The 72,089-nt window shown below is 41.7% G+C and overlaps 1 protein-coding gene across 3 annotated transcripts; it reads right to left on the bottom strand.

Moving 5' to 3' along the window:
* Positions 1–15,733: 15,733 nt before the first annotated feature.
* ITPRID2 (ITPR interacting domain containing 2) lies at positions 15,734–51,127 on the bottom strand. Of its 3 annotated transcripts, XM_080927494.1 has the most exons (19): positions 50,831–51,127; positions 50,497–50,542; positions 47,441–47,490; positions 46,562–46,618; positions 45,320–45,359; positions 45,130–45,228; positions 43,850–44,058; positions 42,276–42,982; positions 36,173–36,245; positions 32,628–32,716; positions 29,496–30,695; positions 27,816–27,890; positions 27,612–27,739; positions 27,141–27,291; positions 26,171–26,236; positions 25,548–25,615; positions 25,160–25,349; positions 17,839–17,957; positions 15,734–16,901 (listed from the first exon to the last, which is right to left on the bottom strand). In XM_080927494.1, the coding sequence occupies exons 1-18, from the start codon at positions 51,033–51,035 to the stop codon at positions 17,853–17,855; spliced, it is 3,558 nt and encodes a 1,185-aa protein (XP_080783620.1). In that variant the 5' UTR covers positions 51,036–51,127; the 3' UTR covers positions 15,734–16,901; positions 17,839–17,852. The 3 variants fall into 3 exon arrangements, with proteins under 3 accessions (XP_080783620.1, XP_080783618.1, XP_080783619.1); XM_080927492.1 differs by having other exon boundaries at positions 25,160–25,615; XM_080927493.1 differs by having other exon boundaries at positions 25,160–25,615; positions 27,612–27,727.
* Between the last annotated feature and the right edge of the window lie 20,962 nt (positions 51,128–72,089).

Here is a 72,089-nt window from a genome sequence, read left to right as displayed (position 1 = left end):
GTCTATACCCCCATCTCCCCTCCCTTCTCCTCCCTCATTCTTCTCTATTTTACCCCCTCCTCCTCTCTCTCTATACCACACCCACCCACACACACACACACAGAGAGAGAGAGACATACAGACACACAGACAAACACACAGACACACACACACAGAGACACACACACAGACACACATACACACACACACAGACACACACACACACACCCATTTAAATATCTCATCACCACATCAAAGAAGCCTTTATTTGTTCAACTAAATTTTGGACAAACAAAAAAAATCAAGCTGGACATGCTCTGGGTATTTATTAAAAAAACAAAACAAAACAAAATGATACTGTGTTTTCCCTAAAGAGAACAAAAGCTTTGAGACATACATCAAACATTGAAGTAGCTGGGCGTTGCTGACAACTTGGTAAGGGAGGAACAGAAACTCGATGTTTCTTGTTTGCTCAAGGTCGTATTTGAACTGTGTTTGAGGCCAGAGATTCATGTTATGGGCAGTGAGTTAGATCAGGCTACCCAAGTCAGAAATCAACAGAGGTAAATGGCAGGCAACAAAAGGAATTTAACCAATAGGCACATAGTAGGAAGACAGAAACCTCATAATCAGAATCAGAGTGTGCCTTCCAGACTAGGCCCTGAGCTGGAGTTTAAACAGATGAAGAAATAGCTAGAAATAGGTAGGGAATGCTGGACATCCAGAAATATAAAGTAACTATCATCCTCTGGTTAGGCTGGTCACCACTCCAAGGTGAATCTGGAGAAATCTCTATGGCATGAAGGGATCCCCATGAGCTTACAGTTCATGCCTTAAAATCAATCTCTTTCTATCTTGAGGTGACTGCTTCCATTTAAAGGGGGGAAATCTCATCATGTGTGATCTGCTATAATGCTGTGAACTGGAACTTAAGTTAACTGTGGGTTTATAAAATTATTCAGAGACTTTCAGGGGGTCTAGAGCAGAGCATTGTGAAAGCTGCCATGAAATACCTCCCTTGCTTTACCTTTGTACTTTCTGCCTTAAAGGGAGATGAGATGAATGAAGTATGGCTTGAAAGGTAAATACACGCACGGCAGGAATCAGACCCATGTTAAGACAAAGGGCGCAGGTAAAATGAAGGCAGAAAAGTCAACTATTAGGCATTTTAGGCATTTAGTGTTCTTGTTCCTGGTTTGGTTGGTTTTGTCTCTTTCTTTTTTTTTTTTTTTTTTTTTTTTTTTTTTGTTTTTGATTTAGTGATGAAAATATATGCTTCGATAATGTTGTAAATGTATATAATGAATTCTGACTCATCTCACTGAAGCCCTTTCTTATCTTTCTCCCACTATATCAACACGCCCTGTTGTTTCTTTGATACGAGTGTTCATAGTCCCACCCAGGCTGGTGTTGACTCATGGTGTTCTTGCTTCGGCCTCCCTCCCTGGCTCCCAGGTCCCCATGCTGAGATTACTGCCGCATGACCCTGTGTCCAACAGATCCAGCGCTCTGAAGTGAAAACAATTCCTAAGTTGGTTTGCAATTTGTCTCTAGTTACCCTTTCCCGCCTGACTGCAATTCCCTGCTCTGTAGACAACAAGAGTGAAATTTGGAACCCTGCGTTTCTACAACAGCAATAGATTTGAAACTAAATCTAACTAGTTTCTCAAACGCTCTTCTGAGGTCCCTTACAGGGGTGATGTCCTAGCACAGAATTCTAACTTTTCAAAATGTGCAGAGAAGACATTCCTATGCCCCCCCCCAGAGAACCGGAAACAGTTGTAAAGGCTACAGACAAGGATATATTTAAAATCTATCATTCCATTGTCTCCAAGTCTCCAGATGGGCCTCAGCCCATCCCCTTCCATTTCCTTTTACTTTACATCTAAGTTAGAATACCACAGTCTCTACACTAGACCCTCTGTGTAGTCAGACTGTGTGCTGCTCAGAATCACTCCATACTCTTTAAAACAGGGTTCCTCATGTTTTGCCCTTTCCCCTAGGGACTCTTTTTTTTTTAACTTTTTTTCTCATTTTTTTCATTTACTTACTTTACATTACACCTTCCCCTCCCTCCTCTCCTCCCAGTGCCCCCCTGCATTTGCTGTGGGCAGGAAAAGTTGAGGGTGGACAGCTTTGTGAGATGAGCTAGAAACCAAGGACAATAGAGCCCTCCAGGAATCTAAGGTAGCTCTGGTAAGACACCTAGCAACAGAGGACATGGAAACTTAAACAGCCATGTCCTATAACCTCCTATAACCAGGGAAGACTTCCAATGGAGAGATGGGCCTCCAACCCAGGGACTCCACTTTATAAGTAACATTAGAAATAACCAAAGTACAAACCCAGAGACAGATGACTGCATCTTTTGTGTATATAAACAATACCATCTGTTCAGCACTATTCATGAGGCACAGACCAATAAATAAATCATCCCTAAAACTACAAAAGTATACCACCCTATCAGCTTATCAGAGTGATCGCGGCCATATGATCACATGAGCACATTAGAATCACAGCAAGGCAAGCAGGTTCAAGAGCTTACCAAACACACCATACCAAGGAAACCATGAAACCCACTTCAATTTGAACCCACAAGGAAGAGGACTCCTGATCTATCATCTGACCATCCAGTGTATGTCAAGGGACTCAAAATTCAGGACCATCTCAGTTCTACTGAAGTTGGCATCTGTACTGCTGATTCTGGGTCTTCTCATTACTGTGAATCAATCCCTTTATCTGTCTGGACGTGGTGCTGCACTTAAATGGATGCCCTCCACAGTCTCTGACCTCATTTCTGCTTCTGCTGAAACCCCATAGTTATTAGAGCTTTGTTCAAACGTGTGATCTTTGGCATCTCCAATGACTCTCCAGTAGGATTTGTTATCTAATCCCAACAGGGAATCTTGGTATATATATATAGTGTGTGTGTGTGTGTGTGTGTGTGTGCGCGCGCGCGCGCACGCGAGCGATCCCTTCAGTAAGGCCTCTGAACACCTTCAACTGGATAATCATGTCTGTCCACATGTCTGACACTGTGTGCTCCCTCCACCCTCTCAGTCTTGGGTTCCTAGATCAGTCACTTCTCCCCTGACATTCCATTTCTCTAGTCTCTGGTTAATGAGCACGTACTCTATAAGTCCATTTCCCATGGCACTTCCATGTCATGGAATTCTCAAGTTCTTTGTTGGTTACCACTGGGCAGGATATAGGGCAGGCATGTTTCAGGCATGTTTCATAGCCCTGTTTTTCTGATGCTCACTAATGACAGCCTGGAAACCATGCTCTATGAGACTCGGGATCTTCAATTACAAGGCAGAGAGCAAAGTCTCTGGTCAGTAATATCTACCTTGCAGGGCTGTTAAAAGTGACTGTCTCATTCCTCAGTCACTGGTAACATGACAACAGACAATGATATATTATTTCTAATTATTACAAAATCTTTCATGGGCCTATGACCTTTTAATTTGATCTTGGCTGATCCTGTGACCACAAGCAACACTCTATTCTAGTAATAACAAAGCTAGAGTCCAGTTTCATCCAATATTCAGCCTCCTTGGAAGAGTCAGGGTTCCCTTACTTTCTAAATGGAAAACCAGGGTCAAATGAGGCAGAGTAATGGCTGCTTTGTTGGACAGTCTCACTTTGCCTCTTTCTGTACTGCAGACACCAGGTCTCACCAGTGACATGCCTCAGTGGTAATAATGTGTCTGTTCTCTAGAGCCGCAGGCACATTCTGACTCTTTGGATGTTGATTTTGCTGGATTGGGAGCTTCTCTCTTGAAGACCAAGGCACTGTACCTGCTCTTGCCGAAACATTCTCTAGTTGTCTCTACTGTAAGGCAGTTTTCCATTCCCTCATGTGTCATAGCTCCCTTTGGAAGAGATCCACCCTTTTAAGGTCATGCCTGATAAACTCATTTATTAGGAGCATGGAGTTTTAGGCTCCTAGTTTTCCACCAGGAGCCAATGTAGGTAATGGAAATCCCTTTCTAGTAGCTTTTAAAAAATATCCCTTGACTCTAGATTTCTCAGATTAAACTGTAACTGGCATTTCCTCTCTGGAAGTGACTCTAAAATTCCCTAATGCTAGGACCCTTTAATGTACTTCCTCAGGTTATGGTGACCTTCAACTGTAGGTTTTTTGGTTGCTACTTCATGACTGTAATTTTGTTAATTTTATGATTGCAACATATCATTATATAAATGTCTAATTGCAAGATATCTGATATGTGGTCCCTGTAAAGGTGGCTGTGATCAACAGGTTGAGGACCTCTGCCTTAATATTCAAAATACAGGTATTAAAAAAAAAATCTCCTCATAGTGGTAATTGGCTTGAGCCCGGAGTACAGCCAGGTTTGAGGAAATGCCAATTAAGTACTCTCCAAATATTATACAAAGAAGTCTCTCAGCTCAGCAGCATTGTTCTTGTACTCAAGCTGAGTTCCATGGGTATGGGACTGGAAGCATTCTCTTGTCTTTTAACAAGTCACACATGGCTAGTCTAGTATCTCAGTCATCTTCTGAAACATTCTGTCAGAGAACTAATATTTCTGTAGGCACTGATGTGTTGTTCTTTGTCTCATGAATTCATTTTTAAAACATTGGGACAAATACTGGGTCCAGGAGCATCTAAACCATCACTATATTTCATCATGTACCAAAGGATCTTTTCCTTGACATTTTTTTGTGGGGGAAGAAGTTGGAACCAAACATTACCTTAACTTTTTCTCTCTGATTACAACCAATTTTGTTTACCTTTCTTTCCCAGGAGTCTACATTTTTCTACGTGCAAAATCAAGACTACCATACATCTTTGAAAGCCTACGGTTCGGTAGAAAATGACTAGTTTGATCCCAGTTACACGTGTAGATAGATCTGTGTTGTTTTCAACTTTGGTCACAGGAGGTTCTTTTCACCATGGGTGTTGGTTAATGCAGTGACTTCATAGCTGCTCAATGTGTTGAGAATTAGTAATGGTGAACACTGGGCTTCAGATGAGCATCCATGGTAACCTTGCTCATCTAAGGCTGAGAGAACATTGTAGAAGAAGAGACAGAAAGAACGGAAGGCTGGCAGTTGGAGAATGGGTACCACTATGGAATTCTGTCTTCTGGAAATGGCTTGGCTGTTACACACATCACGGCAGCTTTGGTTACCTTCAGAGGACCTAAAGAATCCAGTCAGAATTCCAGCTTTGGCAGGGATGTACTCCCGAGACCTTCATCTTTAAGAAAGGGGCTATTGGCAGTTGATGTATGCAGAGGGAGGGACACTGTCCTTTGAGGACATGGCCCCTGGTTAAGTTGTCCATGGCCCATAGTAGAAGGTAGCACTGTACGTGGGGACAGCAGCAGCTATATTCATGGGGAAATTATCAGCTTCAGTAATCCCACTTTTCTTGTTGTTCTTTGTTTGGAGTTCCTAATTTCCCTATGACTAGTCATAAGCAGTAGTTTTAGATGGCCTACTTTTTGTTGGTTCGTTTTGTTTCCAGACAGGGTCTTGTTAGGCAATCCAGACTGGCTTTGAACCTGCCCTTGTTTTACCTCAAGTCCATATACCCTAGGTCTGTAATCTTAGACAGGTATCTCATTTAAATTATGAAAATCACAATTTTTTCCTCCATCTCATTGAGGATTACCTAGACAAAGGTGGTCTACTTACCTGAGACCATTCTTCAGAGTTCATGTTCTGAGAAAGCAGTTTACAAGAATGAGACAATGGAATCCTGCCTGAGACACCTCAGCTGTGTCACACCAACTTTCCCAGAAGTCCTGTGGTATAGAGGTGGTCACTGTCAGGGGGAGTAGGCATCAGTATCTCATGTAACCTTCAAAGGATGAGGCCAGAATTGAGTCCTATAGAATTCAGCAACCAGAATCAACTTTCCCTGTGTCTAGAGAGTAACAGCTTACGTCTGAAGTAAGGAGATGTAAGTCAAGGCTCTTGTCTCCCTACTGAAATAAAGAAATATTTAGGAATCAAACATAATATAATATAAAAACCATTATCCTCCACAGGCTATTAGGAATAAATGTCTAGCTGACAGTCCCTTGGTTTCACTATAAAATGAGGACAATGATATTCTGTAGAGATTCCACCTTTACTCATCACAAGGTCCTGTGTGAACTACCTAAAACAAATATTTTTTTTTGCAAGAAAATACCTTGAGACACAAAAGAGATGACTAGTTATGGAGACCCAGCAGAAATCTACCTGTATAGAACTTGCACAGAGATGCAACCCTCAGCCTCATCCCCATAAACGAACTTCTGAAGCTTGAGGAACACAAACAAGGAAGGTTCATTCATTTATAGGTTTACATAAACAAGGCTGACAGAGAGAAAGATGAGCTGCTGATATTTTTCCACTTCATCTTGTGGACACTTCACTCTGGAAACTATCACCAAGGCCCAGTTCTTTGGGATTGCCATAACAAGACTGTTTTACAAGGAATGCAGATCAACTGGTACCCGGTGAGTTGCTTCAGACGTTTAGACACTTCAAATGCACACTGCACTAGAAAAGGAATCCTTCACACAGAGCCTCAGACAATCCCAAATATGTAGCTGCTTGCAGCAACTTCTACCCTCCAATGCCAAATTGTATAGGGAGGATGTTCAGATATATTTAGACTTAGACTACCATGTAGCTTCTCCAGTGAAGTACAATGCTGGTCAGAAATCACACTGGGTAACTGTCCATTACCCTTCAAATACGGTTCTGTCAAAATGCAGCTCGTCTTAGAAACATTTGGTAACATTTGCCACAATCCACAACTCTTCCCATTATGTACAGGACCCTGCCGTTTCCCTGTTCTGAAGAACATTGTAGTGTTTCAAGTGACCTACAGATTTTAAGACCATATAATCATCATGTTCACTTTTAGAAGAGAAAGTGTGGCGGGGAGTTCTAAGGCATTGCCTTAATTCTGAAACTTGTGTCGTTTCTCCTGCCTTTGGTTCACATGTAGAAATTCTTCAAAGATCTTTGCGATTTCTCCTGTCTCTTTGATAAGCTACACCACCAGACAAAAGCTGGACCCCCAAAGCAGCCCGTCTTCTGGTTTTCTTCCGAGATGTGAGGCTCCATTGTGTCACAGCAACACCGTGGGTGAGTGGACAGACATCTCTGTCACTTGTCCTGACAGAAACGTGGCTGTTTGCAATGTTTTATGAGCCACTCCTCTTCGTCTTCCTAAGGTACTAACAAAAGCACTTACTAACTCAACCTGGATTTCATCTCTTCCAGAGCTGCATTTTAAAGGAAATTCTAATGAGAATCTGGTATATATGATACATCATTATTTGAAAGAAGATATTAAGTCCCATTCAAAGTAGTTTGGTTTGGGGTTATTTTTAGTTCATTCCTTGATCTTTATATTTCTTTTTCTTTTTTTATTGGATATTTTCTTTATTTACATTCCAAATGTTATCCCCTTTCCCAGTTTCCCCTCTGGAATCCCCCTATCCTATCCTCCCTCTCTGCCTCTATGAGAGTGTTCCCCCACCTACCCACTCCCTCCCACATCCCTGCCCTGGCATTCCCCTACACTGGGGCATGGAGCCTTCACAGAGCCAAGGGCTTCTCCTCTCCTTGATGCCTGATAAATCCATTCTCTGCTACATATGTGGCTGGAGCTATGGGTTCCTTTTTGTGTACTATTTGGTTGGTTGTTTCATCCCTAGGAGCTCTGGGGGGGGGGGGGGTCTTGTTGGTTGATATTGTTCTTCTTCCTGTGGGGTTGAAAACCCCTTCAACTCCTTCAGTCTTTTTCTAACTCCTCCATTGGGGACCCAGTTCTTAATCCAAAGGATGGTTGTTGAGAGCATCTGACTCTGTATTTCTCAGGCTCTGGCAGAGCCTCTTGGGAGACAGCTATATCAGGTACCTGTCAGCATGCACGTCTTGGCATCCACAATAGTGTCTGTGTTTGGTGACTGTTGGATCCCTAGGTGGGGCCATCTCTGGATGACCTTTCCTTCAGTCTCTGCTCCACACTTTGTCCCTGTATTTCCTTTTTTTTTTTTTTTTTTTTTTTTTTAAAGGAATATTTTGCTTTCCTTTTTAAGAAGGTCTGAAGCATCCACTATCTGGTTCTCCAACTTCTTGAGCTTCATGAGGTCTCTGGATTTTATCTTGGGTATTCAGAGCTTTTAGACTAACATCCACTTATCAGTGAGTACATACCATGTGTGTTCTTTAATGATTCGGTTACCTCCCTCCAGATGATATTTTCTAGTCCCATCCATTTACCTAAGAATTTCATAAAATCATTTTTAATAGCTGAGTAGTAGATGTTCCAACATATAATAAGGACACATGCTGCACCATGTTCATAGAAGCCTTATATATAATAGCCAGAAGCTAGAAAGAACTCAGGTGTCCTTCAGTAGATGAATGGATACAGAAAATGTGGTATATTAACACAATAGAGATCTTTATATTTCATTGAGAAAAGAAAAAAGAAAAAAAATAGCCCATCTTTCCTCTTTAAAAACACAACTGCTTTAGGGATTATCGTTAAACCGTTTTTTCTTTCCTTTCGCCCCTCCAAATATTCAAATGCAACATTGCTTGTTCTCTTTCAAATTCATGGCCTTCTTTCCATTAATTATGGTTACATGAATATATGCACCTCCCTCACATACCATGTTAAATACAAGCATGTTGGTCTGCATATCATCATTTGTATGGTTTGTTTTCAGGGGCTGCCATTTGGTATTAGGGAACCAGTTGATGTGCTCTCCCCTAAAGAAGACCATTTCTCCCATTCTCAGCGTGACTTAGTCGCCTGAACTTCTTTGTGCAGGATTGAGGTCTTGTCAGTCCCTGTCCACTTCAGCATAACTATGGTTGCAGTATTGGATCAGGACAGTCATATTTGTGAGACTTTGCTGGTCTAGAGTCTGACATTATTAGGAGACCCTGTCTTACAGCACATTCCCTGATCCTCTGGCCCTTACAATCTTCCTGCCTCCTCTTTCAGAAATGTCCCCTAAACCTTAGATGCAGATCTTGTTTTGTAGATGTAGCAGTTGGGATTGGGCTCCACAAGTCTGTTACTTGGATTGGTTTTGGTTTTCTGTAATGGTCTGCATGTGCTGCAAAGAGACATTTTCTTGACAAAGGGTAAGGGCTACACTTATATCTGAAGATTTGGAGCAAGGGGTCTCTAATGAGAAAGACCATTTGATGTTTGTCTTTCTGGATCTGGTTTACCCCACTCCTTTCTTTTCTTGCTGCCATGCTGTCTACTTTGCCTGACTTGCACAGGTTCATTTCCTCTTTGCTGAACTATCACAGATGTTACGAGTGCAGACCCCTTGCTGTCAGCAAGGCCACTCCTCTCCTCCACCTTACAATGTCTTCCCCACTTTCCCATGAACCTTCACTGAGCCCTCCTTGAAACCCTCCAGACCCCACCCTTTGGCTCCCACTAATGCCACCCCAAAGCCAATGCCGGCTTTAGTCATGACAGCATCTCACATCTGTGTCCTGCTGCTATGAACAGATACATAAACTGTCTCCCAGTCACCAATGTCCATGCATCTACAGTGTTGGCAACGCTTAGCAGGAAATAGTCTTGTCTGAATATGGAGGTCGGGGCTTAACTGCAGGCTGAGAAGCACATCCAGGAAACGGATTCCCAGAACTGGCAGTTTGGTGCTGTCCAGTACACAGGAGCGCATCTAGAGCCAGAGGACAGAAGCGTCTGTTTTCCATGGCTCATTCTTCCAAGGCCCATCTTTCGCTTCCAGGACAGTAGGTGAGACCCAGAGAACAAGCATCTAACAAGAACAGCATGAAAGTGCATCCCATTATCTTGTCATCACTGAGACAGCATCAGGCACATACCTCCATTCTCTCCTGTCTCTCCGCAGTCATAGACACACAAACACTTACAGAGGGAAGACGCAAATTCCTTGACAATATATATGTATGTGTACCACACAAGTGCTGATGCCTACAAAGGCAGAAGAGGGCATCAGATCGCCTGGAACTGGAGTTACAGTTACATTGGATGTGACCCACAGACAGTGACATTGGGTCCTATGGAAGGGTAGCAAGTGCTCCTAACCACTGAGCCATCTCTCCAACCCCAAACTCCACATCTGAATAACTAAGATTCAGAAGAGTAAATGGGGTACCATTGGACTCATCTAACAGAAAACAGTTTAGAAAGCAAGAAAAGAACTGTATAAGGACATTGATTTTAGGGATATATTCCTTATTCCCAATGATCAAGGTATAGAAAAAAAACTAAAACACCGTATTATTTCTTGTTCCTCTGTGACTAAATATATGTCTAAATACAGATATTACTATAATCTTTGTTCCTTACATATTCTTGTCAAACATGACCATCCTAAATTCAAGATTATAATAAATTCATGTACCTATTTCTACTCAAGGAGAAGCCAAGGTCATGTCTATACCTATGTCTACTTAAGGAGAACTTTATTTTCATAATAAAAATAATTATCAAGCTATAGGCTTTATATGGATAAATTTTATATATGCATAAATATTCTAAACATTACAGAGTACCAATGATACCTCAAACGATGTATACATTGTATATTATGTAAGTCAGGTTAAATATTTCCTTTTGTTTAGTTTGTTAAACATATTTAAAATTATTTATATAGTTTCTTTTCAGATACGCAATGGATCATCTAGTCACTCCAGTGTGTGCACTTTCTCCTGCGAGTGTACTTGGGTCTCTTCTGTGACCTGCCCCTTATCCCACACAGTTCTGGGGATTCAGAGTCCTGTGTCAGCTGGGTAAGTGCTCAGACACCTCACCCCTTCCTGCCTCTTTCCTCTTCCCAGCCTCTAGTAGATACCAGTCTCAGTTTGTACAGCACCGATGTTTTTCTTTTCCTCTTGAGATCCCACATGGCATACGTACGTAAAACTTCCGGTCGTCCTTCTCACAACTTGAGATAAACCACCAGAAACTGCTTGACTTTTTTGGCAATAAGTATGAAGTCTCAGATAAGCAACTTCGAAACCACCCAGAGAGGCTGTGAAGAACTTACTGTGCATCCAGAAAGTTTATTAAGTATTGTGCCAGAATATTTTGAAGAAGCCTTCGTGTTTCTTGTTTGCATAAGAAACAGGAAGTTGGAAGTTGGCAACACCTCACAAAGTGCTCTCTCATTTTATTATAGGTAGGAGATGTCAAAGTCATGAAATATAGATATCCACATTTCCTGATTCTGCCTCTTAGACCAGCCACAGTTAAATGTCACTCCATTACTAATCTCTTGGATGAAACTGCCCATTTCTCTCTGCCACAGATACTGCCTAGTCTAAAGTGTTTTCATAAATGTCAGTCTAAAGTATTTCCGGTATCTAGCAATTTAGCCTATTCCAGACTTGATGCCTTTCGGAATTATATCAAGTTGAAAGTCAGTTGGCTACCACACATCAATTAGAATCAAGTGTTCTGAACCTCTCAAAAAGGAATTATAATGTAGTCTGCATTGAATACATTTTGGTTTGCAATATATATGCTGTGATAATAAATTAACTCATAGAAGCAGTTAGAATAAACTGGGGTTGGAGAGATGGCTTGGTTGGTGAAGTATTTGCTGTCAAGCGTGGAGACTGACATTTGATTTCCTTCCAGCATAGATGTGGTACCTTGTATATATAATCCCAGAGCTAGGAAGACAAGTATGTCCCTAGAATTCAGTATCCAGCCAGTCTAGCTGAGACTACAAGCTTCAGGTTCATTGAGAAACACGGTCTCAAAGAAACAAGGTGTGCAGTGATTTAAAAGACAGTGCTGACAAGTGCTCTCTAATGTACACATACATATGGATACAAACACATATACACCACACACACACACACACACACACACACACCACAAATGGTAATTGCCTTCATTTGTTTCATTTTCAAAGACTATTTTCTTTAGCGACTGAGCCTTACACTATAGACCAGGCTAGCCCGGAACTTACTACGTATTCATTCACAGGTTCACCTTGAACTTGTGACAAACTTCTTGCCTTAGCTTATCATGTGATGAAATTATAGGCCTGAGCCACCTCACTCAAATGAGACTTTGAAAGTTGTTTTCCATAGCTGATATTTCATAAGAATGAGAACTATAAGGTGGAATGTTCCTTTAATCCCAGCACTCAGGAGACAGAGACGGGGGAGCTCTGAGTTTGAGTCCAGGCTGGTCTACAGAGAGAGTTCCAGGACAGCCAGGGTTACACAGAGAAACCCTATTTTGAAAATAAATTATAAAAAGAAGTATCAGTGTTATGCCTATGTATATCCACCTCCAGCCTCAGTGAGCACCTCAGCCTTCTGCCACATCCACAGGTACAGACTCACATAGATAAACATTTGTTTTTTCAAAAATCAAAGAAAATTTATTATCGGTTACTTTGACTCATTCTTTTATTGAATGAGGACGGATGGTTAAATAAGTTTGTGATGAGATTGTAGACTAGATAATAATAAAAATATGAACGTTTAATATTCATCATTTGAATACTTTTCTGTTCTTAAATAAGGCGGGAAGGAAAGAATTTGTGCCTGACACTGCATCCATTGTAAGGTTTGGCCAAGGCGGATTTGACTTCGTTGACTTGAATGAGGATGTGTAGCAGAGACCAGTAGTGGTGCCTGTGTGGCTGGTTTATACCCATGGCTAACATATCCAAGGAGATGCAGCTGAGAGCAGAAATGATCAGCATTTCCACAAGGATTCATGAGAGAAAGCAGGGCAGTGAGCAATGCAGCTTGGCCAGCAACGTAGGCACTGTTCATGAGGAAGAAGTCTCCTCCGCATGCTATGCCAGAATGACATCCCACTGGAAACCCAGAGGGAAAGCAGGCTTGCCCTCACATGGGAAAGTACAATGTTACTCACTAGTGATGGTATCTCAAGCTGTCCTCACACGCAGAGCTCTGAGTAAACATTACTTCTCTTTGGATGCCTGTATTTTGTATATATTAATAAGCAATAGTGGTATAATCTCTGGCCAAATATCAATCCTAGATATTCATAACTGAAGTTTAAGTAATGACCCTAATTGTTCTAATTGTGCCCACACATGCTGTTATGTTTGTGAATCTAACTCAGAATCTGCTTTACAATACTTAAAGGTGTTTTTTTTTTTTTTTTAAATATAATATCTTTGGGCTGTAAAGATAATAGAAGGAACCATGAGTCATATATTCATGGACTTACTAAACAATTACCTCAAGAACACGAATAGCAAACTACAGTGTTTAGTGAGGATGGCCTTGTTTTTAATCACTTAATTGCTTCCTAAAAAGGAATGGTACAGCATGTACTTCATACTGAGGAGCTGCCCATTGTTGGTATATTATTCAGTGGCTAAAACCTCAGGGTTTCTTCTGTGCCTTCTTTGGGAAGGCTCTTGGCACAACATCCTTGAGCTATGAACAATGTGCATCTTTGAGAACATCACTCTCACCAGGCACATGGTAATTTGAAATCACTTTTGGTGTTCTGGATAATATTTTACTAATGTTCCTCTTGAATAACATAACCTCATATATGCCTGATCTCTGTCTTCAGTCTTACAACTTCACTCAAACCAAAAGACATGGGTGGACTTTTCTGAACACAGTAAATGACACTCTCTCAAGTTCTTTTTTGAACTGGACACTGCTAAGTAGCACTTACATTTAGAGATGTGTGTTTTTCCGGCCCCCTTCATTACTCACTCTAGATAGCATGGTGGCTGGAACATGGTAACTTCCCAATAAACCCGGGCAAGGAAAAGAAAACCAGTGATGGGATTCTCGTTATTCATATGCTAAGTGATCGGTCTGTTGGCTCCGTTAGACCAACAGTCTTGATCATCAAAACCTGAAATTCTTATTCTGTTAGAATCTTAACCTGAAATTGGTTAAAAATCTGAATAGCTAAAATTACCAATGCTTGCACTAGTTCCTGTTCATCTGGGCTGTTTGCCACCATAATCAATTGGTTAAACTGTTGAATAATTTAACAATATTTTTCTTCAGTATTTTTGTATTCACTTACTTCCAGATCACAGTCCCTCTCCTCGTTGCAGCCTTACCCTTACAAATTCCTCCCCACCATTGTCCCTTTCCCTTCTCCTCCCTTGGGTACCACCCCACTCTGGGACATCTAGTCCCAGCAGGCCTAGGCACATCCTCCCCCACTGAGGCCCAACCGGCAGCCCAGGTAGGGGAAAAGGATCCAATTGCAGGGAACGGAGACTGAGACAGCCCCGTTCTACTTGTTAGGGGACCACGTGAACACCAAGCTGCACATTTGCTAGAAATATGTAAAGGTCGAGGTCACCTCCTGCCTGCTCCCTGGTTAGTGGTATAGTACCACCCCTATGGTCCCAGGTTAGTTAATTCTGTAGGTCTTCTTGTGGTGTCCATGACCCCTCTGGCTTCCTCAATTCTACCCCCCACATTCTCACAAAGCTCCCCAAGCTCCACCTGATGTTTGGCTGTGGGTCTCTGCATCTGCCTCCATCCACTGCTGGGTGGAGCCTCTCAGGAGACAGTTATGCTAGTCCTGTCTGCAAGCATAGCAAGTATCATTAGGAGTGCCGGGGCTGGCTCTCTCCCATGGGATATCTCAAGTTGGGGCAGTCTCTGCTTCATCCTTATCCCTGCACATCTTGTAGGCAGGACAAATTTTGGGTAGAAGGTTTTGTGGGTGGATTGATGCCCCCTCCCTCTGGAAGCCCTGCCTGACTACAGAAGGTGGTCACTTTAGTCTCTGTGTCCCCTGTGGTAGGAATCTCAGCTACGGTCACACCCACAGACTTTCCATATCCTCCCCCATCCCAGGCCTCCCACTAGCCCCAGAGATGCCCCCTCCTGTCTCCCTTCCCCATTCTACCTCAAGACCCACTGATGGGCTACACCCAAAAGATGTCCCACAGGGACACTGGGCCGCAGCCAGAAACCGGAAACAAGCTCAGTTGATTTTTATCAACTGAAGAATGGATAAAGAAAATGTGATACGTCTACAGAATAAAATATTATCCAGATATTAAAAACATAGGCATCATGAATTTTGCAGGCAAATGGATGGAACTTGAGACTATCATCATGAGTGATGTAACTTGGAGCCAGAAAGACAGGTGTGGTATGTACTCACTTATAAGTACACACTAGCTATAATGTGCAGGACAGACATGCTGTAATCCACAGACCCAAAGAAACTGGGGAATAAGGTCCCAAGGGAGGATGTGTGAATCTTACTCAGAAGGAGAAACAAAATAGTCAGAGGTGGATGGAGAGGAGGAACTGGGTACAAGAGGGGACAAGAAGGAGGAGAACATGAGTAATAGCTATATTTTAATATCTGTTCTTTTTCTTTTTTCCTGTTTTTGAGGCCCAGTCATTTATAAGTCCAGGCTGGCTTCAAATTACTGATACTCCTGCATCTGCTTGACCAGTAATGAGATTACAGGGATGCATGTCACGCCTGGCTTATCTGTTCTTCATATTTCACTGTATACTTTTTCATAGAAGTTCAAACTGGCCTAACATGGGATCATAGCCCTGGACCTTTATGAGCCCAAGAGTGATATATTGCTGTGTCCTCTTGTTGGTGGAGACTGACTTTCCTAATAGCATCGCAGAAACCTCTCCAGGGGAGGGAAGGACCAATAACCCTTTCAGACTTTATTGGTTAGCTCTCAAATGTAATCCAAATTCTTCATGTTACAGCTCAAAAGAAGAATTTAACATTGTAGGCAAAATAAATACTTTATTGTTTTAATGGTTTTTTTGTTTGTTTTTTTAGAGATCAGCCTTTGTGTGATAGTTCAAATATTTATAAACTTTTTAGATATATTTTCAAAGAATGCCAATTATTCCAAGCACTTTTGGCTAAAAATTTTCACACAAAGTAACAGGAGTTGAAAATTACAAACACTAAAAGACTAATTTCTAATAACATTTGGATGTTACTTTATACATTTATTTGACATACATAATACCAGGTAGGAAACTTTTTTTTCAGTAAAACCATGACTTTTCACTGGTTAAAACTGAATTAAAATCATTTATGCATGAGAAAAATAAATCTAATCTCATTTGGAAAAACAATACCCAGCTTATTCATCTATTCTATCTATTCAAGTCACAGGTCCCATTATCCTGACAATACTACTCAGTCTAAAAGACAGAAGAAACACCTTGAAGTAAGACATCTGGACAACGCAGAGTATGCTTACCACAAGGCTCATAGCTATAATGAAATTACAGCACAGAGAGTACATAGTGTCTACCACAAGGCTCATAGCTATAATCAAATTACATTTGTTGGGGCAAAGCAACAAGGCTTACAGTGTAAGAACATGAAGTAGTTGTAGGTAACCTCATGAGATCTACCCTACTGCTTCTCAGTAGCCTCCTCAAGAACTAAGAGCAATTTTTACAACAGAACCATTCGTCTTCTTGGAAGTCACCCAAATGAAGAGCAGTGGAGGGAAAAATCATCGGTTGCTTCAAGCTCTCAAAATACAAATCTGTTATTGCACAGTAAACACCTCATAGAGGTCAGTGTTGTAGAAGTTAGTCTGAAGAAACATGTTATCTATAAGTTGGTTATGTCTGGAATTCTTCAAGTTTTACAATTAACTCTACATGACACATCAACTGGAAAAATATTGACAAACAAATAAATACTAGGCTTTCATGGCCAGTCTGATAGTTTAGAAATGAGTCAGCAAAGTGCCTAAGTTTCTATGTTTTTTAAAATGTTTATGCAAAGAACCATAACCTGTACACTGCATACAGAAATGCACTGTCCATTGCTTAAGTAGCCCAGCCCAGTAGAAAACATCTTCCATAGGACAAACAACACCTTCACCAGCATAAATCACTGACAACGCCTATATTAGTTAATGGGGTCCATCCCAACCCTAAAAAGAAGAAAAAATAAATATTAGACATTCTTCAAATACTATTTTGGACATTCTTTAAAACAAATGTGAAGTTTATTCAGATAAATCCATATACATGGTATACATGTTTCTACGTCTGTCTGTCTGCTCATTTGTCTGTCCGTCCGTCCATCCATCCATCCATCCATCCATCCATCCATCCATCCATCCATTCATCCATCCATCTATCTAACATATATATACAATCTTCTGGCTATTATATATTTTTTGAAAGTTAATAATTTTACCCCAAGTTTTGAAAAAAAAACTGTATAATTTTGTAAGACATAATATCTATTAAAATATTCTCTTGCTTTCCACAGCTGAAATTATATATCACATTTTTCATATCACATTGAATAAACACCTTCAGCTCTGAAAGTGTTGTATACTATTATTCCTTGGTGTGTTCACCAAACATTGCTATTAATAAAAATAGATATTATTTATAAAATAGTTATAGCTATTATTTTAGTAAGTCACATAAAAATCCTTAATAAATTATGATTAGAAATGGATCTACAAAATATCTGTTTAAAAGGCAAAAACAATAAGGTAAGGTATTAAAAGTGCTTGATTAATTATCAAATTCTTGACCATACATTAGACGTTTGAAATACTATTTAACTAATATTAAAGTAAGATTCTGGTCTAAAGTCTAACTCCAGGATTTATTTACTATAATGACTTTCTATATAAAACACACACTGCAGAAGATTCTCTTCTAAGTTGAGTTGCTCATGGACACTTTGAATAGGTTGCATATGGTCTTCACACTGTACGATAACTATGACATAACTACGACATATACAAAATAAGAGTTTAGCTAGAGACGACAACTGCTCTAAGAGAGCAAAGAACCACGAATCACATGTCAGTGTGTATCCAGTTACATGAAGACGTTAACAAACATTACCGAAAATGTCTCACTCAATGGCTGTCCTGCTTAGAAGCAGATGCTTTACTTGAAGATACCGCTGCCAAAAGTCCACTTACAATTTCTCGTCTAATTTCCCCAACAATAGACTCTTTAATCTATAATGGAAAAAGAAAAATATGCATTTAACAATATGACTATGCTATTTTTCCTGTTTTCAGATAAAATGCATACCACTTAATCGTTGCGGTCAGCTCAATCACAGAGACCACAGCCTTCAGGTGACAAGCACAGAGGCACCTGAAGAAGAGCCCATCCCCCACATCACAGACGACTCCATGTGACACAACAGAGCCAAAGGCATTATGAAAAATCACTTTAAATCTTTTTTTTTTCCTCTTTTGGTTTTTTTGAGTCAGGGTTTCTCTGTTTAACTTCGGCTGTTCTGGACTTTCTCTGTAGACCAGGCTGGCCTTGGGGATTATAGGGGTGCACCACCACTGCTTGGCTAAATCTCACAGTTCTTATGGGAGAAACATGAGAATACTATCATAAGTTATGTCACACAACAGCCTGCAGAACTGAATACAATGTTGCTTTTTATTTTATAAGGACAGCAGCAGGATCTGCACCTTTAGTGCTAAGGAAACCTGAAAGTGGCAGAGAGAGATGCCGGCAGAAATGCTGCCTGCTCTACCAACTGAAAACAGTATCTACCAACACACACTTTCAGTGGACAGAAGAAACTTTCATTTAGTGATACTTACATTTTAAATAGTATAAACATATGTCAAACAGCCATCTGCTCGAAACTTGAACTGTTTTTCTTTAGGGTTGTGATGCACATGTTCCCTGTCTGACTTAGGTAAGAACTCTCATCTTGGGAAGGGACAGTGGCTGAGGCAGTATACTGGTTACCATGCAAGCATGAGTATCTGGATCTAATGCCCAGAACCCATGGGAAAAACAAAACACAGGAAAGCAAGAGCCAGGTGTGGTGACATGTGCTTATAATTCAGACACCAGGGAGGTGGAGACAGGTGGATCCCTGGAACTAACCAGCTAGCCTAATCTAAGACACCATCTCTTGAGGGTGACATCTGAGGCTATCCTCTGGCTTCTACATGCATATATACATCCATGCACAAGTAAACACCCATTCATGCACACATGCACACACACATACTCACACACCAAGAGAAAATACACATCTCATTTTCTTGCTGAAAAAGGCAAACTGATGGGCAGATGCTAATTTGACACTATTAATGATACTGTTATGCTTGCAGACAGTAAACTAGCATAACTGACCCCCAAGAGGCTCCACCCAACAGCCAATGAAAACAGATGCAAAGACCCACACCCAAAAAGATGGAACCCGAGGAGTCATTCAGAGAGTTAGGAGAAAGATTGAGGGACCCAAAGAAGACAGTAAAGACCAACAGAGTCAAGTAACCTGGACCCTTGTGGGCTCCCACAGCCTGAATCCCAACCAAAGAGTGAGCACAGGCTGGACCTAGGCCCCCTGCACATATATAGCAGATGTGCAGCTTGGTCTTCAAGTGGGTCCCTCAGACAACTGCAGCAGGGCTGTCCCTGAGCCTCCTGCCTGCCTGCTGCCTGCTGCCTGCCCCTAAATGAACAGCTTTGTCTGGCCTCAGTGGGAGAGGATGTGCCTAGTCCTGAAGCAACTTGATGTGTGTGAGGGGGATGGGTGGGATGCGAGGTTGAAAAAAATGTAAAACAGAAAAAAAGAATAAACCAACCAAACAGAAAAACAAACAGACATGAGGCAATGATCATGTCCAGATGTCAAGATGCAACACAAATATTACATGTCTTCTTCCTCCTTTTCTGTCTAATGACATAGCTTCACCTCCAAATAGCTCTTTGTAAAGGCTTTAAATGTGCATTTCCTGCAGTAAACTGATAATGCACTCCAAAATTAGCACTGTGCTACTCTCAACTAGCTCTTAAAAATTCTACATTTCCACAGCTTCCTGTCAGCCTCATCTATTTCCCACATCGTTCCTAAACACATCCTGAAAACATCTCAATTGAAGCCTTTCTAAAAATGGCTGTGCTGTGCAAACCTGGTACATAATACATAGACTTATATATGATTCTTCACAGCAGAGCAGGGCTGGAGAGATGGCTCCGCTGCTAAAGGCTAGGCTCACAACTACAAAGGCAACAGAAACAAAATGCTCCTTTGCTATCAACAATCATCTGCCCTGCTTCACACATAAATAAATATCAGATCTCAAGTTCACCTTCTGTCGCCATCTGTGAACATTAAATAACAAAGACTTTTCAGATGTATCGTACTTTAGATCCATTTCTAGTGGGTATGAAACATGAAAATCAGATTATTGTAGCCACAGCACATAAGGTAAATGCAGCACACAGAAAAAGAGCCATTGAAATTCTATATTATACAAGATGTTAAGCAGTCCCTAATAAGACAACTTTATTACATCATCTTCCTGTTTATCACTGAATTAAAAATGAATGTTAACTGTTATGGTACCACAGATATTGCTAGCACAAAGCATAAAGGAGTATCTCAGAGCGCGGCGTCTGCAGTCCCAGGAATCTGGGAGGCTGAGACAGAAGGACTGCACCTAGAACTTGAGACCATCTTGAACAAGACCTGTCTCAAAAAGGGAAAGAAACAAATGACCATGAATCTCTACTGTTGAGTACATTCTACTCTAGATGATCACACAAATGACACCACCACAGAAACAGTAAAAGAAAGCTGGGGTGGTGGCACATGCTTTAATCCTAGAACTCGGACAGCAGAAGAAAATGGATCTCTGAATTCGGGGCCAGCCTAGTCTACAGAGAGAGTTCCAGGACACACAGGGCTACATACTGAGACCCTGTCTCACAAAACCAAGACCAAACCAACCAAACAACCAACCATGACAAAAAAAACAAAAGGAAAAGAAAACGAAAGTGGCTGCAGTGAAACTGCACTGAAAATGACACAACGCCCGTAAATAAGCCACCTCACAACAGCACATGAACTAATAAGCTAGTTCTAAAGTTCCCGGTGCTGTAGAGAAGACGTGCGGGTTCCCAGTAAAAATTCTAGACTGGCTAGTAGACGCACTTTTGTGAGCACAATTTCCAAAAGCTGTGTAGATTTTAGACAGACTACTTGACACTAAAAAAGACTGTTTATTGAGGCACACAATGGCTTGCTGGTGTGACGTAAGGCTGCATAGACACAGTCCTGAGCGCCCCAAAGCCAGGACCCTTAGATGGTCTCACAAACGTTCCAAAGGAATACATGAGCTGTGTTTTTAGCCAACACATGTTTAAACATGTCAGATATACTGACAGCTGTAAACTAAGCATGGGAGCTAAAGTAAACACAGAAAACCTTTATGATAAGCATGCCGATCTATGTGATTTATTCTTGATATCCGAGGCTGAATTTCCTTTGAAAATGGCATTTTCACATATTTTATAATCGTCTTTTTGTCTTTTTATTCCTATACAGACGCACATTCTAAAGTATCTGTGAGTGGTTCTAGGCCATGATCACATGTATCACAAATGACTCAGACAAATCCTAAGGTTTTGTGTGTGCACAATCTGGAACAAGAAGGAGCGCCCTTAGGTTGACAAAAGTTTAGGTACCAAATGTGCACTAAGCACTTGTGTGAAAGGACTGTGTGTGTGGATGTTCTCTTTTAAAGGGGGATTCTGCTGAGTGCACTGACATAATAAAGCTCTTTAAACCTCCCAGGGTGCAAAGATGGAAACAAAGGCCTGACAGATGCCATTGTTTTCATGCACCCAGGAGTGCAGTAAGAAAAAAAAAAAAAAAAAAAAAAAAAAAGGTCCCTGGGAGTGTCTGCCAAACACGCTTAATCCTCACCTGAAGAACTGTTCTATCCAAGATCAGATCTTGCCTTCCTGAATGCTGGCTTTGTTAATGGGGTTAGGGTCACAAATTTACTGGGGAGATAGAATCAAATTTTATTTTCTTGGTAGCAAATACAATAAGCTTAGCAACTTGATATTTAGTACCATGGACATTTAAGGTTATAAGTTTACCTGCTGACATAAATGGAGAGAAAAATAAAATCAGTATTTGAAATATTTTATAAACAAACTTTTAAACATAAAACCACCTAGTTGAGTTAGGATAACAATATGAACTGGTTTTTGAATTTTAGCCAGCAATGAGCTAAGGTATGTTCTCAAATTACTTCAGAAAGTTTGATTTGCTAAGCATGCCGTCAGCATCCTTGTGCAGGGTAAGTCCTTTGTGGACAAGAATAAATGTTAAGGCAGACTTCCTTCCCAGGTTCACATGTTCTAGGCTGAACGGCTTCTCATGAAGGGTCAGTAACACATTCTGAGAAGCCTGGCAAACATCTGTCTTTCATGCCACTTGAACTGCTGACAAAGTATAACATCTTCCATATTTAATAGGAGATTCCTATAAATGATTAAGTAATTCCCTAGGACCAAGGCAGCAAAATGGAAAGAGATGACTTCTATAGTCTGTGGTATTGGCCAAAGAATCAATATTCCAGTGAGTGTCCTAACGCCAACACTTTCTTCCTATGCAATTATTTGCAACATGGATCAGGCCAACAAACTTTTTAAGATGAAAACTCAGGCATGCTTTAAAGGAGTAACTATGCCAATGAAGCAAAGGAAAGCCAAGTTTTCAGGAGAACTTTAAACCAAAGCAGATTAAGAGAAACAAAAATATCAGAATTTAGTAGAAGAAAGGAGTTAACATGTCATTAGCAAATGCAGCTCAGGTTGAGTAATTATTTGATCTAATAAAGTACCGCCCTGTGTATAAACAAGTACCTAGGAATGGATTCCTACTCATATTCCTACTCAGGCATACCAGACTGAGGACGTTGAATGTACACTTTGCTAAATGTTAGTTAGCCACAATCCAGTTATAAAATTACCTCCATTTTCAGAACAAATAAATGTATAGAACTGAAGAACTCCACTAGTAGTCACGTCAAGTCTGGAAAACAAATAAAACCATACACCCCACACCTATACAGATCTTGAAAATGAACATTTGTGTCATCACATCAGAAATCCTGGGTGACAATTTGCATGTAGCACAAATGTCACATCTGTTGATTTTAATTTCATCCTCCAGACACATGGGTGGCCACAGAAAACTGCTTTCAGCTGAATCCAGGAACTTAGAACACAAAATGTGAGTAAGTTAAAAATCTTCCAGCAGGGTGAGCCCTGTGCACAGTCGTGCTCAGAGCTGGCACTGGAGCCCCTTCAGACTGCAGAGCACCCTTTCACCCAGCTCAGGAACTGACAAGCCGCACCCTCCCACTCCTGGGCTCCACACGCACAGCTCAAAGGTTTCCACGGTCGAGTCCGTCTTCTATTGTAGGATTGTGCTCCTGACCACACTCACTGCATAAAGCCCTGCCACTGCTCTTTTGTCCTCTCTCCTGTCACTGGTGACGCCTGAGTGTCATCTCTCCAATCCTATTCTTCCCGAGAAGCCCTCCAGGTTTCACTGCATGTTTTCACAGAGACTTTCAGGAAGTCATGTGTGTTCACAACAGAACCCACTGTTTGTCTTACTGTCCTTTTCAAGCTATTACTATGCAATACAATATGGCACCATGAGTAGGCACTAATCTCCGGCCCCAGAGGAGCAGCGGCTCTTTTGGGAAGATATTATGCCAAGACTTCATTCTAAAAGTCCGTCAGCTCACACAGGTATTAAAGCTGCCTCTGATCCTTTATAAGCTGTGTTGCTGGTTCCTCTGTTTTTCCTTTTTTCTTGAGCAGTGCTGAGTAGGGGGGATTCACATTCATGACTTCACACACACTGCCACCTCTGCTGGGGGTCACATTCAAGGCCTCAGGCATTGTCACTAATAGCTGAACTCCTAATGTGACTTTTAAAATATATAATGTGTTGTTCTTTTTACTAATAACAAAATAAAGGGTGTTTATCATCAGGAGTTTTAGGAGTAGTTGGAAAGAAAAGTACACTTCATCTTTGTGAAAACAGAACAGAAAAATATTCAATGTGTATAAACTATAGAGAGAACATTCAACATATATAATGCATAGAGAGAGCAGGTCCCAGCCAATGCTCAACATGTATGACTTAGAGAGAGAGCAGGTCCCAGCCAATGCTCAACATGTATGACTTAGAGAAAGCAGGTCCCAGCCAATGCTCAACAGGTATGACTTAGAGAGAGAGCAGGTCCCAGCCAATGCTCAACATGTATGACTTAGAGAAAGCAGGTCCCAGCCAATGCTCAACATGTATGACTTAGAGAGAGAGATCAGGTCCCAGCCAATGCTCAACATGTATGACTTAGAGAAAGCAGGTCCCAGCCAATGCTCAACATGTATGACTTAGAGAGAGCAGGTCCAAACTATGGTCAAGTTTATCCATGGTGCTTTTCTTTTTACAGGGATATACCAGTTTAGAGTAATGGAACTCAATCTTTAAAAAGCATTATAATTGAAATCCACAATTGTCCCAGAGGCTCAGAGGCCTAAGGTTTGGTCCACTATACAGTGATACTGAAGAGGTGTGGCTTTCGAGAAGTCACTAAGTTAGTCCGGATGGGCCAGAGAAACTTAAATGGCAGGCCCAGGCAGAAGGCAGTCGGGTCCTTGGGCTAATCGTGGAGGCTGTCACCCTGACCCTTCATGTCCCACCCCCTTTGTGTGCTGCTCTAGCCCAGCTTTGCCCCATGTTCTTGTTTCACTATAGGCCCAAAGAACAGAGCAGAGTGCTTACAGCTGAAACCGCTGAGTCCCAACGGAAATAAACATTGCCTTTTAGTTTGTTCTCGGGCATTTTGTCCCGGCAATGGAAAGCGCGCAGTCGTTCCATGCACGTCCTGGATGAACATGGCCGTGAGTGGGAACCCAAAGCCATGGCTGATCCTGTTGGTTCTCATGCTCACGTCGTCCAGGGTAAAACCCACCTTACGCCGTATTTCAGTCTATGAACAAGTCCGTTTCTACACTTCTCCAGACACCAAAGGAAAGGAGACAAGTTCCTGACCATTATTAACCGCCTCCTTTCTATCATGCCAATAACAATTTTATAAAATGACAGCATCTATTTCTGGAAGAGGTCTAAACTGTAACTCTTAATTTTATACATGTTGAAATGAGGGGTCTAAAGGGCTTTCCCACCTTTAACTTCATGAACAATATTTCAGCAGAACTGCAGTCAATGGGAAAGCTGGCCTAAAGCTTTCTGTCAATTACTGTATGCAGTGAAATCGAAGTCTAGCAAGTAAACAGTACCTGACCAATTCTACCATGACACACATCTGCAGTTGGTGGCCCAGGCTCAGACCAGACCCACCTCTCGGATAACTTGCTGCAACTCATCCTGCTCCACATGCCGGTGCATTTCCTCAGCAGCGGGCATCAGCGAGAGATCCTCTGGCTCTTCCTCCATGTGAGATGCAAGTCCCACAACTTGAGAGATTTCTTCAGCTGCTCCAGCTTCCTCAGAACTCTCCAGATCAGGAGGTGTTTGCACAGAGCCTGTTCTAGAGGGGGCAGTTGGTGTCAGGGCCACAGAGGCTCGGAATATCTTCTTTCTCGACACTAAGCGGGCTCTGGGTTTGCTCCCAGACAGCCCTCTGGATCTTCTGTTGGTGTGGGAGGGGCTGGAGCAGACTGAAGATGACTCTGATGTGGCTGGAGAGAAAACGGACTCTGAGCTCTCTCCAGGAGGAATTTCATACCCCATGTCTCCAAGGCCCAGGCCCAGCTCAGTCTTCAGGTATGACTGCTCCCGCATTAGTTCTGTGACCTGGAAGCAAAGCATTATTCTTTTCTCTCCAGACTAGGCCTGCTAATTAAAAAGGTTACATTTCCAGCTATCCTTATTGTCTAAAATCACATGGAATTTTAAAGGCATAATTCAATTTCATTAGCTTATTAACTTATCAATTTCATTCACACACAAGATTAAATTTGTAGCAATCTCAAGCCACGGTGAAGTGAAATTTTACTAGTTACCATAGCGATGTCTGGATTATTTCATGGAATGGTAACTAATGAAAACTAAAACAGCTACTCATGTTTTGCCAGTGAGTCTAAAGTGCAATGAATACAGTCATTTTTACAGGTCCTGACATGAAAGCACTCCTTCAAGTACAGATGAACTTTTCCATAGTCATAAGACAAATCACTACAAAGAAGCTAGCTTTCTAGTGGCCCAAATTGGCACTGTACTTCCAATGGCAAACTCACTTCCAATATTTTACTTCTGAAAGGTTGTACTTAAACCAACCATGCATTTTATACAAGCGGAGAAGACGGTATGCTCATGACATATTACAGCACCCCTTCCCCACGTGCTTACCGGCTCCATGACGTTCAGTGGAGACGGACATGATAAGTTATCAACGCTCCTGCTGCCACACATCCCCTGGAAGGTAAGCACAGTGCACAGGCTTGCACTCGGACAGTCTCCTCCAACTGCAAGTGCTTCCTAATAATGCTCGGCCACACATTTCCTTCACACACTTCATACCACAAACGCTGTAGTCAGCTACCAGGTACTGCATCAAAGGAATGCTGTGACTGCTGCTCAGGCATTCAGGGTCTCTGCCTCCACCACACATTTCTAACAATGAATGATGGATCAAAATCACAGGAGCATGTACTCATAATGACCTGAAATAGTATTTATCTATATACATTCTCATTCTCCAACACACACACACACACACACACACACACACACACACTATTATTGTGCAGATGGATCCCATCGAGGCATCCCATTTGCCTCCTTCAGGAGACAGAGAAGAAGGCACCGAAGGGGCTGTCAGGTCGGAGAACAGGGAGTGGGCCTAGGGGAGGTTCTAGGTTCAATCTTCAGCACCAGAACCAAACAACAGAAAAGAACACCCCCTTCCCCCCGAAAAGATCAAGGCATGGAAAAGATTGAAACTAAAAACAAAGGAAAACATCAAAGGGATCATTTGTTCCTTGGAGTTACAAGCAGGGGCACAGGTTTAAAGCAGTCATCTTTTAGTTTACTAGAAGTTTTCCTTCAAAAACAAAACTTTTGTGTTGACCTTTGCGTTTTCAATTACTGAAAATTACCATTAAAAATTTCAATGTGTTTCTAAATATACTAAATGTGAAATTTATCACACTGCACTAATATGTATAACATACATAAAACTAGTATGTATGAAAGCCACCTGACATTACGCATGGTCTAAAGCATTAAAGCATCTGGGTAAACTGAGGTACCCTGTCCTAATCCCGCATTCTGAAGAACCCTACTGCAGACGCTGGACCCCAACAGCCCAACAGCATACCGGGAGCGCAGAGGAGCGGAACGGCGAAGGCAGCCGCACTGCACGGAGCTGCTCGTCCAGGCCCAGCAAGCGCTCCTCCAGCTGCAGCTCCAGGTCCTGCAGTTCCATTCGGACAGAGTTCCGCAAACCCTGCAGCTGATCAACTTCATACCTGTCAGATTGTGAGAAGCATAACTTCGGAAAAGTAGTAGCCGAATAATTTCTAGAAATCATTTTCGTACTTTTGAAGAGTATGAAGGAAGGAAAGGTGCTGCAGTTGTGGAAGCTCAGACCGCAGCCCGGAGGTAATGACGAGATCTCCGATTCCCTGCCCTCATCTCTGCAGAGCAGCCTCCTCAGGGAGACCGTGCAGTAACCCCCAGTGCCTGTTTCTTACACTGCTTCACTGCCCAGTTCAGAGTGTGCAGAGCTGGGTTCTGAAGACGCTATGCTGAGGGCTCTGACTGTGCTCGCACAGCCCACTGCACTAACCTGTCCTCCTCTGTCATATGAGGGTATACCACGGTTTGCTGCCGCAGCATGGCCAGCTCCAAGTCCATCATCTGCGTTCTGAACAGATTCAGGCTCCGTCTCACGACCTGAAGCTCCTGAAAGGTATTCTGAAATGCAGTGCGGCAGGATTACACGTCTAAGTCACACGTATTATTGCCACTCAAAGGCTGAAGGGGAACTTACTTCATAAAGAGGTAGGACAGACGACTTCTGAGCACTGTACGGAGCAGCGAGGTCAGGGCCTCTCGTCATAGGGTACTTCAAACAGATGAAAGAGGATTAAAGGCCAGGTCAGAGGGGCTACTCCCAAGTTCTCTAAGATGCTAAGGTTAATGTAACACGCATTATCATTTCTTTTTGAGCTACGTCAACCCACAGTGATATACATTATAATCAAGAGTAAAGGAAATTATCGCCTACTACTAATTACCCTTCAATATCCATGTCCAAATTACTGTTTAGGAGCAGGGTGTGTGTGTGTGTGTGTGTGTGTGTGTGTGTGTGTGTGTGTGTTTACAGAACTTCCTTCTTGCCTTGAGAAGGTACATAGAGAAGAGAAGACAGAGACTCAGACCTGTAAGCAGAAGCTACAGGGGACGGCGTGTCACTGCCGTGGCTAGAGCGAGCAGCACGAGGCGTCATCCACTCTCAGGAGACACTCTCTACTGGTATAGGCGGGAAGACAAAGCTGACAAAGCCCCGTCTCTCAGGGTACGGAGATCAAAAGTGAAAAGGAGGATAGTGTGAATGCACTGTGAGAGTGTGTGTACATATATAGACCGTATGTGTGTGGAAGAGCATACATTGTAGGGCAAGTGTGTGAGTGTGAATGGGAGTATGAGTTTGTGATTGTGTTTGTGTACACGCGTGAGTGTCATTTTGTGTGTCACTTTCGACACTCTCAGGACTTTGCAGCTCCTTAGAAGACTGGCAAGGACAGAGCCCCACAGCTGGGAAACTGCAAGAGCAGCAAGCACGCACGTGACATGTGGAGATCACCCCAAGTTCAGGGACACCGAGAACCATCCCTGCTGCCCGGTGGCACTGGAGCACACACCTAAGCAGAGAGACTGTGTGTACTGGGGTGCGGTGGGAAGTGGGGAGATTCACCCACTGAGTTACCATAGGATACTCATGGCCTACACACTGCAGCTGGAGCAGCTTGTGGAAAGGCTCACTGCAGATGTACAGAGACATGGCTCTGAAATCTCCCGGCCTCAGGAAGTCTACCCTCAGTCAAAGCTAAGTTGACGAGGGACAGAGGGGTGCGCTCTGGTCAGGCTGCAACTGTCAGGAGGACAAAGGTATCTGGAGGGCATCTCTTTTCATTTCTGACAATGTGATTTCTTTAACTCAGTGGCTACTTGCACACTATTTCATGGTAGCAGGCGGCATGCATTCGGAATTCACACTTTACCTGATTCTCTTGGAGAGACTAATTCTGTGCCAGGAGGCGAGCATCAGAGGTGAGCAGGTGAGCGGGCGAACAGGAAAGCTTAGAGAGCTACAAAACCCAGCAGAACATGGAGCAACCTCACTCAGCGAGAAGTCTTAGAAAGTTAGAGATCTGCACATCCAAATGGCAGAGAAAGGAGAAAAGGGATTGAGAAGAAGGATGCTTTTAACAGGACAACCCAAGGTTCTGACAGAGAATGAAGGAAAGGCCGAGAGGAGAAAATAGTGTGGAGGAGATTCTCAGATGAACTTTGTTTGGGATTAGTTACAGCTTTCCCCCACAGAATGGGAGGGGCGCATCTAGGAGGCATGCAGGAGAGGAAAGTGAGGCGGTTTGTCTGCTCAGTCCTAACTTGCTGAGGAACGGGGAGGAATCCAGAGCAGCACGTAAAGACCTCTCTGTCTTACCTGGGAAAGGTTCTGCAGTGAGTTTCTAATATCATGCAGCACTCTCCGCAGCTGCATCTCTATGGCCGAGGGAGGGTTCACAGGGCATGGCCTGTAAGCGTGGGCGGCATGTCTGTGTGAATAGGGACACCCAAAAGGAGAGAAGGCACTACATGCGGCGCCTGATATGTTGGGGACACTGTGGGCACTCAGAGTTCGCATGTGTTCACACAGGGGCCTGTCCTGCCACTCCGAGTGGACAGAGTGAAGGGAGCAGGTGGACTGGGACATTGGAGCAAACTGGGGGCAGGGGGCCAGCCTCCCATGGTGGCATTCCTCCTGTCGTGTCCCCTCACTCTGAGGAGCTTCTTCTTTCTTCCCAGAGGACGGGGGGATGAAGATGGTGGATTTAACCAAAGCCTGGCCATCGTGCTCAGTCACTTGCTTTTCCAACTCCTGTTCCTCCTCAGGCGTGTACTTGTAGGTGAAGGACGGTGGGCTGCACCTGCTCTCTTTTCCTGGAGACAGTCGGACATTGACAGAAGACACAACCCTCACTGGGCTCAGTAAGGTGGTGGGCAAGGACTGGGACCTTCTCAGAGGATAGCCAGCTTTCGCAAGCAAGTACCTTTGTTTCAGCAGATCCTTTGATTTTATTAGACTACGCCCTACTCTCTGAGCAGACACACTGCAGACCTTCATTTGAGCTCTCTGCAGGGCAGTGTTCACTCTGTCCAGGGACGAGGGAAACTCGGTTTTCTTCTCAGAGCTCACACTGCTGCCCTGAGCCTCAAAGGAAGCCAAGGACCTGAGAATATGGTGTGTGGTGTACTGGGCAAATTCACATTCACTGCCTTTCTCCACATCGCTGTCTCCACTCCCTTCCCTCGGGAGCTCTCCAGTAGCTGCCAGAGGTGGCTCCTGCTCGGCCCCTGTGATCTGAGGACCAGGCTCACTTGCACTCACGGACTCATGGTCCCCAGTACTCTCTGCAGTCACACACTGAGGGAGACCTTGGTCGTCTGCTTTTCTTTTCTCAGCAACGATGTCCACCTTTGCAGTTCCTTTCTGCTGAGAGGTGAGAGCCTCCTCCTCGGACTCATTGAAGTAAGGCTGGTCTTGTGCCACAGGGGTCACGTGGTCTTCGCCAAGTGCAGTGACAGTTGTCTCACTGTCGCAGCTGTCAGCACTGCTCCCCATGGCTTGCAGGGGCTCATGAACCTGTGAAAGGAAGCATTGGGGAGGCTGAGAAGGAAGCCAGAGTCCCCGCTGACAAGACCTCAGGTTTGTAGTTAGTCTGGTTTTTACCACCCCACCCCACACTTACTTATCAAGATGGCTTGCATCTATTTTTCTTATATTTCCTTTCCAACACATGAAACTGACTCTCAGGGTTGGAAAGGGATGTCTCCCTGCTCTTCCCCAACACATATACTTTCCCTACTTCTCAGCATCTTCTCTTCATTCTGAAAGACATGTCCTTTCTCCACAGCTAACCTGGCTCCAGAACCAGGGGTCTCTCAACAGTTCATCCCAAATTCTTGTGGATCCAAGTTTTCTTACAGTATGGCCTCTTCTTCGACCTGATCAACTTAGCACCCATGTTAAGGCACAGAGAGCTCCTCAAGCAGACAGACTTCCTTGAAAACCTAGCCAGGGCCTTCTCCTTCCTCATCACTGACACAGCCTCAGGCTACCTGTACCTTGGTTATTTCATCACAACTAGGTACCTTCTTCACACTGTACAAGTTTTTTGTGTACTGCATTACTCTTTATTTTAGATGCATAATATACATAACCTGTCAAATATATCTTAGCCCACTCTATATTAAGTATGTTCAGACTACTTATACTAACTTATAAACAAGCAAAATCATCTAAACTAAATCTTACTTTTTAATAAAAATTGAGTATCATGAACTTTATTAAATAATATAAATAGGAAACAAAATTGTATGAGTACAAAGAGACAGATGGCCACTCTGTGGACATGGTGGAATACAAAACCTCAGACCACAAAAGCACATAAAACCCTGGACACTCAGCACACACAGAGCACTGCCCTTTCATTCCCAGAAGCACACGGGACTCCATGCACGGACACTGCGCTGTAGCATCAGGGACATAAGCAGATACTGGAATCAGGATGCCCATGGTACAAGTGCCGCTCCTGCAGTACTGGGAAGCTGCACTTTCAGAGCAAGGAGTCAGAAGCTGGCCCAGACCCCCTGCCTTCGTCAGTGCATTGCACACCAGGCTTCCATGGCACCGGCACGCTTCCCGTTTAACTTGCGGAATTCTCCTCAGCACTTCCTTTAACAGTTTTTAGTTTATTCTCTTGAGAATGCCACGGGTATCATACGATGAATTATGATCATAACTACATCTCATTTCTCCACTCCAACTCCCCAGATCATCATGCCCCTCCCCAACTCCAGATCTCAGTTTTTTTCTGGTAACACACTGAGTACCAATCTTATCCATACACTCAGGGCTTTAGGGCCACCCACTGGAATGTGGGCCACCTACTAGAGGCCAGAACCCTAAAACAAAATGAACCAACTGCCAAAAGCTCTCCCACGTGACTCTTCCTGTGTCTCTTTGGGTTTAGCCTTGAAATGCCATGCTTCTAGAAAACCCTGATCTTTTTTGTTTTCCTTAATTCAATTTTCAGATTGTATTGAAGACATTTTGAACCCCTTTCCTGTGCATTCTGTGACTCTGTGTATCTACCAACCACCAGCTCAAGGATGAAAAGCACCTGCTTTCTGGGTTACATAAAACACCTTCATTTTCATAAAAGTGCATAGAACTAGCAGGAATATGAGTTTTAAAATAAACAAAGTTTATGATAAAATACTGGGTTATAATAACTATAAGCAAATAAGAAAAACATCAGACAAAGCAATTTAAAGCCAAACCAATTCAGTCACGGGTAACACAAAACTAAGATTTAACTTTTTTATATCCAGAGATCATGAATAAGTAAAACCAGAAATTTATAGTCAAATGCATAGCTAGCCATGATCTACATTTCATTCCTATTCCCATTTGATAGACAACCTTACAACATGACACATGGACTGACTGCCCGCCTTAAAACGTTAAAGTGAAGTTTGTGAAAATGCTGACTAATGACAAAGGAAATGGTACCTGAAGGTGACTGAGGGAGAGGCAGTCTGTGGGGTCCTCAGCAAAGCCACTGCTATCAGAATGCTGACTCGCAGTTCGCAGCAGATGATCTGTCAACAGAAAGATACTATTAAATGAAACAGTGCACAGGCCCGCAATGGCAGGGATGGCATCAGAGATACGATCCCCAATGAAGCAGCACAAATTACTTAAGAAAACTGCAGCTTCAAAGCACAGCCAGGAATTCAAGTCCACACAAAGCTGAGTCAGGCTTTCTATCAGAAACTCTCACCATTCAGTTGCTAAGTAAGCTCTAGTGGCAAAGTATTTGATAAATCCGATTTCCACAGACATGAGATGAAACAAAAATAAACAATTTAAAAATATAAAACTATAAAATGGTTAAGAAGTGAAATTAGAAGTTTATATGCAGAATTCAGGAAAACATTCTGTAGCTTCCTAGTTTGAAAGAATGAAAGTAAGGGCTATAAACTAAATCATCTGAAATATGAGGATATTCAAATATCTCTAGTGTTTCTTATGATGCTTTTTTCATAACAATTAAACAGAAGTCAAAGATTCAACTAACATATAACACTGTTATTTTTGCAAAGACATGTTTATCATTGTGTCTCAAAGTTCTAATTTCTAAACATATATACATAAATGTTCTTTTATAAAAGATACTAAATATATAAGTAAATATATGTTCTTTTACGTACAGCAAGCCAGATGGCATTCTATATACATTACACTTACCACCAGAGGGGATTTTATACACCGTACATTTGCACCACTACGTGAAATTCTTGCAGAATTTCAAAAGCAATAGGCTAAATACAATATTTATCAAATAATCTGAACCAGATAATATGACGAAATAAAATCCAAAATTAAACTTCACTTGGGTGAACATTGTACTGGAGTTTGAGGGTTCAAGAAATAGTGACTGTATTCCAATTAGAAACTGAGATAAAAAAATCAGCAGCAGTGTTACAGTATTAGTAAAGCTGTACGAGGTAAAGAGTGTTCTCTGTGGAACTGGCCATGACAAACTGTTCACAGCAGTTCTAACGGGGCATTACACCCTTCAGCACGGACTAGCCTAGTCAGAGCAGCTGCCACTGCTCTCGTGCTTCATGCTCTGCTTTGTTTTCCTTATACCTAGACTGTGAGCCCATGAAGACAGGAACTTTACTTATTCTCAGTGCTCTGGTATGTAGTCAACATGGCGAGGTTTGCTTCATGACTCAGTGCTACCTCTCAACAACTAAACAGTTGTAGAAATGATCTAGACATTAAAGGGCTATTTGGTGGGAAAAGGGAACTTCTGTGAAGTACAGAGAAGACAGACTCAGTTTCTTCAAACTGCTGAATGTGCAGCAGAGTCAGGTCTGGGCCGGTTCCCCTTGCAGCTGAGCACCATGTGCGCCGCAGTCTGACTGCAGTGCGGACTGGCAGGCCTCAGCGTGGGCATGAAGAAGTGAGCAGCAAACAGTTACGCTGCCCTGCTTCAGGCTGCAAAGCAGTAACTTCTCTCTGCAGAGGTCACAGCTCTCCCCTGCACAGCACTTCAGAAGGTAGGAAAGTATTCCCAGAGCTACAAATCTCCCAGGTATTGCTTTGTTCATCTACAAGCCTAGAGACTGGCAAGTGCAGCTTCAGTTTGAGGCCAGCCAGAACTAAAGAAAAAGGCTTTGCCTGAATACAAACTAGCTTTCTAAAAGAATTTATTCTTTTAGAAATTCATCACAATCTCAGGTTAGGCAGATATTTCTGTCCCATGAAACACATAGTTCTCTGGGGCTAAAGAGATGACTCAGAAGTTAAGAGCATTTGTTTTTGCACAGGACCTGGGTTCAATTCCCAGCACCCATTTGGTGGTTCATAAACAATGGTTAACTCCCGTTCCAGGTTCATGATACTACCAGGCACACCAGTAGTGCACAGACATGTGCAAACAAAACAAGAAAGCAAAAGTATCAATGAAGTACTTATTGATAAGTAAGTAAATTTTATAAAATGAAACCACAGACCTTTACTAGAGAAATTTAGACTTAAGGATGAATACTCAGTTCTGAAGACATTGAATATTACCATAATTTAAAAGTTAAGATAAAGTATATAAGTACAAAACAAAAGAAAATATGGAAACCATCTGTTCACTATCAAAATCTAGATTTTCTTGAAAAATAGTTGTGTTCTGTAAAAAGAGCAGTGTAGGACTTGTAGGAGTGTGAGGCTGTCCAGTAAGCGCTCGGTTGACACCGGAGCTGAGACTGAACTTCTCTCAGTGCAGGAAGAGTCCCGGCCCCTAGACCATCGATGTGCACTTGCAGTCAGAGCAGTGAGGCCACACCTTGTTTCTATCATACTTGTGAAATGAGTGTGCTGCTAGTGAATCTAGCTATGAGGTTATAACTAGTCTGTGACATGTCACATCACCATGATCCCATAGGCTACCTTCCAAAATGAGCCAGATGTCACTGTTCCCCGTAACCCTTTATCACAACTGCGTATACAAAAGGCTCTTACTGTAACTTTATAAAGACTTACTGACAAATATGCAAATGTTTTGTTTGTGGCATCATAAACAACCGTCAACTATCTACGTCTTCTGCATCACTCACAGCATCCCTAGAACGACTGAAAGGAAGTGACTAGTGACTGTCTTTGTCACCCTTTGCCTTACCCACAACTGCCTCTGCCTGTTCCCTTTAGCTTCAGAAGCACATGCAGCTATTTACATACTTCAGAAAGACTGGCCAGTGAGAAAGTTCATTTTGTGTCTGACTAAAGACAAAGTGACTGGAGTCCCTAGTCTTTAATGCCACACTGCAACAAAAGAAAAGTCACATGCAAACTGTTCCTCAGGAAGACTAACATGTAATTTTCTATTCTAAGAACATACATATAAATTCTTGTTAAAAAAAAAAAAACAGGTGGTTGGCTATGTGTAAAGGTTTAAAAATAAACAATCCTACCTTCAGTGGCCATTTAACCTCTTCCTCTTTCTGTCTCTAAATATTAAATGTGTTGTAAATGGAAAACCAGACGGCATTTTCTAGTTCCAAGGCAAAGTGTAAAGAGTGGCTCCAAAGGTTCTCTGGTCAATAATTAATGATTCAAGAAGGGAGTAAAATCTGCAGCCACTCACCTTTGATCTACACCTTTGTATTTAACTTGGTTTAACTATTGCCAGTGAGTTTTTGCCAGAGTTATATTGCATGTATTACACTGACAAGATATATTTGCATTAAAAAAAACTGAAACAGAACATAGGAGAGTGTCCAATCATAACAATGTAAAAGCAGTCATGATCTGTTTTAGTCCATGTGCACATTTGAAAACTAGAGCACACAGAAACGTTTAATGAAGTCATTGCATGATAAACAATCTAGTATTAGTTTGTAAGCATAAAAGCCTCCCCCATAAGAACCCCACAAATGCTGAGATGAGAGCGCCCACCGTACGTCCTCTACGCCTACTGCTGCTCCACGTTGAGAGACACTCCTCCCCAGCTGACACGGAGCAAGCATAGGAAACAGTGGTGAGTGGTCACTTACCTCTTTTTGACTTGGCAAGACTTAGCTGGCAAGTTGCTGGCACATGAGGTGCTTCTCCCTCTGTGCTCTGGACCTAAAAGAGAACCGTATGTGTTAAAACCAAGAGAATCTATGGCAAGGAGGAATGTCTACCTATGGTTATTCATTAAACAAGTCAGTCTGACTCAAGTGCACCAAACCTTATGTAGGCACTTTATCTCAAAGTTGTCAGCATGTCCCACAACTTACTTTTCCGACCTACTTCCCCACTCAACACAGGTAACTGATGGTGAAAAACAGCACATAGAGCTGCACATATACACACACATACAGAACTCCACTTAAAGACTTTGTTCCTCAAAGGCTGCTATATAAAATATGGTCCATACTAGGAAGGTCCCCAAACGTTAAACACTACAGCAGTTCTAACGTGAAGATGCCAACCTGCGCATCACAGGCGGCAATGACTGAGCCATATGTGAGGCGAATACAAGTTTGGTATCAGTGGAAATAGGCCACCACATTCCCACTGCTACATTTTCTGAAGTTCTCTAGTTTGAGACACCAATCGTTACTCATGTATAAGAATGTTCTGCCCTGATAAAATGTTTTTAAGACATATTGGTATTTTAAGTGGAAAGGAAATCTTAATACAACTAAAATCTTGAAGAGTTTTACCCACAAAAACTGCTCTAAGAGTTCTATTTAATGGAAGTACCAAGCCTAGAAAAGTTGCCTTTTTTTCTACCTGTACAAATATATCATGATTTAGGAAATATTGGCTCTAAAGGCCATCCTCACCCTGTGGAGATGCTGCCCAGCTATTCTACTATGACTGAGTTGTGTCAAGAGTGAACATCTGAGGAGGTGTTGATTCATTTCTATCACTTTACCTCATATAAGGAAACAAAATGGCCAAACACAGGTTTTTAAACTTGAACAAGTCAATGAGTAAATAACAAACTTTCGATTGAACCCTGGTATACTTTAAGCTATGAATTAATTAAAAATAAGAAATATCCCACAGGAATGAATAGAAGATCAATACACACCACACACAACCACAATACAACCTCCCCACACACAAGAAAGACACACACATACACAAAGAGATAGAGACAAACACACACACCCCACACACAATCACAATACAACCCCCCCACACACAGGAGAAAGACACACATACACAGAGAGATAGACACACACACACACACACACACACACACACACACCCCACATACAATCACAATACAACTCCCCCCCACACAGGAGAAAAACATACATACCCCACACACAACCACAATACAATCCCCCTACACATACACATGAGAAAGACACACACAGAGAGAGACAGAGAGAGAGAGAGACAGAGACAGAATGAGACAGAGACAGAGAGAACAAGCATGCTACCACCATGAAAATGTAATTAAAGACAGTACTCCCCTGTTGAGGGAGTTCTGATTTGTGATGACTTTTGTATATAGCCCATGAAACTATTGTTATGACCTGAAGAAACTGAAAGCAGTGACCATTTAAAAGCATCTTGAGTATGACACATACCAAGTAAACTTTACTGTTATTTGCTGCTACTTAAAAAAATCATATTATCCAAAGCAGCAGATACAAGTTCAACCGGAAAACCATTGTTTTAAGTGCAAGGGAACAGAACACATTTTCTTTTTATATTCAACAAAAGGCCTATTATTAGCTACTACTCTGGCCCAGCCTAATACAGATTTCTAAAAAACAAGCATTAGCTAGACTGAAAGAATATAGAAGAAATCCAGATAGTTATTTATGTCCTAGGAATCTCAGCTTAGACACAACAAAGTACTATCTCCCACTTTATAGATGCAGGATTACCAAATACTCTCTCTCCTTGGAGATACATTAAGCAGGAAGTGGTGTGGATTTACAGAGCATGCTACCTTCTCTAGCCACCTATCCTAGGGAAAAATGTCTCCTTTTACTACGAAGCCCTTCATCAGTGCAGGGCAGGCTCTGGCAGTGGGGAGGGCCATGCTTACCTGTGTGACTGCTGATGTCAGGAAGACTGCTCTCAGCAAAATCTTCCTGTATCAAGACTGCTTGTGATGACTTGCTCTTACTGGTCACAGCTATGTGGAAGTCAGGTTTGGGTCTAAAACCATGGTGCCCAGGGCAGAATGGAGAACTACACAGAACTACACAGGGAACTTCCTAGTGCCACCTACTCTAGCTAACAGTTGATTTTACAAATTTTACCAAAAAAGTTTTACAAATATAATCAAACAAAGCTGAAGTCAATAACAAGTCATAGGTTTTTATCATACGATTCCTTAAACTTTAGGCAAGTTCAAAACCTCCCATAATAAAAGGAAAATGAACAAAATACACATTAAGCCAAAACAGCAGAGTTGCTCAGCTTTCAGAGTTACTGTCTGCTGTTCTGGCTCTGGTTCTTATCCAGCCCTCTATCAGGATCAAAACACTAACCACTCTTGTCATTTTAAACATGCTAAATACAACACAAAGTAATGCTGAAATAAAATGTAGAGTCTTAGGAATTACAATTCTGTGTAGTATCAAAAGAAAGAAGGGGGAAAGGAAGGGAGGAGGGAGGGAGGCAGGGAGGGAGGGAGGGAGGGAGGCCTCACTACTCTCCTTCCCCACCTGTTCCATGGCAAATGTATGGTGCAGGTCAAAGGAGCCGGTCCAGAGCTCAAGTCTTACTAGCCATTTACTGGCTTCTAAAAACGATCTGCGCTAAGTATCTGGTTTTGCAATTATAAAATCAGGGTGAAAACTCTGCTACCACCAGTCCTCGAGTCAAAGTAACTGAGAAAGTAACAAGGAAGGAGCAATGGCACAGGCAGCAGATACCTTGGCTCCCTTCACAGACCACCATCTCCTAAAGCTCTGACATTACAGCAAATTCCACTTCCCTCAGAGAGGAGACGAAAACCACCGCTGGGAAGTAGTACCTAAGTGTCAGGAAGGTGTAAAGGGACAGAACTATTTCAAACAACCTTTGTATTAGTCTATGATTCTGTAATTACTTCTAAGTTACCTTAAAGAAAGGCAAACTGCTAAGTTTTAAAATAAACAACACACAAAGTTTCTTTCCACTGTTATGTAACTTTAAAAAAGATTCAAAAAATTTTAGACTAAAAAAAAAAAGCAAGAAACAACTCAGTGACTATCTGGGATTTGGGATATCAGGACAGATGTCAACTATCAGAATTCTATTTAAAGTCCCATCTTCAGAAAGTACACTGAGGAACAGACATGGTGGTGCACGCCTGTAATCCCAGCGTTTGGGAGGCTGAAGCAGGAGAATCAACCCTGGCTCATAGCAAGATTCTGTGTAAAGAAAAACGTTCACAAAACTGGAAGGCGAAGGAGCAGCGCCACAGTTCCTCAGATACCCCACTGGTTTCAGATTATTCGAACTCAGATAAATAAATAGAATAAACCCTAAAACCTAGAACCTAAAAGTAGTAAGTTGTATAAGTAGAAAGGAAGATTTACTGACAGTTATTTTAGGAACTCAAGCAAAATTAAGTATGCACCCAGTAACATAAACAGTTCATTAGCACAGTGAGGAAGTCCCTCCACTACTACAGACTTATTCACAGAACAGGAGCAACTGTGACTTCAGACTTCTGATGTCAGACTCCACGGACTTAACATACTGTAGTTCCAACAAAACCAACCAAAACAAAACATCTGAGCCACTAAGAACTAAAATCCTCTCCCACACCCCAGGCAAAAAACGAGAATTTCTGGATATTCTGAACATTCTAAGACATTTTTAGAAGGCAAGTCTACTTTTAACTCAAACAGTCTACAGCCCCCCCCCCCCCCGTGATTTTCATTTCTTAAATCTAAGAAACAGGCACACTGCTGCCTCTAGCCTGTCTCACTCAGAGCTGTCTTTGTGCCGCTCTCTTCCTCACCCCAGCTTCCCTCCTGCCTCACCTGATCAGGCAGCCTCACCACAGAACCAGACTGCAGCATTCTTCCCTCCAGAGCTGCTGCTGTAGGGGCCTCGCGCCAAGAGCTGGCTCTGAGAGAGCTCTAACTTGTATCTACATGCTGTTCACACAGAGCAAGTGTTCTCCACAGAGATCAGACCCCAATCAAAGGAGAATCAGAGAGAAGTGCACAAGCTACTCAGAATGGGATGTAAGCCGGCCTTGGGAAGACTGTTTTCTTTGTCTGCTAGTACAATTCATACCATGATTAAGAGGAAATGAAAATAACACATTTCCCTGCTTTATCCATTGTTCTAGAAGTTTCTCTAAAGTTTCCAAAGGAAAAAGCACAATTCTAGGAGGTTTTTAATAAGTATTTTAAATAGATATGAAAAGGAAAGGATTCATTATCCTTAAAGTTCCTCTATTTACAAGGTTAAAAATGAATTTGTTGTATGTATTTGAGAATATGTCTTACTAGAGACACCAGGCTACTAGCCTAGAACTTAATATTTAGCTTCAGCTTATCTCAAATTCATGGTCATTGTGCCTCCTCAGTTCTTTGGATGCTAGATACTACAACCATACAACACCATTCCTAGTGACAACACACACACACACACACACACACACACACACTCACACTCACTCACATACACACACACACACACACAAACACACAGAGTAGCTAACATTCCTTAACTATTCACCTAGTCTTCACAAAAGGGGTCATGTTATTTTGTCATTAACGTTTTGTCCAGCAGGGGGCGCAATTGAAAAGGTCTCTGAGGAAAGGTGTCACCAAACTGCACACACCACTTAACAAACCTTAAGGCCAGTTCCAGTATGTTATCTAAAGTTTCAGAGACCTGCCACTTACATGTCTGCTCTTTTAAAACCCTACAAATTACAAAGAGGATGCTGTCAACCTACTGCTGTCCAAACCGAGTCACCGTCCTGAAACTTCCACTACCGTATAATGTGTACAGATTTGCATGCCACAGTGCAAGGCTAAGGTACAGAAACTGCTGGCCCTGCTCAGCACTGAGGAGTGAGCCCAGGGATGGCCTGCACTTAGACGCAGTCCTTGGGACTAGCTGGACCAAAACTGCACTCAGCAGAAATCAACAGGACAGAGCCCGGGTTTGAGGCAGGCATCACAGTCCTCTCCCACACTCACTGAACTACGGCAGAAATCACATAAGTAATCCAAAGAATGGGAATAAAACTACAGGAAGATTTAGGGAAAGTAGCCTACTAAAAACGTACAATATCTACAGTTTCTTCTATTCCCTTTCACTTTACTCTTCAGTTGTAATTAACATCTAAAAAATCTAGAAGCCGCCAAACACACACATAACTGTCAGCAACTGAAACTTTGAAATAAGTAAAAAGTCATCACTAATGTGACTGATACAAAACTCAGCAAAGAGAACATTGGGGAGCCATTATTCACTCTTTGATCTGAGAAAATGTGATTCTACAGCCAACACGAACTGTTCCCAAAGCAAATCTCCCACATTTTCAACAGGAAAAATTAGATATTACATTATGCACAGCCACAATGCAGATACCTCAGTTTCCTCCTGTGTAACAGGAGACAGCATTTTTGCACATTGCTCCTTAGGCCAAGCATAGGCCCTCCACAGTGTAGTGCCCTGGTCCATACAGCTGAACCTCGGTATCAACCAGTCCCTATGGTGTGTCTAGGAGTTCTGAATGAACCGCCTGAGTATTTTTACACTCTTGAATTTAGATTTTATGTTAAGTAGCAAGAGTATCGATGGGTAAATTAGTCACCAGATGTTTATCTGGACTTATAAAACCCCACTCAGCAGCCTTCCAGAGCCCCCCTTTCCCCTCAGGTACGCACTTCACCCTTGCCCAGGTCTCTGGGCCCTGAAGACTGAACTGCAAACCTGTTTGATCTTAGCATTTCCCCTGCTATGCACTCGTGACTTGGATTTGCATGAACACTCAAGGCTCTGATAAAATGTCACTAGACAGAAGACAGCTGAGCCTGAGGGGCTCCACAGCACACAGCTGTGCGACCCACTCTTGCTTTAGAAGCCAAGCAGGAGTGTCACCAGGAGGACGCCTTTCCACTGTTAGGAAGTTAGTGACCTTCCTCTCTATAAACACCCCTGACCTCGGGAAGTCTTGCCTACCTCTTCCATCTCGAAGGAGTCTTTCTGCTGCGTCAGGACGTTTCTGATGGATGGGATTGCTAGGGGTGCACAAGGCTCCTTCTCGCTCGAGGACGCCTGGGCGCTTTTCAGCTCTCTGCTGCGTTCCAGCTCGCAGGGGCCAGATGTGCTGCCGTCATGAGCAAAGTCAGGATCTGTCACAGCAGACTTTCGGAGCAGGTCATTCTCCTGACTGTGAGCTTCTCTGCTTTCTTGGCTTCCTGCCTCGTGGCTGATGTTCCTACTATCTGCTTCATCGGAAAGTCTGTCGGCATCAACGCTGTCTGCAATGGTGGATGAACTACCTGAGACTTCTTCTGTGACGGTAGCCAGCATTGAAGACGACTCCTTCTTCTTAACAACTTTCTGAAGCTTAGGATCACTCTTGCCGAGGCCACCATCGTCAGACAGGGAGACACTGGGACTCCTTCCTTTCTCAGCAGAGGGGGGAGAGCTCCCTTCGCCTTTCTCTGTTTTATCAACATATAAGTTTAGTTTTGATAGTGTTTTCATCAGACGGTTTGCAGTGTTGCTTCGAGTTAGAGGAGGAGGGGCATCTGCCACCTCCTTGGTGGAGGTCACTGAGGACACACTTCCAATCCTCTGCAGCGGAGTTCCAGAGACTTGAGAATATAGAGAAGAAAATGCATTGGCCACAGTAGTAAGAACTTCAATTTGGCGAAAACGGCCTACAAAAGGAAAAAAGATATTTTATGTTTATGCTATGCATATGTAAACAAAGTCTATGCTTACGTTCTGTGTACACAGAGTAAACAAACTCTATACTTATGTTATATGTACATACAGTAAACACATGCTATTTAGACTTCCAGTAATTGAATTTAGATCCCAAATATTACAAAGTCATTATTTTTTCCTCAGTGAACATGTAACCACTACATTCAGAGGGGTAGGGAGGAAGAGGATTCTTACTGTAAAGATTAGAATTTATACCTTGAAAAGTTAGAAATAAGCAGAAAAACTGATGACCATACTGAACAGAACAGAACCAGCAATTGCTCTCTAGTTATAGATTATTTACTGTGTGGTCATGGACTCGTCTAAGACTCCTGCGAATGCCTTCCTAAGAAGATCCACGTCTGAGTGGATTTCACACCGAACTGGATAGTAGCGTTAAAGCCTACATAAAGCTGACCCACAGACAACCCGGGGGGGGGGGGGGGGGGGACCCTGTTTTGAAACAGTATTTACCAGAGAAAGAATAAGCAGAGACAGGAGTGAAAAACCCCAACTGGCCAAGGTATCTTAGATTTACAGAAAAGCACTTGAAATGGATTTCTTCATTTAAAATTAGCAAAGCCCCCACCGCTACTTCTTTCTTTGTTGAACAAATACAATTTAGAGATAAACAACAGGTTCTGCACATAAATTATGATGAGTTAATGGGGGGAGAATAGTGTCTATAGCTAGGATAATTAATCCAGAATGAGTAAAAACCTAGTCTATATTAACCTTACTTTTAAAACGTCAGATGCTAAAGCAAAGGTCACCCGGCCTAGCTGCTGAGCGTTTCAGCAGTGACATCAGAGCCTTACTTGTCAGAGCGTAATTTGGGTTCTCTACTTCCATCCGCTGCATCTGCGCGCTCAGAAACACTTTGATGTCTATGCCTCTGGCGAAGGATGACGAATTAAAAAACCTGGAAGGGATTTTCGAAGCAATATCTGGTTCATCTCGTCCAAATCCAAGATTATATAGAATTTCTTCAGGGTCTTCCTCATACAGCTCCAGCAGTTCGGAGACACTGCAACACAGGAAGATCACATAAGGATGCTACACACGCTTGGTGTGCACAGGGCATGTCAGCACAGTGTCTTCCTGCACCTTCCCATACTGTGCACTCATGAGCTAGGCACATTTCCTCAGGGCACTAGTGGTAGAAAATCAGAAGCAAAAGCCTGAAGGCCTAATCCTCCCCTCTAAGGGTCGGCTCACCTTTTGGTCATTTCTAAAGGATTCTCCAGAAAAGAAATTCGGGCCAAGCATGTTTTTTTTTTTTTTTTTTTTTTTTTAAAGAACAGATTAAAGGAACAACACAGCTTGCTTACTGAGGACCCAGCTGTGAAACAAGCTTTGCAGACACTTTTTTTTCTTATAAGAGGCAACCATCTAAGCAGAAGCAATGAAGGAGATAAGCTGGGGTCAGAAAGCCAGGGAGGAGCTTCCCCCCTCTCCCCACATCCATGAGGGAAGTAGGAGGAGTAAGGTGAGGGGTATGAGTTACACAAAGAGAACCAAGTGCCCTCATTCCACTGGGAATCCAACACTAACCTACCCTCTCACTGCGGCGACAATCCGAGCTTTGGGGGGCTTAGTGAGGGAATAAGAAAGAAGATGGAGTGTGTGTAGATGTTAAGGCTGCTCCAGAGAAACAAGGTGTGATACAATAATTTGTACAGCAATTTAAAAACTGGCCCACAGTGACCTAACTTACTGGCTCAACACATTGGAAACAAATTTGGCTTGAGTGTCAAGCTACAGCTGTGGAGGTTTGTTCTGCTTTCTCGTCAGTTACTCGAGCCACTCCAGGGAGTTTGGGCTCCCCACACGTGGCAGTTACTCCACTCTGGAGTTTCTCTCTCAGGCTGCTCACATGGCTTTAAGCACTCATTACTAGACTCTAGCAGTGCTATGTACACAGTGGTTTTACTTGGTTAGTTGCAGGTATGGCGGTTTTTCCCCAAGAAGCTGCAGTCAGTTTTGATGGTCTAGGAACCACTCGGCCCTTTGATTTACACTCTCAGCGTCAAATCAAAGACCAGGAGGTGACAGGTTCGCTTCAGTACCGTACGCTCAGAAGTTCACCAGGACTGACCTTGACACGGTGCCACTACTTTTCCCAGACCCAGTGGAATTCATACTTCTCCCTTTCTGATGAAACTGAAGTCTTCTCTCTTTGGCCAAGATATTGTTGCTATAAATACAAATGAGATACTTTAAAACCTGATTTTCTATGATCCCTTTCCACTGCTAGAAAGGAGCAGCAGACCCAAACAGGTACATACCAGTTTTCAACTTGCGCATCAGGTTCATGTAGGTGATTGGCTACAACAGACAGACAGACAAACAGACAGAGAGCACAGCTGTTAGAAGAAAATGGCAGTTATGGAGAAGACAGGTTATCTACATCGTCATGATTGGCTTGTTAAATATCCACTACTGAAACCACTGGACAGACAGGCAGTAACTGGGCCAGCAACCTTGGGAGGCTGCTTCTACTTTCTGGCAATGTAAAACTACTTCTATCTGAGTGTTTAAATAATTTTTTAAAAATCTATAAATAATCAATTAAATTTCTGGAGCCAAGCTGACTCATTTACTGGTGTATAATACATGACCATGAAGATCTAAAAACCAAGGATACTAAATTCAGTGAATAATTCACTCTTCATCAGCTTATAATTTTAAGCATTTAAGAAATTCTTCAGGTTTTATCCTAAGAGTGATATATACATACATACATACATACATACATACATACATACATACATACATATATACATGCATACAACCTATTCTAAGTAACCAAACAAAAACCAATGGACTCAGTCATGACTTCCCCCTGCAATCCCAGCACCAAGGAGGCAAAAACCAAACAACTGTGAATTTGAGGTCAGCTGGAGGCTACAAGGGGAATTCAAGGCCACCTTGACTACACAGTACAAACCTGTCTCAAAACAAAGTAAACTACCTTTTATAATAACAACAAAATTGCTTTAAAGGAGAAACCTAGCTTTACATACTAGGAAGCCTCACTGGAACCTAAAAAAAAAAAAATCTAACACCATACTTTTACAGTGCTAAGCTACTTGAAGAGGCACCAGAGTAAGGATCTAACTTCTGACTCCATGTGGTCTTTGTCCTCTAGCCTTTAACTGTCAGGGGTTAAAAGAGGGAAAATATAGGAGAAAGACAAACCGCAGCTGCAGGTGTGACGTGAGTCTATGTCCCTAAACCACAACTAAGCTTCACCTTAGTGTTTTCCTGCATAAATATTTAAGCTCCCTTCCTTCTCTGGGACAGTTTTCCTCTCGTTTATATCACCACGGTTTTGTCATAAACAGTTCCTTCAGGCATTTAAGTCAGGCAAGATGGTATTTCAGAGGTATTCTGACAGGAGTCCTGCAGAAGGCAGTGAACTGTCTCAGCCCTTACGTGTATCTCTAAGAGCTGGGGCCTGACAGTCCTCACTTCGTTTCTTAAGATAACTAAAACTGCATAGACATACAGTTCCTCAGCACACATACCTTCAGCTCCCAGAGACAAGTCATCTTCAAAGCTTCCTCCATTTCTCAAAAGAACGCCTAAATCAGAGTGTAAAAGTTCAGAAAGCACGCCCTCCTGCTCTGCTGTTTCCCACTAATCCCACCACCACACAACATCACTAATTAAACAAGTCAACCACGGAAGATATTTTACAAGGTCTAGGAAAATATCTCAAACCTGAATACACTTAAAAAAATATTTATATTACGTCATTTCAAAGAGCAAACAAGATTTTTCTCTATTGTTAGAAAACTAGGTTTGTGGCCAGATAAATTTTCCAGAACTCGGGCTTATACTTTATATTCTCTTAGGCCTCTGAAAACATTTGGTTACACAAACCACTTCACCAAAGAGCTCCGTAGAAAACTAGGCCCCAGAGCAGCCACCTTCAGGGCACATCAGACCTCACGCTATGCTTTCCTCGCTGAGAATGCTTCTCCTTCCTCTTGTCATCACCTGTTGATTCCTCTCGGACTCTGAACTTGAGAATTTTGTCTTGCACAAGTGCTAACATTCCAGGTGTGGCAATTCCAGTGAGCATAGCAAAGAAATGCTATGCTGAAATTAACCTAGCTCCTCCCTCATTATTTATTTTCATTATATTTACATATCAGAGTCTAATCTAATCAGTCTTTATAATATCTAATGGGCCATAAGGATATCAGTATGGCATTGTGAGAAGCTTTGGGAACAACGTTACTGAAAGTTACTTTCTTTTATAGGTTATGACAATATCTCCCGTTTGGGTTTCTAGCTCACAGTGGCATATTTTATAAACATGACTAGCACTAGTCTAACATACTTTCACCTAGAAGACAAAGGGAAAGTCTCACTTTTGAGAAAAGACGACTGTTTCTTACCCTTCGGAGCACCGCCGCTTTGCTCATCCAGTGAAGCCCCCAAAGGGGTACTGCAATCACAGAAACACAGAAGCCTCAGTCTCCTCAACACCCATCTGGAGAACTGTCCCTGGGGAGCCTCACTTTAGAATTATAGCTCAGCAAGCATCTTAATCAACTTAGCACTCCTCCCCAAACCAGGAATGTGAGTGGCTTACATAAGTAATGTCCTTCTAACCAAACAGATACCTGTTGTCCGGTCAGTTTACCAGCAGTAACTTAATCACAGGTCTGCTCAGCAGCAATTAAGAGCTGGAATGGCCACAGCATATAATATGAATTGTTATTTTTCTTTGCAAAAATGGGGGGGTGGGCAAAGAAACACACTCAATCCCTTCTACCAAAACAAGCAACAACAACAAACCGGGATTAGAAAAAAGAGCCTTTTCAGTGGAAAGAAACTTCATTTAGTAAAACAAAAAGTTACAGGATTCAGGAAGTAAGCGTTAGAGTTCTTAACTCTTGCCTGTCAATGGAGCCAGCAGCTAGGCAGCCTCTCCACCTCAACAGAAGCCTTTCTCACAGACAGAGAGGCCTGGGCATCACTGGCCTCCTTCAAGTACATTTGGGAAGTCCTCAGCTCAGCTTGGAATCAGAGTGAAGGATCAGCCAATGCTGATTTTTCTCCCTCAAGTTTGGAGTTGGAACTGGAAGGTCTCAGAGTTGTTTTCAGACATGAAGATGCCTTTACTTTTCTTGAAACGACTTAGTTTCAAGACTTGGATCACGAAACTATTCCTTTATTCTGAAGGTCCTAGTCTGTGATACAGACCAGCTTCTCTAATAGTTCAGGCCTGCTAACAATTTAATTAGACATGCGATGTACACTGCTTCAAAGAAACGTTACTCAGTGTCAGTTGATCACCAAAACAAATGCATAAGCAAGGTGGTTCTCTGAAATGCTGTGCTTTTGAGATGGGTGTTATAACAGGTGCCATATGGACACTGATAAAACCTTAATTCTAAGGTTTTGCAAACATTTCACACTTGTGTCGATAAAAATCTTTCTTCCCCTCCTTTGTTGGGCCCAAATACCACATTCTGTCTACAGATGCCCATGCTGTTCTTCGAGAACAGAAAATGGCAAATAGGCTGAACACAACCAGCCTGTAAAAGCAAGTTCTCTGCTTCTGGATAGCCTCCTCCAAATCCTACCAGAAGCTCTGCTGCTTCTTAGACACCGAGTCAAGTCATTTGGTTAGTGAAAAAAAGAAATAGTTACAGAATAAAGACTCCACTGTAGTAGGAAAAGCATGTTATCTTTACCCAGGATATGGGTAGCAATGAGGAAAGAGGACTGCAGACTCTACTGAGGGAAAAGCTGTTGCTCACATCATCTGCACACAGTATACAAAACATGCGAATGCTCAGCTCAGATGCACACGGAAACTGCTTGTGCACTGAACAGGGCTAAGTATAAGAACAAGAAAGAAATCTACAAGTGGTTTCCTTAGATAATTATATAATCTGTGCACACTGAGTTTACCAAGGACACTTCTGGAATTTTCTGGACTGAACTTGGGCCCTGGTCAGTGTGGGCATTTACCTACTTCATTTACCTAAAAAATGTTTTTACTTTCTGTTTCCTTGATATGACTTCTTCTATGACCCCAATCCCTATATATCATTTTTAAAATGATTTTTTTCTCTTGTTCTTACATTTGAAAAAAAAATCCTCTGACTACCCACCTGAGATTAAACGCTAGATATTTTAGATCTGTGTTAAGTGTGAACCAGTACTGGGTTTTAAATGAGACCAAGATGTAAACTTTAGAGACCTTAATAAAAGCAAGGGTAGACTACTCTCTTCACTCCTTCATATGGAAACCTCAAAGTCATTGCTTTCTAAGTTCTCTCCTAAAATGTTTTGAAGCTGAACACTTAAAACTTCAGCCTTCGAATTCCACGTTGTTCTGACAGTGAGTCCCCGGCCCACTATCATGCTATAATATGTAGAGGGTATACTCTTGTTTGGAAATCAAGGGGTTAAACTAGGCTGGGTGGTTAACCTAAAGATGTCTTAAATACTTGCCTCTGTGCATCTTCAAAAGGAATGTCTATGTATCCCACAATATTTCAGACAAGTCTATGACACCTCAGTAAAGTTCTGCAGTCAACAATCACTAGGGGTCTGGTTATTCACAAATACGGAGACAGCCAATATTCTACCGGCCCTCACAGGAAAAAGATCTTACTATCACATGTAAGAATCACTTTCAAAAAGAAAAACAACAACAAACCAACCAAATAACCCCTAGGATAAACATAATTTGAGAAATAATAATATACCCAGAAAGCAGCTATAGTCTTTACACAAGATTTTTCAAAAAGCAAATAAACTAAGGGGAAAACACAGAAGTAAAACACATTATACTTTAGTCAAATTTACTTGTAATACAACCCATCTCCTCTGTAATTGATCAAACATTTTTGTGCAGGTTGCCAAAGTATGTAACTAAACTGACTCATGAAGTTCGAATGCCTTCAAAGCTCCATTTCCTTCTGTAAATTCCAATGCCATCTGACAAACCCGTGTCCAAGGAGTTAAACTCCAAGGAGCAAGTTGGCTAGTTTTAATAGTTCCCCAGGGAGACATAAGGCACACAACCCAAATTAAAGCCCGGTTAGTGTAGTTAAGTAAATTAAACTCGTCTATAGCACGTTTGAAAGGAAAATGATTCCGTGCCAGATATGCAGATGCCAAAATAAAGAAAAATAAAACGTCCTGCAAACATCAAAATTCTTTCAAGAGAAACCACGACCAGCCGAAGTAGCATCACCGTGACCTGTTTTAGTTTCTGATCTGCTGCTGACATCATGCCGGGACTGCTGAAGTTGTAATTGTAAAGTCAACTCGCTCACCAAATAATCAGCGGCCACAGCACTTCCAGTTCTAATCGCTTCTAGAAGGAAGCTATCGGCCGGCTCTCTTTCCGGTTCCTAGCTTACAGCCGCCACGGGACCCAGAGAGCAGGTCGAGCCCCTGGCTTCTCCCCGGCAACTCCAGCCTTACTCACCGGCAGTCTTTGAGCCATATTGCGATCTTCTCGTTGGGCACGTTTCCTGCGGGATAGAGCAGAGGGACAGCTCGTTAGGGACCCCATACAGAAGTACTCAGAGGCTGTGCCATCCTGACACTCCCTTGCAGGAGAATCTACCCGGGACAACCCGCAGCCTCGGAGAGCCTCCCCGGCGCCCGACCCAGGGGGACCAGTAGGCAGCCAGGTGCACATGCCGGCGCTGAAGCGCGGGTCACGCGCGCATTTAAAGGTCGGGGGCGTCCGGTCCCCGCGCCCGGTGGCACGGAGCACGCCACCTCCCCGACCGCACGTCCCAGCCCAGCGCACCGACCTCGCCCCGCGGGTGCCGGCAGCTTCGCGCCCGGGAGGTCCTCCTCCTCGTCCTCGTCCTCGTCCTGCGTCGTCGTCTCTGTGGACAGATCCTCGGTCTCCGACGCCTGCCAGGAGCTGCGGCACTTGGCCCAGGCCTTCCTCCTGCGACTCGCCACTTGCCACTCCAGTTCCTCCTCCGCCTCCGCCGACAGGGGTCGGTTCATGGCCGCGCCGGGGGCTCCGCGGGCCCAGCCTGAGCCTGCGCGGGACACAGCGGCGGCTGCGGGGACCCCCGCCGCTGCTGTCAGCGCCCAGCCGGGCAGGGGGCCCGGGGGAGCCAGAGCGGGCGCCCCAGGAGGTGGGGACAGGGAGGGGGGAGGGAAGGAAGGGAGGGAGGGGCGGAGGGCCGGCGCTTCACGTGAACCCGGCCTGGCGGGGCGCAGGAGCGCGAGTGGCTCGGGCAAGCCGGGAAGGCGCCGAGCGCCCGCCCGCCCGGGCCCCGCCCACCCCAAGGCCCCGCCCTGCCCCCTTTCTAGCCACGCCTCCCGCGAGTGCAACGTCCAGCCCTTCGCAGCTCTGCGCCCCACCCACGAAGGAGGCCACGCCCTCTTCCGGTGGCTGTCTTGCGGGGAGGTGAGGAGGAGGGGCGGGGCGGGGCTCGGCCTGACGGGCTAGGAGCCGAAACGCCCCTTCGCGGTTGCCTCAGGAAAGAGCCAGATTTGTTTGTTTGTTTGCTTTATAGCCTTAACTTCTCTCGACTCCTCTCTGGTCCAGAAATAGAGGGAAAGTGCCAAGGCCAAGTCTCATAAAACGCCCCCGCGTGCAAACAAGTGACTGGGCTGCTGAGGCGTATTCAGTGTAGGATGCCTACAGGATTGGGCAAGGATGAAACAGATGAGATTGTACATCTACTTGTAAAAACTTCCCCTAGTGTTGCTTGCACGTTTGAGGAACGTGTGTGTCCTGCTTATGTGAGGTATGAAAATGCAGTGAGAAAAAAGGTGGACATATCACATTGAAGCTGCAGACAGAAAGGGAAGAGGAGAAAGTGACCTGGAAAAAAGCTAACGGCTTGGATTTGAAAGTTACAAGATGGATCAAGAAGCAAGTAATGTCAAGCTTCTGAAACAATTTTTAAATGAGCTCCAGCATCCACCACCACCCCCTTTATCATATTTGTATCTCCTATGAGAAAAAAAAAAGATTCAAATTCTATCCAGATTAAGACAAAGTGTGACATATCAAACAATGAATGTTCTAAACTGTCTACACACAATATAGACATCTTCCAACATTTTATTCTGCATGGCTGAATTCTGCAAGCAAAGTTAGAATAGTTTTTGTTTTGATGTTTTCTTGACTAAAAAACGTTTTTGTATAAATAATAATTTAAGAAAGAAAATTTCCACTTGAAATAGATATTTACAGTTCATAAAAGTTCAACTTAAGTGCACATTAGTAACAAAAGGAAATAGTTTTGGGAAATTTCAGAATGTAAAGTGTTCTTGAGATGTACCTAGTCCCTTGCACATAAGCATACACCCTTAAAGTATCACAGAACCTTCCTGTCTTTGGTCACTACTATCCTTCTTTCATGGTCCATATGTTTGATAGTCCCCTTAACTATTGATAGAAACAACAACTCCTGATGGTCTATCAATACCCGAGACTAAATCCAAAATAGAAGCTGTCTTCCCAGAGCCCTCCCATTATCATGGCGCCCATACGCTTCTGGTGAACTGTGAGAGCAACTACAAGGATGCTACCAGCACGTCGGGGGCTTGACCTTTCACTGTTAAAGCATCTTTTAGTTCTTAATATGTCTCAGAGCTCCAGAGGTTCTCTATTAAGGATGAAGGGAACGCTTCCATGTCCTGCCAAAGAAGCTGCCTGTAGAAGACGAGGCAGTGCCTAGACAACTGTTGGCCAAATGCTGGACAGGACACTGGCTCCAATCCCATCTGTCTCCAGATGTCCTCCATCCCACCACATCCATGTGCTGTGGCTGGTTCTCTGCCCTTGATCTTTAACTCTTCCTGTTCTGTCTACTACCTGCACAAACCAGCTGATCCAGAATGTTTTCACTCTGTGGCTCCCCCAGTCATGATCACATCCTGTTTCCAGTCCCCTGACATACAACGGAATGTACACACTTGTGACACCAGCCACATTGTAAGCAAGGGGGAGTATGGACCATGTTTCAATACCTTTCATGTATTCATGAATCAGTACTGAGTCTACATAGAATGCTGACTACTCTTAGAGGTAAGTTGTCTGTTTGCTATTGTTCTTCAAATGAGACAAACTCGGGTTCTTTCTGTTTGCTTTGTGGTTTTTCTCCAGTGCCCATTTTTTTAAATTAGTTTTACTTGTACTTTTAGGGAGCAAAGAATTCTAGGAAAGACAATAATGAAGTATGGCTTATAATTTACAAGTCATTCAATCACAGTCAAAGAAAAAGGGGAAAGTATTAGAGTATAGCAATTATCAAATCTGCTGTAGCATAAATATTTTATTTTACATTGCAAAACTTAATGTAGAAGAATAAAGGCATATTTCCTTTAGAAGAAAACCATAGGTGGCATGCTATTTCCTTAAAACCCAAGGGGCTTATATTATCAAGTCTGAGGGTTTTTTTAATGCCCAAGGTGTTTGATTCAATAATAAATACTAGGCCTTGGGAAAGTCTAGATACTTGCTTGTTTTCCAGGCAAGTACCCTAGGCCAGAACTGCAATAAAACCTGCATTTTGAATGTTTTACATTAAGAATATTGTCTAAGCCATTGGTGCTTATGAAGAAATACAGTTATATTAAAAGTGGACAATTTGACCTAACAAGGTAAAATGGAAAGAGAAGGCCTTTGGGATCAGACCAAGATTGAATGTTTTCCTTCTATTTTTACTCATAGTTCATCTTTCTGGATATTTCTTTCTTCATATGGGAAATTGCAGTCATCACCTCCCCAAGTTAGTGTGAGGGCTATAAAAACTGAAGTATGTATTCACGAGGGCCATTGTGGTTATTATGTTGAAAGATACTAAAATAAGTCAATTTCATATAGAGAAATTATCCTACTACTAATGAATGGCTTCTTCTTTTTCCATTTGCATGCCAATGTTTCTTAAAATTATAATAAATTCAGGAAAGAACAGAAAACATACTGTGACTAAATAACAAAATTTGAGATGGAAAAGCTTCAACAATAAGTGATACATGATATAAAATTTCTAACTTAACACAGGCCTCGAAGTTAGAAAATAAGATTATTTTAACTGTAGTTAAGTGGAGGCTTTCTCGTTCCAATTACTGTAGTTAAACAGTATTCAAACTTTGATCTGAAGGCAGAATTGTCACTATATCAAATAAATCTCACCTTTTGGGGATAATGCCAATTGTATTACTGTGTTCTCTACTTCTGTTAAAGTTCAATCCCTACAGTAAAGGTTTGGGAGTTCCTCAGGTGTACTTAGTGTGAGATTGGTGTAGAATCTATAGCACAAAGATGGCATCTTCGAGGTTCATTCTGAACACACATAACTTAACTGTGCTCAGCCCAGTAATTGTTAAATTCATTTCAAAAGAAAACCCTGTGGGTCCCTCAACATCTGTTAGCATTTCCCATGATAGCAGGGGAATATTTTTCCAAATGGAATGAAATAGAATTAATGGAAAATGTCAATATGGAAGAATAAATTCTTCAGAAACACCCAATGATTTATTTATAAAGCAAGTATAATAAACAAACTCTGCTGAAAGCTTGTTAGTTTAATTTTAATCAGTTCTTTGATCTATTCCATTAGGCTGTTATTAATCATTATAATTGCTTTATTATTTCTAGCTTTGTACCTGTTTTAAAGACCTAAAAGCATATCAGGTACATAACTCAAACCTGTTATGATAGACTTTCCAGACCAGGGAAAATTTAGTAATATACTTTCTGAAGTTAGGGCACTGGAGGCTCGCCAGGTTCCCCACTGTTCTTGGGTCACAACTTGATGTTTGTTGAATAACACTAGAAGTGCCCTCTCCTCAGTAAATTCATAGTCAGCTGTTTGGTTTGTGTTTGCTTGTTTGTCTTTTTTTTTTTTTTCACTGACTCAGTTTTCTCTGGTTTCGGAGCAACAGGTTAGAACGTCCATCTGTTCTTCATCCACAGTGGAGAAGCGAGATTATGTAACAGAATAAATATGCTTCCTACATGTCTCGTGAATTCATAAACTGCTGAAAGGAGGCTTTAGAATATTCCTACTACCCATATGGGACAGCTATGTGGAAAAGCCAAAATATTTGTAATTCATCTGTGAAGATGAGATCCTCAAGTTTAAATTCATCTCCTTTCTTTTTCTCCTTAGTCTTGCCCTAGAATGTTGCTTTTAAAGATGTCAGACATGTTGAATCATACAAAGTTTTACATAGGTATATAGGATCTGTACCAAATGCTTACTCCATGTCAGTAGTTACTGATAAAAGGAGGTTTCTGCAGTATATGACAAAATGGGGTAATATTCCTAAGTATTAACACCAGCCTGTAATGTGACCCATTTTTTTAATCACGTCTTACTCCTAACCTGATTATTTCCAAACACTTGTATTTTTATATATGATTGGGTGAGAGTTTTTTCACTAAAACCAGTTAGAACTTAAAAAATTACTATCCATAGCTTTACAATTATATATTCCTATATAAAACGTTCTGCATTTTATGGAGATGAAAGAACGAAGTCTTAGTGTCTGGATATACCTAATGCTTATCTAATACTGGTAGACTTTAAAGGCTTTAGGAGTCCAGTGTCATTCATGGTGGTTGTTTTACATGTGAACACCTATGTGAATGAACATGTGCACTACACACACACACACACACACACACACACACATGCACACACAAACACACATGCTCATGTGTGTGCGAGTGCGTGTACACACAGACACAAACGTTTTAGAGAAAATCAATTCTTCTCCTGACTTCTCCCAGCACATTTCCCTGGTCTAATCTCCTTTCTGCAGCTACTCCATGCCCACTGCAGAACTAACAAAATCTACATTCAGAACAGGACCCTTCACAAGTTCAATGGAGTTATTTTGGGTGAGTCATTCAAAACACAGTACAAAACCTTTCCTCACTCACCAGAAATGCATTTTAAAAATAAAGCCAAAGTGAACAAGGCTTGGCAAGTTTCAGAGTAGAATCGGGAGAATGAGGCCTTTGCCAGCCACAGACAGGATTTTGGCTATCTCTTAAATTCACCAACTCCTTTTGTCACCACTAACCAAAAAGTGCAAAGTTGGGCAGGTAAGACATCAAAGTAATGGCACACCAGTTCACACCAGTTCAGCCTGCACCTTCACAGCAGGTCCCCTGCAGAGCCCCGGTGTCTTGTTACTCAGAACAGTTTTAAGACTCCTTTTGTGTCTTTATTTTCTGCAGGAAACTAAGGCACACACACTGAGAAATCATCATCCTCAGGCTTTTAGACAAATAATTTAAAAGTAGTATGTAAGTGTAACGTCCCTTCCTTTAAAATAGCTGTAAAGTAAGTGGGGTCTCAGGAAAGTTAAACCAGCAACAAAGTACTGGAGGACGTAGAACAGTGGGGACAGAAAATCATCTAGCTCCTAAGAAAATGTTAAGCTCAGTTTTATAATAAACAGGTCTGCATAATAGTTTTGTGAACCTGAGATACTTAACATAGAGCTATTCAAGATTTATAAATCACTGCGAATTACTTCCTATTAACCATATTACTCACCCAGTGCTGTGAAAAAATCTTATTTCCCACAAGGCACTGCAGATCTCACACACAGGTACTCACATCTCATAAGGGAGGAGAGACTCAGAGTCTACAAGGAGATATAATATCTGGTTTGTTATTCTGAGTTATGTGTATTTGTGCATGTCAATATGTGGGTGTGTGCACATGCATGCAGGTGTCCAAGAAAGCACCAGAGTTGTAATCCTCCTGATGTGGATGCTGGAAATGGAGCCCTCACTCCCTCTACAGGAGCAGTAAGGTCCCTTAACCACTGAAACATCTCTCCAGCCCCGTGGAGATATGTTTAAAACTTCTGGTAACTCAAAACTCTTGCTACAAAAATCTCATAATTCCTAAAATCATTCTTAATGCAAGTTGATGCAAATATTATTGTGAGCTAATTAACATATACTGTATACAGTAAGAAGCATTCTATTCCCAAAAGTCCTGTCTCCAAGTTATAGGAAAAGTCAAAAAACATGGATTTACACATATTATCCTTGGACCCTGAGAATCATGAGTTTTCACAGGTCAGTCAGGGTGATAACAGTAAGAAAATAAAATCTCTACATTTGAAATTTAATCTGCCCATGGAAATATGAGGTCCAAAATAAATAGATATCCTGCTCTAATTTGAAATGTCATAGTATTCCACTTCCTTCATTTGGAAAATTTCTTTTTCTTCACTTCTCTTCTGGGGTAAAGTGGTAGTTTTTAAATAATGAAATAAGAACTTATGTTTCTTTTAAAATGTATCCCTCCTATCAGCTTATAATTTTTAAGCATTTAAAAAATAAATAGGTTATTGGTATCTTTTAGAAAAAAATAAAGATTTTGAATTATTTTATTTAAGTGTAACCTGCATATAATGAAGCTTCAGAACACATTTAGATTTAATATATAAAGAACTAATGTAAAGAAACCCATTGAAGTCTCATCAGGGCAGGAAAATTTTCTAAGGCTAGGAGGTAGCACGGTTGGCCTAGATTACATTAGTACAGACCAAACAGCTGGATTGCCTGTTTATTAGGAGATTGTAATTAGGTAAAAGAATCAGAGAGAAACAGGTTGTTTTGGTTGATTTTAAATATCTCTCTGAATCTATGAGTTTCCTATCACATTTTAACAAATCATCTCAGAGTGGTACTCTAGACCCTTCAAATATACCTTATTACCAATACATTTGATCACACTTGTAGATGTTCCCATAGAGCAATTGTTTCAGTGGACTCATGGCAACACTAGAAATGAGTAGCTTTGACTGGGTATTTGCTCTGTGACAAGTGGTTATATTTAGAGCTATAATGACAGTGTCTCATTTAATTAAAAAATCTTTTTAAACTGTTCATATTGGCCTAATCTATGGGGTGTGGGTGGAGATTTTCAGCGACGTTAGTGCTCCAGACCGTACACTGCCTGAGTGGCAGAGTAGAACCAAGGCTTCTGCCTGCACAGCTGCCTCATAGACCTTCAGGGCTGCTACTACAGCTCAGCAGTTGCTTGGGGCACTGAGAGGCCTCTTCATTTCAGCTCCTGGGTGGAGGAGCAGGGAAGCTCAAAGCCCATGGACTCCTGGGAAGGGATTTATCTCCTGCAACCCCTTGGCTTTTCAGGGCAACCGGACTGAGTCAGAAAGATCACCTGAGGTCAATGGGCGGCCAGTGACCGAAGTAGGTCAAGAGTCCACAACAGCCGTTCAGTGTGCTTGCTTAGCTCCCTCTCGGGATCCTACCAAGAAGTTTTAGGTGACAGTTATACACGTCTTAACGCTTTAAACTGAACATATTGGGAAACTATATGCATTTGGTTTTTGGGATTTGGGGTTTTGGTTTTTCTATAAATATAAATATTGCAATCAAAATTAATACATTTAAGGTCTTAACAACCTCATATACTACACTTGCAGAGGACCCAAGCTTAATTCCCACTACCTATATACTGAAGTCTCCAACAGCCTGTAGCTTTATTCCCAGGGGGGTCCCCTACGGTCCCTGCCATGACCTGTACGCTCATGCAGCTCAGACAAAAGCACAGACATACACATGGTAAAATGTAACAAACATAATAAATAACTACATACTGGCTTAAGAGATCAGCACTTAAACACTCGAATTCCTCCTTTATCCCACCTGCACCCCCATGACAGCCACAACCATCTGTACTTCTAGTTCCAGGGAATCTAATGCCTCCTTTGACCTCTGTTGGCTCCTTGTGCCCATAATACACACATTTACACACAGGCACACACACGCCCATATCAAATAAATATGCATTTTTAAAAATAGATACATTTAAAAGCATTATTGAAAGCCTAGCAGATGACAAAACCATTTATGCAAAGAGTGATTGCAATTGTCATTTAAGAGAGTGTTTCATATATTCTGAAATATTTGTCTATAGTCAGGAGAGTTCTGGTTAAATGCAGGACAGGTTCCCTATTTTCTCTAGAAACACAAAATTCCTTGTTTTTATCTTATCAGTGTGACACCCCTAGGTATTCCATTGCTTTACACTAGGCTTATTCAGATGTATTTTGTGGTTTCAAATGGAGTCACCCTGTAGCTTGAACCTCATGATGAGTCCACCTCTGCCTATCAAATACCAGGATTATTTCTTATTGCATTACCATTGTACAAAACCTTTACCACGTGGCTCATAGGGTAGGAAAACAGTGAGTGTGCTGTTTATTTTGGTCTTATTTGTACAAAGGTGGTTCACAAAGAAATATGGCAACTCTGACACAGCCTTTTCTGCTGCTGTCTGGTGGAAAGAGTCCATTTACTGCAATTTTGCAGTCTTTTTGAAGTACTACAACTTGTATTTGTTAGTGGGTTCTTTGATACTAGATAGATATAGATATATAGCCGTTCACTAGGTAAGCAATTATTTCTTCCTTTCCTTCTCTGGGCACAATTGTATTAGAATTGATAACATTCTTATAAGTGATTATATCTGCCTTGAGATCCATTCAGTGCAAAAACATATTCATATAACCGATGTGCCTATTAATTTCAGTACCATATATATTAATTATGTAAGGTATTTCATGTCTAGTAAGAAAAAAATTTCTTTCACATAACACATGTACCTAGAAGGGGGTATATTTATTGATAAATGTAAAGATAGAAAATGCTTTTAAATAATCAAATCTTCAGAAGGGGATGCAATATATTAATATCTAAGTTTCTCACTAGCATGTGATATTACAATACTTGGGTAAATTTGATACATTTCAGGTCCCAAACATTTCATTTTATCCAGACATAAGCACCCAAGATTAGGGACAGAATTTCTGTAAATCTGAGGATGGTGTTTAGCTTGTGTTTGATGAGTCTAGGAGACTATAATATTCTACAGTACAATAAAAAGGCTAAGACTGTGACATATAAAAAGGCTAAGACTGTGACATATATGGTCTATCTACTTTCTTGTACTCAAAGGTATGATCTAAGGAGGATAAGTTCTTGGTAAGAACATGAATGATTCAGTATTTGAACCTAAAATTTAGTCTTGTCAGTGCAGCTCAAATGCCAGATTTTATGACACTAGGAACTTACTTTCAGGGCTGGATAAGTAGCTCAGAAGCTAAGAGCAATGCCTTCTTGTCCAGAGGATCCAGCACCCACTTCATATATACACAGGCTTTAACTCCTATTCAAGAGAATCCAGTGCCCTCTTCTGACTTCCAAGGGGCATCACATACATCTGGTGGACATAAAAACAACTAAACTAACACAAATACATACAAAGTTAAGTAAATCTTAAAAGTTGACTTAAATATTTGAAATTCTAACATCTATTAAAGGAGGTGGAAATGTTGTTTCCCCAGCTGTGATCATCCTATATCACCAACAAATACTGTCACAGTGTTCTCCAAAACCCTGTATAATATAATTAAAATAAAATGCTCTAACTGGAAGAGGAACAATATTCTGTGTTTTCTAAAGGATGCAGCTTTAGCTACTATTGCAACTCTTCAATCACAGTATGAAACACGATTGTTCCAATACATCAATGTTTACCCAGGGCTTAAAAGCAGTCTAGGAAACAGTCTGCTGCTTGACTGCTTTGATACTATTCAGTGGTTTTCATAAAGTTATTTTTACAAGGTTACTCTGTGGTTCACACAGCGACACCTGCCAGTATCAATTCTGTGTGTGAACAGTGATATGAAAGTAGAATGCACTGTCTCAGAAAGTGAGTCTTTCCGAGATCATTAAGAATGTCATCCTCTATGTTTGGCAAAACTCTACATGTGAGGAAACAGACATAAGAAAACTTTAAAAAAAAAAATCCTGGCAGGAGTAATCAGAAAGCTGATTAAGTACAAGAGGTTAATTTGGCATTAGCAAACCTATCAGGAATAATAAAGCACTTTTGTGCATCTTGAAAACAAAACAGAATTTCATCTTAGATTCTCTTTAAGAGAACTTCCATAGAAACTTTTTCCTTTCCTTTCCTTTCCAATTGTGTTGCAAGGACTGTTGAAATGACCAGGCTTTATTTTTTTTCTTTTTAACCTCACTGGTACTGGAACCGGATAAATGACAAAGTTGGTGCTGTATTGGCTGACTGACAAAGGGTACCAAGTGTGTGGCCGATGCAAGGCAGGAGTAGGTCATCACCATAAGCATCTTAAACCTTGCCCTGCTGAGTCCAACCTTGTTCTCTTTCCACTTTCATTTATTCAAATGAAATGCAAAGTAGCATTTTGGGTTTTGGGGGTTTTGTTTTATATTTTTTGAACACCCTTTTCTATAATATAACAAGAAACAGCTAAGTCAAGTATATCTGGAAAGTATACAAAATTATATTTCATCATGAAAAATACATACTTTATAGAGAAAATAGGAGAATAAAACCAAGAGGCTGTTAAGCGACAGCATATGACTAACTCTTTTCCAAATTGTTTGAGATTATATTAGCAATATAGTAAGGGGCAGGGAGACTACTTTAACTCTGACAGCTATAGCTACTGAAGTAGGCATATAGAGGAGTATATACATGGAGACAATATAGATTTCAGTATGATTATATTAATACATGTGAAGTACTACCATAATTGAAATGGAAATAGTACATAAAAGCCCATTTTCAGTCATCAACCTAATGGGTTGTATTATTTCATTTTTAACGACAGTACTCTGTTTAAAGATAGTGACCTTAGAGTTGAAAGAGTTGGCGGGCCTCAGGCAAGGCAACCAGCTAGGAGTATATTAATTGGTATTTGAAGCAGAAGATAAACCCCTGGAGCTGGGGCAGTCCCGATAGGTTCTGGCAGTACAAAGCCAGGCTTAGAAACAGGTGGGAGGGAAGAACCAGAATGAATTCACAACGTTGGTTTTCAATTTCTGTTAAAAAAAAAAAAATCTATGTATTGGTATTGTTTGACCTAATAGGAAGTCTTATAAGGAGTGAATATTTGATGAGAATTTGTTTATGAGTAAGGCAAGTCAGACAGATAAAAAAATATAGTAAGTACATTACTGGACATATTGAATGGCAAGTGTTTATAAAGGCATTGGTTGAACGTCTTCAAGCATTCAAAGATGCAGTTCAGACCTACAGTTGTGGATAGAATTTAGCTTAAATAGTATGTGTATGTTTTGACAGCCTTCTGTCTTCAAGGTCCTTGACCGAGAATCTCCTACTTCCTAGGGAAGCTGTTATATACCCAGTGAGGCTGTAATTGTAATATACCTATAAACTGTGAAGGCCAGTGATCACATTCAAAACCCTCTTCATAGCTAGCCATGAGTCCTGTTTGTCCTGTTCTTTTGTTTGTTTGACTGATTAGTTTTTTCACTGCATATTTTAAACCCTGTGATTGAATCCATTCACCCACCAGATATAGTCCCTGTTCTCAAAACTTTCACCCTCAGGTCAGCTCTCCCTGGTGAGGAGAGAAAGAGATGATTCTATCACAGTAGCACTTTAGGTGCCTGAAGAAATGTGGCTCCAATTCAACAAGAGCAGAGGTTAGGCAGAGGGATTGCATAGTCTGACTCATGTGTTTGAAGACTGACTCTGGCTGTTCTTCATACATGTGACTAATGTGGGAAAGATGGAAATGGAGAGAAAAAAAAACAAAAACAAAAAAATGGAGTGAAATGGTTGTATCAGAGAGGGAGCTTTGGACATGGTGGGAGTGACAGTTATATCTTGAAGATATATCTTGTTATGGGTTAGAAGTATATAACAGAAGTAGGGGGTAGTAACCATTTTACTTGTTGAGAAACTAGAGATTATGCTCAGTCTGGGGCAAAGAAGACTTCTAGTAGAACAGTCTTGGAAAAGAAACAAAGGGTAATTGAATATGTTGGCTGAGAAGAAGAAACAGATGAGATAGAAAAGAGAGAAAGTGGAATAATCCAGAGGACAGGTTTGCAAGAGGAAGAAATCATCACCTTTGCAAACCTCTGAGGTGCTAATTAGCGTGACTAAGAAGTGCCTTCTGGTTTGGCTGTGCAGAGATTATCCCTGATCTGCTCATGATAATGATTGTGGCTGGAATGGTGAAAAAGACTTGATTAGAGCAGAAACCCATGGGCTAGTTCGTTTGAGAAGGAAGAGAGAATCTGTATGGGTATTCACACTAAAACAATTCACTAGGGCGCCACAAAACGGCAGAAAAAACGTCATACAGATATATGGCCATAAAAATCAAAGAAGTCTGTGCTCAGCCGACACCGAAGTAAAGAGCAAGTGCTAAAGTTTGGATTCCCTCTGCTCTTAATTTTAATATTAACTAAATATTAATTTTAATATTTAATAACAACAATGATCATTTCTCAAAAAATTCAGTAGACAGGAGGTAAACACACACACACACACACACACACACGGAGGTTTATATATAAGAAGAGATGTAGTGCTTTGAATGAGAATAACCCCCACAGGTACTCAGGTATTGATCCTGCTCCGCAGTTTTGGCATTCTCTGGGGAGGCTCAGGAGATACAGCTTCATTAGTGGAAGTGTGTCACTGGGGCCATGCTCTGAGCTGAAGAGTTTTGAGCTGCCTCCACTTCACTCTCTGCTTGGTGCTTGTGGTTTCAATGTGAGCGCTCAGCTTCCTGTTCCTGACACCATGCCTATCACTTGCTCTTATGTTCCCCCACCACAATCAACTCTTGTTCCTCTGGAACCATAAGCTAAGTGAGGCAAGCTCTTTCACTGCTTTGGTGATGGTGTTCTATCGCAACAGAAAAGCAGTGCACAATAGCTGAAACAGAACACACAGTTGGAATTTCATGTATATTACACTCACTACTTGAGAAATGATTTTGGACTGCACATATGGTAAAAGTTATATAGCATTTGTTTTCCTGCTCTTATTTCAAAACAATGTCCTCCGCTGCCATTCATGTTGCTACAAATGAAAGGTTATTTCTCTTTCCGTAGCACAGTAGTATTACACCATGTCTGCAAATCACATTTTATCCATTTGTCACATGGACACAGGTTTATTTCGTGCATTACAATGAAGAATATCACTGCCAGCAAACAAGAGTGCAGACGCCTCTTCAGGGCTCTTACATTGATAATTTCTTTCGGGAATAATCTCAGAGGATTGTTGGACCATATAGTAATTCTGTCTTTGTTTTCAGCATAATATTTTTCATAATGTTTTTATTGATTATTTGAGAATTTCACACAATGCACTTCAATCACACTCACTTCCAACCCTGGTCCACCCCTTCACTCTTGTCACCCCTCCCCCGCAAGAGAAGAAGAAAAAGAAGAATTAGAAAAATGAAGAATTAGAATGAGAATAAAAGGAGGAGGAAGAAATTCAATTTTTCTCATATTCCTGGGGCATGGTCAAACTTCTGGTGACTAGTTCTTGAAGAAAAATGATTCCTTCTTTACCTGCACCCCTGCCAGAGGCCATCGATTATAAAGAGTATTCTTAACATGATTTTAAAATTTTTTCTTTAATGGCTTTCTGTCTAGGTTGTTACTTTTGGAGTGAGTGAGTTGGGAATAGGGGTTGTCACAGAAGCCTTCTTCATTTCTCTTAACAGTGAGTCTGCAGTCAACTATTTCATTGCAAAGACAGGAGAAACCTCCATGTAAGTTTCCATAATGGACTCTACCAGCTTACAGTCTGATGCATGTAATATTAAAAATCAATCCACACTATCGCCAGCTAATCACTGGCCGGTGGTTTCAGTCTGTCCCCAGTCCGGCACATAGCCTGAGACCGCATATTTTCCCTTGTCAAGGCCTCTTCAGATCTCTGAGATAGCCCTCTCCTCCTGTTCAGCAATCCCTAAATTCCGTGGCTAGCTGGGGCGCACTCCTGCAAACTCATGCTCTGCCTGGGTTACCTTTCCCTGGAGCTCAGTTGAAATGCTGTGGAAGGAAAAACCAGGCAATCTTAGTTTAGAATCAACCCATACCACAATCACTGGGCACGGAATCTAGCTCCTAAATGCACCAACTATCCTTCCAGTGGAGGATCCTGGTGGATTCTGCCAACCAGACTAACAGCCCCCCCCCCAGTCTACATCTCATCTGCCTTGCCCCCACCATTCAAAAGGAAGTCCCCTCTTTCTACCATCCCTCTTCCTCTCTTGGACCCGAAGGCCTGCCTCCTTCTCACCTAGTCATTGGCTTCCTGTCTTTAGTATCTAATCAACTGGGGAAGAATTTCAATACAAAAGTGTCACCCCTTCAGGTCTTTCTTATGCATGCCAACCCTGTTAGCGTTTGTTAGTTAAAACTTAGTGTAATTGATGTAAAATTTTATCTCTTTGTTGCTTTAATTTGCATTTCCCTGATGATTACTGGTGTTGGATGGTTTTTTGAATACCTGTTGGTCATTTCTTTAGATAAATGTGCATTCACATCTTTTTCTTGTTTAAAAAAAAATACTTTTTCTTGCTGTTGTGTTTTATATATTTCAAAACATAACCTCTTATCTGTGTGTATGTGTACACATAGACACACAGTTTGCAAATGCATTCTCCCTGAAGGCTGTCTCTTCACTTGGTTGCTGTAGGAAGCTTTGTAGATTAACAGAGCCACATTTGTCTACTTCTGCTTTTGTTACCAGTGCACTGGAAACCATATCCAAAAAACAAAACCATTGCCTAGATCAACATTTTGGAGGTCTCCAGAGAGAGGGAATTTAAACGAGCTCTCTTCATTGGTCCTGTATATCTCAAGATCAGATGACCTGTTAAGTAATAGAGCATAAGTCAAATGGAGATTAAAAAGAAAGATTTGGAATTGTGAACTGTTCTCAAATCTGAGCAGAAAACTAAAGAGAAATAAAAACTTGTTTAACAGGGTTAGATGACTCTCTAAGCACCTAACTGGCTCAATGGCTTGTGAGTTAGCACATTTATTTACAACACACCCATGAGATAAGTCCAGTTATCATTTGCTTCTTGAAGCTGAAGCAAAGAAAACACAGAAAGGACATGTAATTTTCTCAAGGGCTCCCAGCTAGAATGGGAGCAGAAAGCAGCTAAGTTCCAACCCTGTTAACATATTGAGTGATGCCTCCATATTGTATCGCATCAGAGAGGCCCCCTTGGGAATGATAATAGTTCTATTTAGTATTTCAGACATACAGGTGTTGAATTTCAAGAGCAGATTTTAAGTTCTTTAAGGTAGGAGTTCGGACATTGAGATTGGCAAAATGTGGGAGGCTGAGAATTTAGCTTTTCAGGCAGCTGAGGAAAGTCCTGAAGAAAGGAAGAAGGCTGGTTAAGAGCCTTAGAGCTGAGGCTGTGTGACGTTTTTTCTAAGGTTTCAGATCCCTGTAAAGCCAATGGGCCTGTCTGATGGCAGTGGGGAAGAGTCCCAGTTGGAGAAGTAGGAACTCGGGTTCCTATGTTGACCCTGTGTTGTGGTTACAGGAGGTGAGGACTCACTGGGAATGACTAGGTAGCACTGGGCATGTCCCTGGTTGTTAACACTGAAGTCCACAGGAAAAGACTTACGCACCTCAGAAGGTCAAGTGATGGCGAGCCTAGGGTGTTGGGTGGGGCACCCTTATAAAGTACTGAAGTCATGTATGAATCATTCAGGATGAGACAGGAAGCAGGGTAGAGGCAAGGCCTACAGAGCCCAGCGTGCTGCTGTGTGAGGCTATGGGGAACGAAAGACAGAGGAAGTCAAGTTAGCAGTGAGCAAAGTCCAGCACAGCCTTTCTTACAGCTACCTGGCCCTGGGAGTGTGGTAAAGCTGAGGTTCTGTGTCACGAAGGTGCCGGCACTGGCAACATTCCTGAAAAGCTTTTGAGAGGCTGAACTTCTGCAATGATTAAAGCATTAAATTACCTCCGAGGTCCAACACATTAGTAAAGTAAATATTAACACAGATTAGTGTATCAAGCCCGTTTAAAACCATTAGTGCTTTAAACACAAATGAGGCTCTGAAGGTGTGGACAGCTTCTGAAGGGGGGGGGGGTGGAAAGAGGAAGGGAACATAGGAAACAGCCCTAGGCAGGAGGAAACAACTACCAAGCTTAAGGATGGGAAAGTGACCAAGGCGGTGTCCTGGCGATGCTTGGGAGAAAGAGGAAAATACAAATGAGCTTAGTTCAGCGAGCTCAACAGAAACCGTTTTCATTGTTTCAAACACACAGGCTGGGGCTGAAGACAGCTTCCAGCTCATACAAGATGAAGGGTCTCCAAAGGAAATATTCACGTTCACAGATAACGGAAGAACAGAGGGTGCTTCATACGGATGACAGTTGATCAACTTTCTGTCCCTGAATCAGAAAACAGGGTCAATTATATATTGTTACAGAGCAAAGTCCATCCTCTTACAGGAAACTGCATTAGTCAACAAATATCCAGACTTGTCTTGGTAACATCGATTGTTGGTTACTGACTAAGCCACCACTTCTTCTTAGCAACTGAATCATATTTATACCTTCTGTATATTGGCATGAAACGTGGCATGAAGAGACAAGGCAGCTATCTGTGACCACAAAGGAAGCAACCTCAGAAGACCATCTGCTGAGAAGGTTCCTGGATCTGAGAGACAGAAATACATAGGACCCAGCTAAGCTACAACTTCTGACACCAGTATTGCACATGGCATGTAGTCAAACATTATGCCCTCCACTCCAACATATAGCAAGGACACATGCTCCACGATGCTCATAGCAGCCTTATTTATAATAGCCAGAAGCTTGAAAGAACCCAGGTGTCTTTCAGCAGAGGAATGGAAACAAAAATTGTGGTGCATTTACACAATGGAGTACTACTCAGCTGTTAGAAACAATGACTTTATAAAATTCCTAGGCAAATAGATGGAACTAGAAACTATCATCTTGACTGAGGTAACCTAGTCACAAAAGAACACACATGATATGCACTCACTGATAAGTGGATACTAGCCCCCTAAAGCTATGAATACCCAAGAAACAATTCACAGACCTTGTGAAGTTCAAACAGAAGAAAGGCCAAAAGGTGGATGCCTCAGTCCTTCTTAGAAGGGAGAACAGAACACTCAAGGGAGGAAATACAGGGACAAATAGAGGAGCAGGGACTGAAGAAAAGATTATTCAGAAACTGCCTCACCTGGGGATCCACCTCATATGCAGCCACCAAATCCAAGCACTATTGCTGATGCCAAGAACTGCTTACTGTCAGAAGACAGATATGGATGCCTCTTCAGAGGCTCTGACAGAGCCATACATACAGTTGAGGATGCTTATAGCTAACCATCAGACTGAACATGGGGACCCCAATGACAGAACTAGAAAAAGTACTGAAAGAGCTGAAAGGGTCTGAAACCTCATGGGAAGAACAACATTATCAACCAACCAATCCTCCAGAGCTCCCATGGACTAAAACACCAACCACTGAGCACACATGGAGGGACCCATGGCTCCAGCTGCATATGTAGCAGAGGATGGCCTTGTCTGGCATCAATGGGAGAAGAGAACTTTGGTTAGGTGAAGGCCTGTTTTCCCAGTGTAGGGAAATGCCAAGGCATTGAGGTGGAGGAGATAATTGGGAGAAGGAGCACCTTCACTATGGGAAGCAAGTGGAGGGGGAGGGGATAACATTTTACATGTAACTACAGAGAATATTAATTATGCCCTCTTTAGTTGAAATTCAAATTCCACCAGATGTTGTATATTTAATTTTGTAAGTGTGAGTATTAAGATTGACAAAGCCCCCACCTCAATAAAAACTACCTAAGCTGCTGACTCAGTTAACACGCAGAATACATGGATTCTAAATATTTTGATATTGATAAAGTTTCCTTACTAGTAAGATTTATTTCTAGATTTTCTGTCACTTCCTGTCAAATGCATCCTAACTAACCCTATTTCTCACCCCCAGCAAGTGGATAATATGTATTGTTCAGACCAAACATCGACTTAGACATTTAAAGTAGCATGTTCAAAAGTTCTTAAATATGAAATACATGTATATTTTAAGTATTCATAATTTTATCTTTGTGTACCATATCACAAGAATCATTGTGTGCAATTTATTACACATTAATGTCTTCTTGGCATAGTTTAACTGGTTTGGATTTTCTCTAGGTTCCTAGTTTAAAAGAATGACTGTTCAGAAACCAATGAATACATAGCATAAAATATGCTAAGGTGAAGTGGATATTTTATTTGTTAAAACATCTAACAATTCTGGGACACAGCAAGTTTTATCTGGTGTTATTTATGTAAAGGGCTCTTTTCAGCATCAGCCATTTGTTCTGAGAATTAATGGAGCTATATATTTTTAACACTGACCATCATGGAAGTAGTAATTCTATGACGTCTGAATATTTCTGAATTAATGACTGAAAGTTAAATCATAGTCCTGTATTCATACAAATATCCAACTGTGCCTGTCAGTACCAAGAAAGAATGAAGTAGCTTTAAGTCTTTTCAGGTAGATTGTTCGAAGCTCTTTTGGTACCATAGCTGTAGTGAGTATTTCAGTATCATGGCTGTTGGCCATTATGGTTTGAGAGGATAATAGAGATTTTTAACGGAGCTCTGGATCAATAGGGAGTAGCTCCAACTAGGAAGCAGATATCCCTTCAGTTCAACGTATGAATTTGTGACCAAGAATGCACATGCCAATCAATATGTGTGCATGCTAATGCTGTGCACCAAAAAACACAGCAAAAGCATATGTCTCTTCCATATGAGGCCTGCATTCTCTCCAGATGACCACAGCTAGGACATCTTCACAATACTAAAGAAAGAGAAAGGGAAAAGAAGAAGAAATTATTTACTAGTTGAGACTCAATACAAATTGAAGAAATATGTTTACAATTTGAAAGTTCTTTTGATAGTGTGATTTTCATTTGAAAAGACACTTTAATTTTTATGTTAAAATTTACTTTAAAATGCTGACTTGGTGCTAGAGAGATGGCTTAGCTGTTGGGAGCTCTGGTTGTTCTTGTAGGAGACTCTGGCTTGTTTCCTAGCATCCCATGTGTGGTGACTCACAACAATCAGGAACCTCAGGATCCAACCCCATCTTCAATTCCCTGGGGACTGGAAATTATATTAAGATTATAATAATATTAGTATTGCACATGCACATATGAATAGGTTTCCCTGCCTACACTATTAGCCAACTCAAGTCAAATGAAGAATGTAAAGGCAGGTTTACCGGGAGGCAGCTCTCCAGCAGGCTCACCAGTCTCACAGGAGGAGGTCAGCAAAGGTCACAACTGGGCTAAAGCAAAGGGGTGTGTCACGGCCTTAGACAAGGAGTGTTGACTTCTCAGCTAGGATCAGGGACTGTGCCCATATGTTCAACACTGAGCTCCTGGGTGGGCACTCTTGAGTGAATTGCTGAAATCTGGAGATGAGGAATGATGACCTATCAGCCTGAAGTTTGCCAGCAGGGTTAAGGGCAGAAGAGCAGATGGGGTTTCCCAGCTTGTGTGTGTGTGTGGGGGGGGGGAGAGTAAAGTTTCCAACCAAATGCATGCATGCAAACAACACTCATATTTGCAAAATAAATCTCTTAAAATGTTGGTTTATTTGCTTCATCTTAAAACTGAATAATCATGTAGTAATTATTCCTGTGCATATTAGCAGATTATCTTGAATTAGTCAACAAAGTTAAATTAATAATTCCATTCATTTTTCCCTTTACATTTTTTTATTATTCCTTCCTGGTAAAATTTTGTCTGCAAGTCTTCCACACTGAAGACAGTAGAAAGTTATAAGTGTAAAAGACAGTTTTCCCCAGAAACAGTTGATCCAAACTTTCTTAAAGAAGGTTATTTTCTCAATTTTAATTGCTTAATAATATCCAATGTATTTTAAGATGTGTAAATAATATTTTAAATGGTTCTAAAGGAGACTATTTTGTTTCAAAAGTATTTTGCTGTCTCTCTTATTAAATGAAATCACTGTAGGCAAGGTTTCTAGGATTTCTATTCATTTTGTTTTTAAAGGACATGACAGGCTTGGGAATATAGTTTAGTTGATTGCCTGCCTATCATATCCAAAATTCCAGGCTTGATTCTGAGGACTGCATAAACTAGGTATGGTGGTTCACACCAACAATCAGTCTCTACACTTGGGAGGTAGAGGCAGGAGGAAAAGAAGTTCTAAACCATCCTCAAATGTGAGCTAGGTCATCCTATCAAATTTGAGGCTAGCCCAAGTAAATGAAACCCTTCTCAAAATAATGATAAATAAATACTAATAAAAAAGTACAAGAATAATACAAATACGTTATAAAATAAATTGGTTAGATTATTGTTGATCTGCCTAAACTTTTCCCCAACAGATTATGAAAGTAGTAAAAAAAAAAAAAAAAGGTCTAGAATATTTTGACATGTTTGTTGTTTTTTCACTGTTTAATTTTTAAAACAATAAAAATTCCTTAAGTATACCCACTTACCCATTGTCCTTGTGGTCTGAAACACAGTAAGAAATTTCCTATCAATGTGTGTTCATTCATTCTTTATAACTATACAAATCAAATTTCTACTTCAAAAGTCAGCATTAAATGGGAGGGGAAAAAAGAAGACTTTAGCTACACAGAAAACCACATTCCAAGATAGGCAGGTGACTCTGTAACTCTAGGTTTTTGGAGGCAGAGGCAGGAGGATACTGAGTTGTAAGCCAGTCTAAGTTATGAAATGAGACCCTGTGTTAGATCAAACCAGACCAAACAAAAACAAAACAAATTCCCTAGGAAGTTCCTTAGTTTAGAATTTGATTTCTGGATTTTTCTCATAATAGCTAGTTTACAGTGACGTCATTTGTGATTTGAGCACCGTAACCTATTGACCTCTTCCTCCCTCCTTCCCTGCCTGCCTCCTTCTCTCCCCACTTCCTTTCTCCTCCCTCCTTCTCCCTTTCTTTCTTTCTTTCTTTCTTTCTTTCTTTTCTTCTGTCCTCCTTTCTTTCTTCCTCCCTCCCTGTCTTTTTCCCTCCCTCCTTCCCTCCCCCCTCAGTCTCTCTCTCTCTCTTTCTCTCCATACTCTTGTGGCCTACAGGGACCTTTGTGAGCAAATGCTCATCCTGTAGGTGAGATAAGGTAGCCCTGTTTGATCACTTCACAGCAGCC

Source organism: Micromys minutus (assembly GCF_963924665.1).
Source record: "Micromys minutus genome assembly, chromosome: 13".
Classification (NCBI taxonomy): Eukaryota; Metazoa; Chordata; class Mammalia; order Rodentia; family Muridae; genus Micromys; species Micromys minutus.
Note: the sequence above shows the minus strand (reverse complement) of the source record. Positions and strands in the feature narration are given on the sequence as shown.

Bases quoted from the DNA above. Each gene is read 5' to 3' on its own strand.
- ITPRID2 (XM_080927492.1), bottom strand. From the start codon at position 51,035: ATGAACCGACCCCTGTCGGCGGAGGCGGAGGAGGAACTGGAGTGGCAA. The intron at 32,717-36,172 runs GTAAGTGACCAC...TTCTGTTGACAG, and splicing joins TCTTGCCAAGTCAAAAAGAG to ATCATCTGCTGCGAACTGCG. The intron at 30,696-32,627 runs GTACCATTTCCT...TTCCTTTCACAG, and splicing joins TCTCCCTCAGTCACCTTCAG to GTTCATGAGCCCCTGCAAGC.